Source organism: Pseudophryne corroboree, chromosome 2 (assembly GCF_028390025.1).
Source record: "Pseudophryne corroboree isolate aPseCor3 chromosome 2, aPseCor3.hap2, whole genome shotgun sequence".
Taxonomy (NCBI): domain Eukaryota; kingdom Metazoa; phylum Chordata; class Amphibia; order Anura; family Myobatrachidae; genus Pseudophryne; species Pseudophryne corroboree.
The window spans coordinates 27,773,216-27,845,304 of NC_086445.1; the positions used below are offsets into that span (position 1 = coordinate 27,773,216).

The 72,089-nt window shown below is 51.8% G+C and overlaps 1 protein-coding gene across 2 annotated transcripts; it reads left to right on the forward strand.

Moving 5' to 3' along the window:
* Positions 1-20,414: 20,414 nt before the first annotated feature.
* On the forward strand, positions 20,415-53,815 carry POLD3 (DNA polymerase delta 3, accessory subunit). Of its 2 annotated transcripts, none has more exons than XM_063950928.1 (12): positions 20,415-20,593; positions 41,833-41,888; positions 43,019-43,121; positions 44,131-44,170; positions 44,261-44,393; positions 44,514-44,763; positions 45,218-45,290; positions 47,533-47,692; positions 48,663-48,772; positions 50,417-50,505; positions 52,856-52,934; positions 53,082-53,815. In XM_063950928.1, the coding sequence occupies exons 1-12, from the start codon at positions 20,453-20,455 to the stop codon at positions 53,276-53,278; spliced, it is 1,431 nt and encodes a 476-aa protein (XP_063806998.1). In that variant the 5' UTR covers positions 20,415-20,452; the 3' UTR covers positions 53,279-53,815. The 2 variants fall into 2 exon arrangements, with proteins under 2 accessions (XP_063806998.1, XP_063806997.1); XM_063950927.1 differs by having other exon boundaries at positions 20,416-20,593; positions 48,660-48,772.
* Positions 53,816-72,089: the final 18,274 nt, after the last annotated feature.

Sequence of the window (72,089 nt, forward strand, 5' to 3'; positions counted from 1 at the left end):
GACTTTAAAAAAGACAAAATTAGAGACTTCAATAGGCGTAATATGAGGTTCCATAAACACAAATGGGAGTCCTTCAATCCAACCAAGGTGGATGTAATTTTTTCCTCAGATGTCTCTTTGTGTGATAAAGACAGTCCCCGAAATTCTTAGTTCTCTTATTCCTTCCAGATAGATTCACTTTAGAGGTTTATTCGCAATATACCCAAAAAGAAAAGAAACGATAATAGTGTAATCCTGTATATATTAATAATAAGGGAATAGTGTGAAGATGCACTTACATTCCAGAATTTAAATGAAGGCATATATCTCACGTAATAGTGAGTAATTCCCAGGACCAGAGATGGTTCTTTCTCTCTTTTTGAAGATGGATTCTACTGGGTAATCCTCCAGGGTAGTGCCACCAAATAAAGAAAGAATGTACAATAGTGCAAATAACGCCTTTTTTTAAAAACAACGATATCTTTAATATATTGCACTTACATTATAAAAAACAAATGATAAAGACGGGGAAAACTCCCAACATGACCCACTCCAGGAGGCCCTCCTGGAGTGGGTCATGTTGGGAGTTTTCCCCGTCTTTATCACTGCACGTGCACTTTTCCATCTGTGAGGATAACCTGCTGCTTGAATTTTAACTCCTGGACCCAGATGTTGGGTAAATATGCCTATATTTGTTTTTTATAATGTAATGTACCCTGGAGGATTACCCAGTAGAATCCATCTTCAAAAAGAGAGAAAGAACCATCTCTGGTCCTGGGAATTACTCACTATTACGTGAGATATATGCAATGGTGGGAACTTTCAGGTCAGCGGTGAGGTCACTTTCGGTCAACCGCTGACCTGAAAGTTCCCACCATTGGTTACAATGGAGCGCATAGGCGCTACATTGTAACACTGCCGTGTGCCGCCTGTCATACAGTACAGGAGCACACAGCCGATCAGGAGGGTGCCACAACGTGGCGCTCCCTGATTGGCTGAAGAAACCCACTTAGACATCAGTCAGAGTGGGTTTCTGGCATTCGGGGAAAGGGGGCCCATGTGAAAACATGGGTCCCCTTTCAGTTCGTGGTCGGGTATCCGTTTTTTTATTTTTTCAAGTACGTGGATTACAAAAGGATTTACCGAGGAGCCGAAAACACTGGATTATGTGAGTATAATTTTTTCAACAGGTACACCATGGATTCTACTGGAGAAGAGGACCGACCTGCGTGGGAACATAAGGTAAGTATGTGTATATGGAGGTGTGGATGGATGTATTAAAGTTATACTTTCAAGGTGTGTGTGTGTTGTCTTTATTGGGGTATTTTTTTAGTAGTAGTACTACAGGTACCAGCGGGCCCGTTTTTCCGCCGCATGCTGGTACTTGTGGTTCTCCAAGTACCAGCTTGCGGGGGAGGCTTGCTGGGCCTTGTAGTACTGCTACTAAAAACAATATCAATCACTTTTCACAAAGGCTATCAGCCCCCCATCCGCAGCCCATTGGATGGGGGAGACAGCCTCGGGCTTCACCCCTGGCCCTTGGGTGGCTGGGGGGGACCCCTTGATTGAAGGGGTCCCCACTCCCCCAGGGTACCCCGGCCAGGGGTGACTAGTTGGATATTTGATGCCACGGCCGCAAGGCACTGTATAAAAGTGACCCCCGGCTGTGGCATTATCTGTCCAGCTAGTGGAGCCCGGTGCTGGTTTCAAAAATACGGGGGACCCCTACTCTTTTTGTTCCCCCGTATTTTTGGAACCAGGACCAGGCGCAGAGCCCGATGCTGGTTGCTTAAATATGGGGGAACCCCTGTCCATTTTTTCCCCATATTTCTGCAACCAGGATCGGCTCAAAGAGCCCGAGGCTGGTTTGCCTTAGGAGGGGGGACCCCACGCAATTTTTTTTCAGAAAATTTAGAACATTCCCCCCCCCCTTCCCACTGAAAAACATGCACGGATCTCATGGATCCGTGCATGCCTATACAAACACGGGATAAAAAAGCAGGTCTGTTTTTTTTTAGCACTTTTTCACAATTTGTATTTTATCACGGCAGTGTTTGGCTATTGTCGGCAGTGTTTGTGTTTTGCACTTTTTAGTAAATGACCGATTTCTACCAAATTGCAGGCGTATTTGACCGATGGTGTATTGATTCATGATTTTTTCCTAGGACTTCCAAAATATTACGAATGCCCTCATCACTGACGTGATTTTTGCTTAGTAAATTACCGAGATGACACTTTGAAGAAAAAACGGCATCTCGGTCAAAATCGGGACCTTAGTAAATATACCCCAACGTCTTAAATATTGCTCAATGTTAGCAAAATATTATCCCTGTCTTAGCGTATTAATATTATCTGACAGGGTGTCAGACCACGCTGCAGCAGCACTATTTATGCTGAGGCAATTGCAGGTTTCAGTATATAACCTGAGTGTGTAAATACAGACTTCAGGATCGCCTCCTGCTTTTTATCAGCAGGTTCCTTCAAGGTGGCCGTATCCTAAGACGGCAGTGCCACCTTTTGACAAACGTGTGAGCGCCTTATCCACCCTAAGGGATATCTCCCCACGTGACCTATCCTCTGGCGGGAAAGGGTACGCCATCAGTAACTTTTTAGAAATTACCAGTTTCTTATTGGGGGAAACCACGCTTCTTTACACACTTCATTCATTCATCTGATGGTGGAACAAAACACTGGCTGCTTTTTCTCCCCAAAAATAAAACCCCTTTTATGTGGTACTTGGGTTCATGTCAGAAAATGCGTAACACATTTTTTCATTGCCGAGATCATGTAACGGATGTTCCTAGTGGATTGTGTATATGTCTCAACCTCGTCGACACTGGAGTCAGACTCCGTGTCGACATCTGTGTCTGCCATCTGAGGTAACGGGCGTTGTTTGAGCCCCTGATGGCCTGTGAGACGCCTGGGCAGATGCGGGCTGAGAAGCCGGCTGTCCCACAGCTGTTACGTCATCCAGCCTTTTATGTAAGGAGTTGACACTGTCGGTTAATACCTTCCACCTATCCATCCACTCTGGTGTCGGCCCCACAGGGGGCGACATCCCATTTATCGGCCTCTGCTCCGCCTCCACGTAACCTTCCTCATCCAACATGTCGACACAGCCGTACCGACACACACACAGGGAATGCTCTGACTGAGGACAGGACCCCACAAAGTCCTTTGGGGAGACCGAGAGAGAGTATGCCAGCACACACCAGAGCGCTATATAATGCAGGGATTAACACTATAACTGAGTGATTTTTCCCCAAATAGCTGCTTGTATACATATATTGCGCCTAAATTTAGTGCCCCCCCCCCCCCTCTCTTTTTAACCCTTTGAGCCTGAAAACTACAGGGGAGAGCCTGGGGAGCTGTCTTCCAGCTGCACTGTGAAGAGAAAATGGCGCCAGTGTGCTGAGGGAGAAGCCCCGCCCCTTTTTCAACTGACTTTCTCCCGCTTTTTCTGGAATACTGGCAGGGGTAATTTTACATCTATATAGCCTCTAGGACTATATATGATGTAGATTTGCCAGCCAAGGTGTCATATATTGCCCTCAGGGCGCCCCCCCCAGCGCCCTGCACCCATCAATGACCGGAGTGTGAGGTGTACATGAGGAGCAATGGCGCACAGCTGCAGTGCTGTGCGCTACCTTGGTGAAGACCAAAGTCTTCTGCCGCCGATTTTCCGGACCTTCTTCGTGCTTCTGGCTCTGTAAGGGGGACGGCGGCGCGGCTCCGGGAACGAACACCAAGGTCGGGTCCTGCGGTCGATCCCTCTGGAGCTAATGGTGTCCAGTAGCCTAAGAAGCCCAAACTACCACCTGTTAGGTAGGTTCGCTTCTTCTCCCCTTAGTCCCTCGCTGCAGTGAGTCTGTTGCCAGCAGATCTCACTGAAAATAAAAAACCTAAATATACTTTCTTTCTAGGTGCTCAGGAGAGCCCCTAGTGTGCATCCAGCTCGGCCGGGCACAAGAATCTAACTGAGGTCTGGAGGAGGGTTTTAGTGGGAGGAGCCAGTGCACACCAGGTAGTCCTAAAGCTTTCTTTAGTTGTGCCCAGTCTCCTGCGGAGCCGCTAATCCCCATGGTCCTTACGGAGTCCCCAGCATCCACTTAGGACGTTAGAGAAATATATATATATATATATATATATATAAAACACTGCGCCAAATTATGTGCCCCCCCGTCCCCCCTTCTTTCAAACCCTCTGTCACCGTGTTCAGCAGGGGAGAGTCCGGGGAGCCAGCTTCTCAGCGGTGTGCTGTGGAGAAAATGGCGCTGGTGAGTGCTGAGAATCAAGCTCCGCCCCCTCAGCGGCGGGCTTCGGTCCCGCTCAATTTCTTTTAAAACTGGCAGGGGATGTCTGAATATACAGTGCAGAGCCCATATATGTCCCTATATTGCCAGAACAGAGGTTTAAATTGCTGCCCAGGGCGCCCCCCCCTGCGCCCTGCACCCTTACAGTGACTGTCGTGTGTGAGGTGTATGGGAGCAATGGCGCACAGCGTTACTGCTGTGCGTTACCTCAGTGAAGATCATGAAGTCTTCTTTCTTCTTATACTCACCCGGCTTCTATCTTCCGGCTCTGTGAGGAGGACGGCGGCGTGGCTCCGGGACGAACAGCTAGGAGAGACCTGCGTTCTGACTCCCTCTGGAGCTAATGGTGTCCAGTAGCCTAAGAAGCAGAGCCTATCATTTAAGTAGGTCTGCTTCTCTCTCCTCAGTCCCACGATGCAGGGAGCCTGTTGCCAGCAGTGCTCCCTGAAAATAAAAAACCTAACAAAAATTATTTCTTTCAGGAAACTCAGGAGAGCTCCCTGTAATGCACCCAGTCTCCTCTGGGCATAGGATCTAACTGAGGTCTGGAGGAGGGGCATAGAGGGAGGAGCCAGTGCACACCCATATCTAAAGTTATTTTTAGTGCCCATGTCTCTTGCGGAGCCCGTCTATCCCCATGGTCCTTACGGAGTCCCCAGCATCCTCTAGGACGTAAGAGAAAAAGGCAAAATGTTCCACCCAGCAAACCTTTGCCCGGGGGAAACCGGGCGCATCAGCTAGTGGGGAATAAAGAGAACTGCAGTGTGAGTAGCAAGGAATAGAGGGCAAAGCAGTAGGACATAATTGAAGGGAACAGAGGGGTACAGCAGTGTGACATCATAGCAGGGACTAGAGAGAACAGCAGTGTGACATCATAACGGGGACTAGAGAGAACAGCAGTGTGACATCATAACGGGGACTAGAGAGAACAGCAGTGTGACATCATAATGGGGAATAGAGAGAACAGCAGTGTGACATCATAATGGGGAATAGAGAGAACAGCAGTGTGACATCATAATGGGTAGAGCCGGCCATAGGCATAGGCAAACTAGGCAATTGCCTAGGGCATTTGATATGCCTAGGGGCATCAGCAGCTTCTGCTGATTAAAATGATATGCGGCATGCCTATATTCTGTATTCATATGCAGATACAGCCACAGTCTCACACAGTATATAGGCATGTTGCATATCATTTTAATCAGCAGAAGCTGCTTGTGCATCCTAACCACATAGCAATGCAAATAAGATGCATTTTCATAAAAAAAAGGTGCCCGACGTTAGCATTGAGGTAAGAATTATGAGGACACATCTGTATCCAAGCAGAGGCAGAGGTCACAGTGTTAGTGGCAGTGTGAGTGCTGTGTGCATGTGAGTGGGTTAGTTGTGCAGTAGAGTTCAGAATATGTGTAAGGAGCATTATGTGTGTCATGTAAAAATGCATTAATAATATGCAACATATGTATAAGGGGCACTATGTGTGTGATTATGTGTATAAGGGCATTAATAATGTGCGCTATATGTGTAACAGGGTACTACTGTATGTGTGTCATTATGTGTATAGGGGCACTAATAATGCGCAGCAAATGTGTAGGGGGCACAATGTGTGTCATTATGTGTATAAGGGCATTTATAATGTGCGGCATATGTGTAAGGGACATTATGTGTAAAATAAGAATTTACTTACCGATAATTCTATTTCTCGGAGTCCGTAGTGGATGCTGGGGTTCCTGAAAGGACCATGGGGAATAGCGGCTCCGCAGGAGACAGGGCACAAAAGTAAAGCTTTTCGATCAGGTGGTGTGCACTGGCTCCTCCCCCTATGACCCTCCTCCAAGCCAGTTAGGTACTGTGCCCGGACGAGCGTACACAATAAGGGAGGAATTTTTAATCCCGGGTAAGACTCATACCAGCCACACCAATCACACCGTACAACTTGTGATCTAAACCCAGTTAACAGTATGATAACAGCGGAGCCTCTGAAAAGATGGCTCACAACAATAATAACCCGATTTTTGTAACTATGTACAAGTATTGCAGATAATCCGCACTTGGGATGGGCGCCCAGCATCCACTACGGACTCCGAGAAATAGAATTATCGGTAAGTAAATTCTTATTTTCTCTATCGTCCTAGTGGATGCTGGGGTTCCTGAAATGACCATGGGGATTATACCAAAGCTCCCAAACGGGCGGGAGAGTGCGGATGACTCTGCAGCACCGAATGAGAGAACTCCAGGTCCTCCTTAGCCAGGGTATCAAATTTGTAGAATTTAGCAAACGTGTTTGCCCCTGACCAAGTAGCTGCTCGGCAAAGTTGTAAAGCCGAGACCCCTCGGGCAGCCGCCCAAGATGAGCCCACCTTCCTTGTGGAATGGGCATTTACATATTTTGGCTGTGGCAGGCCTGCCACAGAATGTGCAAGCTGAATTGTATTACACATCCAACTAGCAATAGTCTGCTTAGAAGCAAGAGCACCCAGTTTGTTGGGTGCATACAGGATAACAGCAAGTCAGTTTTCCTGACTCCAGCCGTCCTGGAACATATTTTCAGGGCCCTGACAACATCTAGCAACTTGGAGTCCTCCAAGTCCCTAGTAGGTGCAAGGCACCACAATAAGCTGGTTCAGGTGAAACACTGACACCACCTTAGGGAGAGAACTGGGGACGAGTCCGCAGCTCTGCCCTGTCCGAATGGACAAACAGATATGGGCTTTTTTGAGAAAAAACCACCAATTTGACACTCGCCTGGTCCAGGCCAGGGCCAAGAGCATGGTCACTTTTCATGTGAGATGCTTCAAATCCACAGATTTGACTGGTTTTAAACCAATGTGATTTGAGGAATCCCAGAACTACGTTGAGATCCCACAGTGCCACTGGAGGCACAAAAGGGGGTTGTATATGCAATACTCCCTTGACAAACTTCTGGACTTCAGGAACTGAAGCCAATTCTTTCTGGAAGAAAATCGACAGGGCCGAAATTTGAACCTTAATGGACCCCAATTTGAGGCCCATAGACACTCCTGTTTGCAGGAAATGCAGGAAACGACAGAGTTGAAATTTCTTTGTGGGGCCTTCCTGGCCTCACACCACGCAACATATTTTCGCCACATGTGGTGATAATGTTGTGCGGTCACCTCCTTTCTGGCTTTGACCAGGGTAGGAATGACCTCTTCCGGAATGCCTTTTTCCCTTAGGATCCGGCTTTCCACCGCCATGCCGACAAACGCAGCTGCGGTAAGTCTTGGAACAGACATGGTACTTGCTGAAGCAAGTCCCTTCTTAGCGGCAGAGGCCATAAGACCTCTGTAAGCATCTCTTGAAGTTCCGGGTACCAAGTCCTTCTTGGCCAATCCGGAGCCATGAGTATAGTTCTTACTCCTCTACGTCTTATAATTCTCAGCACCTTAGGTATGAGAAGCAGAGGAGGGAACACATACACCGACTGGTACACCCACGGTGTTACCAGAACGTCCACAGCTATTGCCTGAGGGTCTCTTGACCTGGCGCAATACCTGTCCCGTTTTTTGTTCAGACGGGACGCCATCATGTCCACCTTTGGTATTTCCCAACGGTTTACAATCATGTGGAAAAAAACTTCCCGATGAAGTTTCCACTCTCCCGGGTGGAGGTCGTGCCTGCTGAGGAAGTCTGCTTCCCAGTTTCCATTCCCGGGATGAAACACTGCTGACAGTGCTATCACATGATTTTCCGCCCAGCGAAAAGTCCTTGCAGTTTTTGCCATTGCCCTCCTGCTTCTTGTGTCGCCCTGTCTGTTTACGTGGGCGACTGCCGTGATGTTTTTCCCACTGGATCAATACCGGCTGACCTTGAAGCAGAGGTCTTGCTAAGCTTAGAGCATTATAAATTTACCCTTAGCTCCAGTATATTTATGTGGAGAAAAGTCTCCAGACTTGATCACACTCCCTGGAAATTTTTTCCTTGTGTGACTGCTCCCCAGCCTCTCGGGCTGGGCTCCGTGGTCACCAGCATCCAATCCTGAATGCCGAATCTGCGGCCCTCTAGAAGATGAGCACTCTATAACCACCACAGGAGAGACACCCTTGTCCTTGGATATAGGGTTATCCGCTGATGCATCTGAAGATGCGATCCGGACCATTTGTCCAGCAGATCCCACTGAAAAGTTCTTGCGTGAAATCTGCCGAATGGAATTGCTTCGTAGGAAGCCACCATTTTTACCAGGACCCTTGTGCAATGATGCACTGTTTTTAGGAGGTTCCTGACTAGCTCGGATAACTCCCTGGCTTTCTCTTCCGGGAGAAACACCTTTTTCTGGACTGTGTCCAGAATCATCCCTAGGCACAGCAGACGTGTCGTCGGGATCAGCTGCGATTTTGGAATATTTAGAATCCACCCGTGCTGTTGTAGCAGTATCCGAGATAGTGCTACTCCGACCTCCAACTGTTCCCTGGACTATGCCCTTATCAGGAGATCGTCCAAGTAAGGGATAATTAAGACGCCTTTTCTTCGAAGAAGAATCATCATTTCGGCCATTACCTTGGTAAAGACCCGGGGTCCAAACGGCAGCGTCTGAAACTGATAGTGACAGTTCTGCACCACGAACCTGAGGTACCCTTAGTGAGAAGGGCAAATTTGGGACATAGAGGTAAGCATCCCTGATGTCCCGGGACACTATATAGTCCCCTTCTTCCTGGTTCGTTATCACTGCTCTGAGTGACTCCATCTCGATTTGAACCTTTGTAAGTGTTCAAAAATTTTTTTAGAATAAGTCTCACCTAGCCTTCTGGCTTCAGTACCACAATATAGTGTGGAATAATACCCCTTTTCTTGTAGTAGGAGGGGTAATTTAATTATCACCTGCTGGGAATACAGCTTGTGAATTTTTTCCCATACTGCCTCCTTGTCGGAGGGAGACCTTGGTAAAGCAGACTTCAGGAGCCTGCGAAGGGGAAACGTCTCGACATTCCAATCTGTACCCCTGGGATACTACTTGTAGGATCCAGGGGTCCTGTACGGTCTCAGCGCCATGCTGAGAACTTGTCAGAAGCGGTGGAACGCTTCTGTTCCTGGGAATGGGCTGCCTGCTGCAGTCTTCTTCCCTTTCCTCTATCCCTGGGCAGATATGATCTTATAGGGACGAAAGGACTGAGGCTGAAAAGACGGTGTCTTTTTCTGCAGAGATGTGACTTAGGGTAAAAACGGCGGATTTTCCAGCAGTTGCCGTGGCCACCAGGTCCGATGGACCGACCCCAAATAACTCCTCTTCCTTTATACGGCAATACACCTTTGTGCCGTTTGGAATCTGCATCACCTGACCACTGTCGTGTCCATAACATCTTCTAGCAGATATGGACATCGCATTTACTCTTGATGCCAGAGTGCAAATATCCCTCTGTGCATCTCGCATATATAGAAATGCATCCTTTAAATGCTCTATAGTCAATAAAATACTGTCCCTGTCAAGGGTATCAATATTTTTAGTCAGGGAATCCGACCAAGCCACCCCAGCTCTGCACATCCAGGCTGAGGCGATCGCTGGTCGCAGTATAACACCAGTATGTGTGTATATACTTTTTATGATATTTTCCAGCCTCCTGTCAGCTGGTCCTTGAGGACGGCCCTATCTATAGACGGTACCGCCACTTGTTTTGATAAGCGTGTGAGCGCCTTATCCACCCTAAGGGGTGTTTCCCAACGCGCCCTAACTTCTGGCGGGAAAGGGTATACCGCCCATAATTTTCTATCGGGGGGAACCCACGCATCATCACACACTTTATTTAATTTATCTGATTCAGGAAAAACTACGGTAGTTTTTTCACATCCCACATAATACCCTCTTTTGTGGTACTTGTAGTATCAGAAATATGTAACACCTCCTTCATTGCCTTTAACGTGTGGCCCTAATAAGGAATACGTTTGTTTATTCACCGTCGACACTGGATTCAGTGTCCCTGTCTGTGTCTGTGTCGACCGACTAAAGTAAACGGGCGTTTTAAAAACCCCTGACGGTGTTTTTGAGACGTCTGGACCGGTACTAATTGTTTGTCGGCCGTCTCATGTCGTCAACCGACCTTGCAGCGTGTTGACATTATCACGTAATTTCCTAAATAAGCCATCCATTCCGGTGTCGACTCCCTAGAGAGTGACATCACCATTACAGGCAATTGCTCCGCCTCCTCACCAACATCGTCCTCATACATGTCGACACACACGTACCGACACACAGCACACACACAGGGAATGCTCTGATAGAGGACAGGACCCACTAGCCCTTTGGAGAGACAGAGGGAGAGTTTACCAGCACACACCAAAAACGCTATAATTATATAGGGACAACCTTATATAAGTGTTTTCCCTTATAGCATCTTTTTTATATATTTCTAACGCCAATTTAGTGCCCCCCCCTCTCTGTTTTAACCCTGTTTCTGTAGTGCAGTGCAGGGGAGAGCCTGGGAGCCTTCCCTCCAGCCTTTCTGTGAGGGAAAATGGCGCTGTGTGCTGAGGAGATAGGCCCCGCCCCTTTTTCGGCGGCCTCGTCTCCCGCTCTTAACGGATTCTGGCAGGGGTTAAATATCTCCATATAGCCTCCGGAGGCTATATGTGAGGTATTTTTAGCCAAAATAGGTATTCATTTGCCTCCCAGGGCGCCCCCCTCCCAGCGCCCTGCACCCTCAGTGACTGCCGTGTGAAGTGTGCTGAGAGGAAAATGGCGCACAGCTGCAGTGCTGTGCGCTACCTTTAGAAGACTGAGGAGTCTTCTGCCGCCGATTCTGGACCTCTTCTTACTTCAGCATCTGCAAGGGGGCCGGCGGCAAGGCTCCGGTGACCATCCAGGCTGTACCTGTGATCGTCCCTCTGGAGCTGATGTCCAGTAGCCAAGAAGCCAATCCATCCTGCACGCAGGTGAGTTCACTTCTTCTCCCCTAAGTCCCTCGTTGCAGTGATCCTGTTGCCAGCAGGACTCACTGTAAAATAAAAAACCTAAGCTAAACTTTTCTAAGCAGCTCTTTAGGAGAGCCACCTAGATTGCACCCTTCTCGGCCGGGCACAAAAATCTAACTGGCTTGGAGGAGGGTCATAGGGGGAGGAGCCAGTGCACACCACCTGATCGGAAAGCTTTACTTTTGTGCCCTGTCTCCTGCGGAGCCGCTATTCCCCATGGTCCTTTCAGGAACCCCAGCATCCACTAGGACGATAGAGAAAAGGGCATTAATAAAGGTTGTCATAATGTCTAAGGTGTATTATGTTTATAAGGACATTAATAATGTGTCTCATATATGTAAGGGGCATACGGTGCGGAATTATGTGTAGAAATGCATTACTAATGTGTGGCATTATGTGTATAAGGTGCTCTACTATGTGGCGTTGCATATAGAAAGAGCACTACTGTGTCGTCTAATGTGAATAAAGAGCAATAAGGTGTGGTGTAATGTGAATAAGGAGCAATTCAATGTAATGTAATGTGAATAAGGGGCTCTACTGTGAGGAGTAATGTTTATAAGGTAAAGTGATACTACTGTGGGATGTAATGTGAATTATGGACACTATCGCATGATCAAATGTGAATAAAGTTGCAGTACTGTGTGGCGTTATTTGAATTGGGGTTACTATTGTGTGGCCAATCCCCTTGCCAGCAAAAACACACACCTTTTTGGGCTGTGCGCCAAATGTGCGAACTGTTCCTATTTAAAATATAGAGGGTACAAACACCAAAATAAGGACTGCTATGGGTGAGGGGTGATGGTGCTGGGAAAGAGGTGCAGGGTCATAGGCGGAACCAACGGTGGTGCTAGGGGGCACCAGCCAAAATCTTGCCTAGGGCATCATATTGGTTAGGGCCGGCTCTGATAATGGGGAATAGAGAGAACAGCAGGGACGCAGCAGCATGGAAGGTACAACACAGGGACCTAATACTGTAGTACAAAAGGAACAGCAAGAACATAGGGGGTTATTCCGAGTTGTTCGCTCGGTAAATTTCTTCGCATCGCAGCGATTTTCCGCTTAGTGCGCATGCGCAATGTCCGCACTGCGACTGCGCCAAGTAAATTTGCTATGCAGTTAGGAATTTTACTCACGGTTTTTTCTTCGTTCTGGTGATCGTAATGTGTTTGACAGGAAGTGGGTGTTTCTGGGCGGTAACTGGCCGTTTTATGGGTGTGTGTGAAAAAACGCTACCGTTTCTGGGAAAAACGCGGGAGTGGCTGGAGAAACGGAGGAGTGTCTGGGCGAACGCTGGGTGTGTTTGTGACGTCAAACCAGGAACGACAAGCACTGAACTGATCGCAGATGCCAAGTTTGAAGCTACTCAGAAACTGCTAAGAGGTGTGTAATCGCAATTTTGAGAATCTTTCGTTTGCAATTTTACTATGCTAAGATTCACTCCCAGTAGGCGGCGGCTTAGCGTGTGCAAAGCTGCTAAAAGCAGCTTGCGAGCGAACAACTCGGAATGAGGGCCATAATGTGGAGCAGAGGTAAGAGCAGTGATATACAGTAGTAGTGGGGAATACAGGGGGCAGTAGTGTGACACAGTGATGGGGAATAGCATGTAGGGACTGTAGCAGGGGCAAATTATCATTTTTTTTCCAATTTATTCCTATGAATGGGTGGACGCTGTTAAGATGGCCCTGGCCACGGGCAGTGATGTCCAATTCCCCCCTCTCCCTCCTGCCGGTAGTTGCTCTGGCTCCTACAGTTTCATCCTGGCTCCTAGATTTTAGAAAATGTCTCAAGCCCTGGCTTACCTGATACCGTGCAGAGCCGTGCGCTGCTTACCTGATACCGCGCGGAGCCTTGCACTGCTTACCTGATACCGTGCAGAGCCGTGTGCTGCTTACCTGATACCGTGCGGAGCCTTGCACTGCTTACCTGAAACCGTGCGGGGCCGTGCGCTGCTTACCTGATACCGCGCGGAGCCTTGCACTGCTTACCTGATACCGTGCAGAGCCGTGCGCTGCTTACCTGATACCGCGCAGAGCCATGCACTGCTTACCTGAAACCGTGCAGAGCCTTGCACTGCTTACCTGAAACCGTGCAGAGCCGCGCGCTGCATACCAGATACCGCGCAGAGCCATGCACTGCTTACCTGAAACTGTGCAGAGCCGCGTACTGCTTACCTGAAACCGTGAAGAGCCGCGCGCTGCTTACCTGAAACCGAACGGAGCCGTGCGCTGCTTACCTGATCCCGCGCGGAGCCGTGCACTGCTTACCTGATCCCGCGCGGAGCCGTGCACTGCTTACCTGATCCCGCGCGGAGCCGTGCACTGCTTACCTGATCCCGCGCGGAGCCGTGCACTGCTTACCTGATCCCGCGCGGAGCCGTGCACTGCTTACCTGATCCCGCGCGGAGCCGCGCACTGCTTACCTAAAACCACGCGGAGCCGCGCACTGTTTACCTGATCTCGCGCTGCTTGCCTGATGCCACATGGAGTCACGCACTGCTTACCAGATACCGTGCGGAGCCGCGCACTGCTTACCTGAAACCGTGCCGCTTACCATTTATACCCCAGTAAGTAGCTTAGCTACATATTTCTGTGAGGCAGGAAATCATACTTGCCTACCTGACCCTCTCCATGAGGGAGAAAATGCTCTGTTCCTGGACTTTCCTGGTAATGTATGATTGCCATCACCTGTGGTGAGCTAGTTAATTGATAAGAAAGGTGTTTCACCACAGGTGATGGCAATCATACATTACCAGGAAAGTCCAGGAACAGAGCATTTTCTCCCTCATGGAGAGGGTCAGGTAGGCAAGTATGCAGGAAAATAAGAATTTACTCACCGGTAATTCTATTTCTCGTAGTCCGTAGTGGATGCTGGGAACTCCGTAAGGACCATGGGGAATAGCGGGCTCCGAAGGAGGCTGGGCACTCTAGAAAGATCTTAGACTACCTGGTGTGCACTGGCTCCTCCCACTATGACCCTCCTCCAAGCCTCAGTTAGGTACTGTGCCCGGACGAGCGTACACAATAAGGAAGGATTTTGAATCCCGGGTAAGACTCATACCAGCCACACCAATCACACCGTACAACTCGTGATATGAAACACAGTTAACAGTATGAAACAATAGAGCCTCTCAACAGATGGCTCAACAATAACCCGATTTAGTTAACAATAACTATGTACAAGTATTGCAGATAAACCGCACTTGGGATGGGCGCCCAGCATCCACTACGGACTACGAGAAATAGAATTACCGGTGAGTAAATTCTTATTTTCTCTAACGTCCTAGTGGATGCTGGGAACTCCGTAAGGACCATGGGGATTATACCAAAGCTCCCAAACGGGCGGGAGAGTGCGGATGACTCTGCAGCACTGAATGAGAGAACTCCAGGTCCTCCTCAGCCAGGGTATCAAATTTGTAGAATTTTGCAAACGTGTTTGCCCCTGACCAAGTAGCTGCTCGGCAAAGTTGTAAAGCCGAGACCTCTCGGGCAGCCGCCCAAGATGAGCCCACCTTCCTTGTGGAATGGGCATTGACAGATTTTGGCTGTGGCAGGCCTGCCACAGTATGTGCAAGCTGAATTGTACTACAAATCCAACGAGCAATAGTCTGCTTAGAAGCAGGAGCACCCAGCTTGTTAGGTGCATATAGGATAAACAGCGAGTCAGATTTTCTGACTCTAGCCGTTCTGGAAACATATATTTTCAGTGCCCTGACAACGTCTAGCAACTTGGAGTCCTCCAAGTCCCTAGTAGCCTAGGCACCACAATAGGCTGGTTCAGGTGAAACGCTGACACCACCTTTGGGAGAAACTGGGGACGAGTCCTCAATTCTGCCCTATCCATATGGAAAATCAAATAAGGGCTTTTACAAGACAAAGCCGCCAACTTTGATACTCGCCTGGCAGAAGCCAAGGCCAATAACATAACCACCTTCCACGTGAGATATTTCAGATCCACGGTTTTTAGTGGTTCAAACCAATGTGATTTTAAGAAACTCAACACCACGTTGAGATCCCAAAGTGCCACAGGAGGCACAAACGGGGGCTGACTCTGCAGCACTCCTTTTATAAATATCTGAACTTCAGGTACTGAAGCTAGTTCTTTTTGAAAGAAAATCGACAGAGCCGAGATCTGTACCTTAATGGAACCCAAGTTAAGGCCCATAGTCACTCCTGCTTGCAGGAAATGCAGAAATCGACCTAGTTGAAATTCCTCTGTTGGGGCCCTTTCGGCCTCACACCATGCAACATATTTTCGCCATATGCGGTGATAATGAGTTGCTGTAACCTCTTTCCTGGCTTTAGTAAGCGTAGGAATGACTTCCTCCAGAATGCCCTTTTCCTTCAGGATCCGGCGTTCAACCGCCATGCCGACAAACGCAGCCACGGTAAGTCTTGGAACAGACAGGGCCCCTGCTGCCGCAGGTCCTGTCTGAGTGGCAGAGGCCATGGGTCCTCTGATATAAATTCTTGAAGTTCTGGGTACCAAGCTCTTCTTGGCCATCCACGAGTATCGTTCTTACTCCTCGCCTTCTTATTATTCTCAGTACCTTTGGTATGAGAGGCAGAGGGGAGAACACATAAACCGACTGGTACACCCACGGTGTTACCAGAGCGTCCATAGCTATCGCCTGAGGGTCCCTTGACCCGGTGCAATATCTTTTATAGCTTTTTGTTGAGGCGGGACACCATCATGTCCACCTGTGGCCTTTCCCAATGGTGTACAATCCTATTGGAAGACTTCTGGAGGAAGTCCCCATTCTCCCGGGAGGAGGTCGTGTCTGTTGAGAAGATCTGCTTCCCAGTTGTCCACTCCGGGAATGAACACTGCTGACAGTGCTAACACATGATTTTCCGCCTATCGGAGAATCCTTGTGGCTTCTGCCATCGCCATCCTGCTTCTTGTGCCGCCCTGTTGGTTTACATGGGCGACTGCCGTGATGTTGTCTGATTGGATCAGTACCGGCTGGTTTTGAAGCAGAGGCCTTGCCGGCCTCAGGGCATTGTAAATGGCCCTCAGGTCCAGAATATTTATGTGTAGGGAAATAACCTGACTTGACCAAAGTCCCTGGAAATTTCTTCCCTGTGTGACTGCCTCCCAGCCTCAAAGGCTGGAATCCATGGTCACTAGGACCTAGTCCTGTATGCCGAACCTGCGGCCCTCTTGAAGATGGGCACTCTGCAGCCACCACAGTAGAGATACCCTGGTCCTTGGAGACAGGGTTATCAGCCTATGCATCGGAAGATGCGATCCGGACCACTTGTCCAACAGGTCCCTCTGAAAAGTTCTTGTATGGAACCTGCCTAATGGGATTGCTTCGTAGGAAGCTACCATTTTTCCCAGGACTCGCGTGCAATGATGCACCGCTACCTATTTTGGCTTCAGGAGGTCTCTGACTAGAGATGACAACTCCTTGGCTTTCTCCTCCGGGAGAAACACTATTTCTGGTTTATGTCCAGAACCATCCCCAGGAACAGTAGACGTGTCATAGGAACCAGCTGTGACTTTGGACTGTTTAGAATCCAACCATGCTGTTGTAGCACTTTCCAAAATAGTGCTACCCCGACTACCAACTGCTCCTTGGACCTCGCCCTTATAACGAGATTGTCCAAGTACGGGATAATTACAACTCCCTTTTTTTTGAAGGAGTATCAACATTTCGGCCATTACCTTGATAAAACACCCTCGGTGCCATGTACAGTCCAAACGGCAGTGTCTGGACTTGGTAATGGTAATCCTGTACCACAAATCTGAGGTACTCCTGGCGAGGATGGTAAATGGGGACATGCAGGTAAGCATCCTTGATGTCCCAGGATACCATGTAATCCCCCTCGTCCAGGCTTGGAATAACCGCCCTGAGCGATTCCATCTTGAACTTGAATTTTTGTGTTCAAGGATTTTAAATATAAAATGGGTCACACCGAACCATGCGGTTTCGGTACCCCAACCCGTGTGGAATAGTAACCCCGTCCTTGTTGAAGTAGGGGCACCTTGAGTATTACCTGCTGGGAATACCGCTTATTAATTGCCTCTAGCACAGCCTCCCTGCCTGAGGGAGTTGTCAGCAAGGCATATTTTAGGAAACGGCTGGGGGGAGACATCTCGAATTCCAGCTTGTACCCCTGAAATACTACTTGAAAGAAACAGGGATCCACCTGTGAGCGAGCCCACTAATTGCTGAAATTTTTGAGACGGCCCCTCACCGTACCTGGCTACACCTGTGTAGCACCCGCGTCATGGTGTGGCCTCACAGGAGGCGGGGGAAGAATCTTGATTCTGGGAACAGGCTGACTGGTGCAGCTTTTTTCCCTCTACCCTTGTCTCTGTACAGAAAGGAAGCGCCATTTGACCCGCTTGCTTTTCTGAAGCCGAAAGGACTGTACCTTTTTCTGTGAGGAAACCTGAGGTAAAATTATTTCTTCCCAGCAGTTGCTGTGGATACGAGGTCCCAGAGACCATCCCCAAATAATTCCTCACCCTTATAAGGCTCTCTATGCGCTTTTTAAGTCAGCATCACCTGTCCAGTGACAGGTCTCTAATACCCTCCTGACAGAATGGACATTACATTTATTTTGGATGCCAGCCGGCAAAATATCCCTCTGTGCATCCCCCATATATAAGACGACGTCTTTAATATGTTTTTATGTTTGCCAACTAGTATCCCTGTTTGACAGGGTCACCGACCACGCTGCAGCAGCACTATCTGCAGGTCTCAGTCTAGTACCTGAGTGTGTAAATACAGACTTCAGGATAGCCTCCTGTTTTTTATCAACAGGTACCTATTAAAGTGGCCGTATCCTAAGACGGCAGTGCCACCTTTTTTGACAAACGTGTGAGCGCCTTATCCACCCTAGGGGATATCTCCCAGCGTAACTTATCCACCTGGCGGGAAAGGGTACGCCATCAGTAACTTTTTATAAATTACCAGTTTCTTAACGGGGGAACCCACGCTTTCACACACTTCATTTATTCATCTGATGGGGGAACAAAACACTGCCTGTTTTTTCTCCCCAAACCTAAAACCCATTTTTAGAGGTGCTTGGGTTAAAGTCAGAAATGTATAACACATTTTTTATTGCCGGGATCACGTCACGGATGTTCCTAGTGGATTGTGTATATGTCTCCACCTTGTCGACACTGGAGTCAGACTCCGTGTCGACATCTGTGTCTGCCATCTGAGAGAGCGGGCGTTTTTGAGCCCCTGATGGCCTTTGAGACTCCTGGGCAGGAGCGGGCTGCGAAGCCGGCTGTCCCACATCCACCCTTTTATGTAAGGAGTTGACACTGTCGGTTAATACCTTTCACCTATCCATCCACTCTGGTGTCGGCCCCACAGGGGGCGACATCACATATATCGGCCTCTGTTCTGTCACCATATAAGCCTCCTCATTCAACATGTCGACACAGCCGTACCGACACACCGCAGACACACAGGGAATGCTCTAAACGAGGACAGGACCCACAAAAGCCCTTTGGGGGGACAGAGTAAGAGTATGCCAGCACACACCAGAGCGCTATATATATACAGGGACTAACTGAGTTATGTCCCTAATAGCTTTTATATAATATACTGTATACAGTGCCAATTTTAATGCCCCCCCTCTCTTTTCCCTCTTACTGTACTGTAGAATTGCAGGGAAGAGCCAGGGAGCTTCCCTCCAGCCGAGCTGTGAGGGAAAAATGGCGCCAGTGTGCTGAGGAGATAGGCTCCGCCCCTTTTTCGCGGCCTATTCTCCCGTTTTTTATGGAATTCTGGCAGGGGTATTTACCTCATATATAGCCCCTGGGGCCATATATTGAGGTATTTTAGCCAGCCAAGGTGTTTTTATTGCTGCCTCAGGGCGCCCCCCCCAGCGCCCTGCACCCTCAGTGACCGGAGTGTGAAGTGTGTGAGAGGAGCAATGGCGCACAGCTGCAGTGCTGTGCGCTACCTTGGTGAAGACGAGTCTTCATGCCGCCGATTTTCCGGACCATCTTCTTGCTTCTGGCTCTGTAAGGGGGACGGCGGCGCGGCTCCGGGACCGAACATCAAGGCTGGGCCTGCGGTCGATCCCTCTGGAGCTAATGGTGTCCAGTAGCCTAAGAAGCCCAATCCGGCTGCAAGCAGGCGAGTTCGCTTCTTCTCCCCTTAGTCCCTCGCTGCAGTGAGCCTGTTGCCAGCAGGTCTCACTGAAAATAACAAATTCTAAGACTATCATACCCCTTTCACATCGCACAAATAACCCGGTACCGACACGGCATATTGCCGTGTCGAACCGGGTCAGTGTGCGATGTGAAAGCACACTGGGCGATTTAGCGGGTCGCCTGACCCGGTAAATCAACCCGGTAAAAAAGAAGGGTTTTACCCGGGTTGATTACCGGGTCAGGTGCGGTGTGAATGGGAGCCGTGTCGATGCGACACGGTTCCCATTCACAAGATAGGGAGAGGCGGCGCTGGAGATGAGCTCATCTCCCGACGCCGCCTCCACCCCCGCCCCTGCTGCTGCTGCGGCCTCCGTTGTCATGGCAACCGACCCGGTATATTGCCGGGTCGGGAAGCCTGCAACGGAGCGCAAATGCCGGATCCCACCCGGTAAGTACACGTTTGTCTTACCGGGTAGGACCCGGCATTTGCGGTGTGAATGCAGCATAACTTTCTAAAAGCTCAGGAGAGCCCCTAGTGTGCATCCAACCTCGGCCGGGCACGAAATCTAACTGGGGCTTGGAGGAGGGTCATAGTGGGAGGAGCCAGTGCACACCAGGTAGTCTAAGATCTTTCTAGAGTGCCCAGCCTCCTTCGGAGCCCGCTATTCCCCATGGTCCTTACGGAGTTCCCAGCATCCACTAGGACGTTAGAGAAATACTGGCACTGTATACCAGACTCAGTCCTCAGGACCCCCTGACTGGCCATGCATTACGGATAGCCCTGCTTCAGCACAAGTGAATGCATCACACTGAGACAATGAGCGGCCTGCTCTGAAGCAGGGATATCCTTACTACTGGGACTGGGACAATGTGTGTGTGCCTCACAGTACAGGTAGTAAGGATTTCCCTGCTTCAGATTGAGACGGTGTAAAGGCAGAAATGGGCGGAGCTACACGCTACATGTGACTCAGGAGTGAAGGCTTTAGTAGTCTTTAGCTCCTCCCACAGAGGACAATCACACGGGAAAGGGCGTGGCAGGAGCGATGCACGTGCACTGCGGCCGGAGCTTATTGGTTAGCTGCTCTGCCCGGGCTTCTTACCAGCCAATCAGAGATGGGGTTATGCACATGCGCGTTCCCGACCTCCGTGCCCGGGTCTTCGGCTCACCCTGCGGTCTCCCGCCTGTCACCCCGAGCAACGGCACCATGGACGAGCTGTACCTGGAGAACATCGATGAGCTGATCGCAGACCACAACAAGATCGTGAGTGCCCGCCCCCTGCTACCCGTCACCCCCCGCGCTGCTCCCTACTCCTACCCCATACATCACCCCCGCTCCCTACTCCTGCCCCATACATCACCCCCCGCTCCCTACTCTTAACCCATACATCACCCCCCGCTCCCTACTCCTGCCCCATACATCACCCCCTGCTCCCTACTCCATACATCACCCCCCTACCCCATACATCACCCCCCTGCTCCCTACCCCATACATCACCCCCCTACCCCATACATCACCCCCCTGCTCCCTACCCCATACATCACCCCCCTGCCCCATACATCACCCCCCTGCTCCCTACCCCATACATCACCCCCCGCTCCCTACTCCATACATCACCCCCCGCTCCCTACTCCATACATCACCCCCCGCTCCCTACTCCTACCCCATACATCACCCCCGCTCCCTACTCCTGCCCCATACATCACCCCCCGCTCCCTACTCTTACCCCATACATCACCCCCGCTCCCTACTCTTACCCCATACATCACCCCCCGCTCCCTACTCTTACCCCATACATCACCCCCGCTCCCTACTCTTACCCCATACATCACCCCCCGCTCCCTACTCTTACCCCATACATCACCCCCCGCTCCCTACTCTTACCCCATACATCACCCCCCGCTCCCTACTCTTACCCCATACATCACCCCCCGCTCCCTACTCTTACCCCATACATCACCCCCCGCTCCCTACTCCTACCCCATACATCACTCCCCGCTCCCTACTCCTACCCCATACATCACTCCCCGCTCCCTACTCCTACCCCATACATCACCCCCTGCTCCCTACCCCATACATCACCCCCTGCTCCCTACCCCATACATCACCCCCCGCTCCCTACTCCTACCCCCATACATCACCCCCCGCTCCCTACTCCTACCCCCATACATCACCCCCCGCTCCCTACTCCTACCCCCATACATCACCCCCCGCTCCCTGCCCCATACATCACCCCCCGCTCCCTACTCCTACCCCCATACATCACCCCCCGCTCCCTGCCCCATACATCACCCCCCACTCCCTACTCCTACCCCATACATCACCCCCCTGCTCCCTACCCCATACATCACCCCCCTGCTCCCTACTCCATACATCACCCCCCTGCCCCCTACCCCATACATCACCCCCCGCTCCCTACTCCTACCCCATACATCACCACCCGCTCCCTACTCCTACCCCCATACATCACCCCCCGCTCCCTACTCCTACCCCCATACATCACCCCCCGCTCCCTACTCCTACCCCCACCCCCATACATCACCCCCCGCTCCCTGCCCCATACATCACCCCCCACTCCCTACTCCTACCCCATACATCACCCCCCTGCTCCCTACCCCATACATCACCCCCCTGCTCCCTACCCCATACATCACCCCCCTGCCCCATACATCACCCCCCTGCTCCCTACTCCATACATCACCCCCCTGCCCCCTACCCCATACATCACCCCCCGCTCCCTACTCCTACCCCATACATCACCACCCGCTCCCTACTCCTACCCCCATACATCACCACCCGCTCCCTACTCCTACCCCCATACATCACCCCCCCTCCCTACTCCTACCCCATTCATCACCCCCTGCTACCTACCCCATAAATCACCCCCCGCTCCCTACTCCTACCCCATCCATCACCCCCTGTTCCCTACCCCATCCATCACCCCCTGCTCCCTACTCCTACCCCCATACATCACCCCCCGCTCCCTACTCCTACCCCCATACATCACCCCCCGCTCCCTACTCCTACCCCATACATCACCCCCCGCTCCCTACCCCATACATCACCCCCCGCTCCTACCCCATACATCACCCCCCGCTCCCTACTCCTACCCCATACATCACCCCCCCGCTCCCTACCCCATACATCACCCCCCGCTCCCTGCTCCTACCCCATACATCACCCCTCTGCCCCCTACATCACTCCCTACTCCTACCCCATACATCACCCCCCGCTCCCTACTCCTATCCCATACATCACCCCCTGCTCCCTGCTCCTACCCCATACATCACCCCCCCGCTCCCTACCCCATACATCACCCCCGCTCCCTACCCCATACATCACCCCCCGCTCCCTACTCCTACCCCATACATCACCCCCCTGCCCCCTACATCACCCCCTGCTCCCTACTCCTACTCCATACATCTGCCCCCTACCCCATACATCACCCCCCGCTCCCTACTCCTACCCCATACATCACCCCCCGCTCCCTACTCCTACCCCATACATCACCCCCTGCTCCACCCCATACATCACCCCCCGATCCCTACTCCTACCCCATACATCACCCCCCGCTCCCTACTCCTACCCCATACATCACTCCCTGCTCCCTACCCCATACATCACCCCCTGCTCCCTACTCCTACCCCATACATCACCCCCTGCTCCTACCCCATACATCACCCCCCGCTCCCTACTCCTACCCCCATACATCACCCCCTGCTCCCTATTCCTACCCACATACATCACCCCCCGCTCCCTACTCCTACCCACATACATCACCCCCCGCTCCCTACTCCTACCCCCATACATCACCCCCCGCTCCCTACCCCATACATCACCCCCGCTCCCTACTCCTACCCCCATACATCACCCCCCCTGCTCCCTACTCTTACCCCCATACATCACCCCCCTACCCCATACATCACCCCCTGCTCCCTACCCCATACATCACCCCCCGATCCCTACTCCTACCCCATACATCACCCCCCCGCTCCCTACCCCATATATCACCCCCCGCTCCCTACTCCTACCCCATACATCACCCCCTGCTCCCTACCCCATACATCACCCCCTGCTCCCTACTCCTACCCCATACATCACCCCCTGCTCCTACCCCATACATCACCCCCCGCTCCCTACTCCTACCCCCATACATCACCCCCTGCTCCCTATTCCTACCCACATACATCACCCCCCGCTCCCTACTCCTACCCCCATACATCACCCCCGCTCCCTACCCCATACATCACCCCCGCTCCCTACTCCTACCCCCATACATCACCCCCCCTGCTCCCTACTCCTACCCCATACATCACCCCCCTGCTCCCTACCCCATACATCCCCCCCCCTGCTCCCTACCCCATACATCCCCCCCCTGCTCCCTACCACATACATCACCCCCCGCTCCCTACTCCTACCCCATACATCACCCCCCGCTCCCTACTCCTACCCCATACATCACCCCCCGCTCCCTACTCCTACCCCATACATCACCCCCTGCTCCCTACCCCATACATCACCCCCCGCTCCCTACTCCTACCCCCATACATCACCCCCTGCTCCCTACCCCATACATCACCCCCTGCTCCCTACCCCATACATCACCCCCTGCTCCCTACATCACCCCCTGCTCCCTACCCCATACATCACCCCCTGCTCCCTACCCCATACTTCACCCCCTGCTCCCTACTCCTACCCCCATACATCACCCCCCGCTCCCTACTCCGTACATCACCCCCTGCACCCTACCCCATACATCACCCCTGATAAAGCTGAATATTTATCGTATATAAAACCCTTTATGAGGTCTAAGAACACTGTACGCTATTTACGTATGAAGTACCGTAAGGGTACGCTCGCTGCGTAACAATCGCTTAGCCGTAGTCGAGACGCTCAAGCGTCACGTTCGCTCACGGCCAAGAGATCACAGGCAGGCACGCTATTGGCTGCTGACTAACGTAATGGTTCACTATAGCGTAACGGACGCTGTATCGGGAGCGGGCTGCTCGAGCGATACAGACGCTCACGAGAATACGCTGTTGGTATCGGGCACACTTATAGGTGAGCGACTACCGTAATGCTACGCTATCAGCGTAGCGGACGCTCGAGACCACGAGGAGATCACGAGCGGCGCTGACGCTCACAATGTTAAACCTTTATATCTAAACCATAAACAATGAAATATGCTGTAAAACCTTAGTGTAGAGATAGGGTGTAGGTGTAACCTTATTAACTCAAAAGCTGAATGAGCGTCACCGACGCTCTGAGAATACTTAACACTATAAGAATTACACAGATACCGTGCTTAGGGTCCAACGCCTAATATATATATTATGAATGATATACTTGCAAAAGAATTAATACAAATACAAATCATACACTACAATATAACATAGACTACCTAACCAGATAACTACACAGGAAATACAATACAATTACTATCTAAGGGAAAATAAGAGAGAAAGAGAAGAGAGAGAGAAATGGCTCATAATAACAAGAAGATCAATATGGTTGCGGAGAAACACTTACGCACAAGGGGAAACGATCGCATGCGCCTCGATATCCAGCTCCCGATTATCAGCAATGAGAACCGTTGAAGAGAGTGAACTGGATATGGTCGGCCTGCCTATTTATGCCCCTCACACAATACAATTCAATGGTCCCTACAATCTCATTGTTCATTGGACACAGGAATTCGGCTTCGCATTATAACAAAAGGTCATAGGTTGATTCATACAGGTGGGCTGTGCCTGCTTCCAACTGTTCAGGTGGGTGGGACACTGAGTTTCCCGCCGCATGACTAAATAAGAACAAATAATAGTAAATGGACATAAACTTCTTATGTCCATAACTATTCGCACGAGCGATTAATCCGCTCCAAACCAACACCGGAATATTGCTATTTAAATACTCTTCCGATGGGTACCAAACACCACTGTATGACCCCTGTTAGACCCTTCGTACAATACAAAGAGGGATCTCTCTGTTCAGGAACATGCTATGTTAACTAAACTTTCAGAATCTATCAAAGGGACCATGATCTACAAAATACATTATATAGTGAAAATATGTAACGATTGAGTCGCACGCTACGATCACATAAACTCTACCGTAAATACGCATACCGTGCGCCTGCGGGTGCCCGCGACTGTGAGTATGCGCACGTACGGGAGAGCGCACGCATGCGCAGCACGGACCTGTGTGAGGTGCAAATATGGTAGTGTGCATAGAGATATTTTTCTGACTTTGACAGTCCACCCTTTGGCAGTCAACAATAACTGCCACCTTCTAAAACATTTCAAAAAGAGAAAAATATATGTCAGGGGTTAATACATTTACATGGTTGGGTAGGGGAGGAGAGGAGAAGGTAGGAAAAGGGTATGACCTAGTGAGATAGCAGAAGCATGTGTGTATGAATCCGTGCTTGGGGGTCATGTATCATCGTGCCGTACGTGTTTTAAATCAAGCTTCGAGGTATTGCGAAGTATACATTTGAATTCCTTCTTATCCTGTGGTACGGGTCTGTGGATGGGCTGTCAAACTTTACCGAGCTCTTTTCGGCTTTGGTTGTAACAAAATGGGGGAGCACATTTTAGTTGATGATACATGAATGGGGGAGATATGTGATTGCTGATATCTGTGCCTGTATTCCCTATCGACTATGTGTGTCATTACCTGAGGGTTGTAGAAATGAAGAAAAGACATAATTACGGTAAATGCGGTGGTATTCTATGTCAGGTAAATGTACATTCGTCGATTGAGGTCTTGTTTGGTGTCTGTTGAATGCAGTCTTCTTTGTGCTTTTGCCCATAAGGTGCGAGCAAAAGCTGTCAATGTCCATAGATTTACAAAAGTGTTGGGCTAGCGTAATTTTAAAATTTCTAGGGAAACTGGGGATCCATGGCATAGTTCATCAAAAATCTGTGTATCAGGTTGTCAAAACTTCTTCTTTAATCCATCTGTTGTCTGTATATCGGCTCATCAAACTCCTCGTCCAAATGGGTCTTTTTACCTTGGGGAAAACGGAAAAACAGGTGAAAGAAACGGACCGTAGAAATCGCATTTTCATCACATCATTGTTTCTACCGTTGGGTCATAAATCAAGTCCATTGGAATTACAGTTTCCTCACTCCTTAGACTCATTACCTCAGGTAGTACTTTTCCAATATAACACAATCCTTCAGAGTTTGGGGCAAGCCACTTTATACGCCTTTCTCCCGCATATGAAATATGCATCATCGGGGAGAACATATGGGACGGAGTAGGACATAACCATATTACACACCTTCCATGTGAAATCTCCTAACCCTAATTCTCCCATCTGCTTAGTACACGTATCAGGTTGTACGATATGTGCACAGTATCCTGGTGATACCTCTCCAACTCTCGTAATCCTATTTCCTAAGGTATACCTATACCGGAAAGATTTTCCTCTACTGGCTATGTGGCGTATAAGCTCTGTATCTGTTGGCATTCTATCGGCTCTATGCGAAAAGGTCATGGTTTGATTACTCCATGACACTTCCCAATTTCCCGGCTTTCGGGGATTGGTAATGTTAAAACATACTAGGGGTCTATCCACATGATATTGGTGGAGCTTCAAACTAGGAGGGCTGGAGATATTAAACCTCCTGTCCACCGGTCTCCCACCACTTAACTCAAGTACCTCCCCTAACGTTAAAGGAAATGGTACTAGCCCTGATTTGCTATGACCTTGAGGTACTTGAGAGCATACCCAACAATCTGTTTTATTTAACACGCTACCCACTAAGGAGTGATAGTCACTCAATGGATGCCGGTCCATATGGATATTAAAACTGGATTGGCATTTCTTAATGCACCCATCCTCAATTACATTGTTACAGAGCCTACAGATACAGTTTTCTTTTCAGCTAACAATCCTTAAAAGAAAAATGTTTACAAATAACATGGCTAGATCGTTTCTGGTACTCGCCTTTTGCTTGGTGGTTGTATTGCTATTGGAAATTTACACCTCCGTCTCAGTCATCGGAACCTTTCTGGATCCTTTCTCGACCTCTCTGGTACTCTCGCCGGAACAGACTGCTCTGGTCAACATCATGGTCAACAGGAAAATCCATATCACAGTCTCTTGGGGCAAGTCCATCTTACAGGAGGAGAAAAGAAGAAATTTGTAATGGGGGTACAGAAAATCAGTTTGAGGGGGAGAGAAACTTGTTACGATAATTAGTTCTCTCGTCTTGTTGTTCTTCTTGTTCTGCTGTCTTCTCAAAGGTGCTGTCTCTCAGTCTTCCAAACGAACATTCTGGTGATGCAATATTCCCTCCAAACCAGCGATCTTTCTGTAAGGAGCAAAAATCTTGCATTACCATTTGTCTAACTGATGGGTGACATACCATCTTCAAAACATGAAAGCATGAGTGAGAAGAGAGAGAAAACAACAGCAAAAAAAAAAAAAAACAAAGAGCGAGAACAATTTATATGCATGTGTATATTACCTAAATCAACAATAGCCATCAATAGGAAAAGAGAAAAAAAAAACATTTTTCAAATATTTTAAAACATTGCCAGATCATCAGGCTGTCATATCTACATGTCTAATGGTTTCCTTGCGCAGTCCCTCCCCCCCAGCACTTCCATATTCCATTGTCTGTATCTGGCCAGAATACATTGGTGCGGATAGGTCATGCTGGGGTTTGGTAGACTTCTGCAAAGACCAAGTATATATGCAATGTTTGAATCCTACCAATAATCGTCAGAGATGGGGAGAGAGAAAAAGAAACATTTCACAGATACATTTACAACGTTTCACCCGGTCATTCCTGTGTCTTCAGGGAATGACCTCCCAATTTATTAACTATAACCTCAGGCTTACCATCAGTCCTAATGATCACCTTTCCTGACTGCACATTATGGGTGTGGGCCAAAATTTTTCCTATATGATCCCTGATTATAATTTTGTGTGTTATAACTTTGCTCATTTCTTGGTCTAGGGGGTCTAACTTTATGTGGGTTATTACAGTTGCTGGCATAATGCCCTTCTCTTCTACAATGATAACAAATCCTTGGCTTTCTCCATGTGCTAGGGGCCTGGGGTTCCGGTCGACTTGATGCCTCCTCTAGTGCTTGGATGTTCAGTGCCATTAACCGCTCTCCCTGCGCTTCCCTGGTTCTTTGGATATTTCGGTCATGCTCGATAGCGGACTCTCTTAATGCAGCGACCGAGATACCTCTCCAATGAGGTATCGAGGTTTGTACCCTAATTTTTAGTGTGTCTTTTAAGTTGTTCATTAATACAGACACAGCTACCTCTCTGTGGTGTACATTAGTGTCAATGTCATCTATACCCGTGTACCTAGCCATATCCTGCAGAGCCCGGTGAAAATACTCTGATGCGGATTCACCTTTTTGTTTTATTGTAAAGATTTTATTCCACTTTACTACTGTAGGAAAATATTCTTTTAACTGTAGATTAATTCTTTTTACATTATCTTGGTTATACTCGTCTGTTAGTGGCACTTCCTCATCTAGTTTACAATCAGCGATAAATTTCAATGAATCAACATCGGGGGGTAAACATGTCCTCAAAACTGTCCTCCAATCTTTGTTATTTGGCTCTGCAGTATGTCCTAGCACTCTAATGTATTTCTGACAAGCAACTAAGTCTTTCCTGGGATCAGGAAATTCAGACAGAATTGTTCTTAATTCTGTCCGGGAAAAGGGGCAGTACATGGCGATGTTCCTGACGGGAGTGACTCCTGAAGAGTCAGTTTTCCCATTTGGTACTGCAATTACCCTGACAGGATTAAGTCCAGTAACGTCATTCTGAATTGATTCTACGATATAAGGTACATTTGTTTGTGCGTGAAGTATAATACCATACGTACCTGTGGACACGACCTCACCTGACCCTCCGTTAGGGGGTTTGATTACAGTCTTTACCGATTTGGTCGCGTCCACCTGGATGTCTTGTGTGATGGCTTCTGGAAAAGGCTCCGACATTGTGCTGGGCTCACTTTCTTGTTGTTGTTCCTGAGGAAAGTTTAACATGGGGTGCGACTTGCATGGGTTAATAGTTGTACATTCAACAGCATTACAATTATCATTGTTACATTTATTACACTTATTCTTATCATCTATACTACAGTTGCTAAGAGCGTTTTTATTGTTCACCCTTGTGCTTTTCTCCGCAACCACAATCCTCTCCATTGCCATGTCTCTCCTCTCAAGATGAAAGTTAGGTGTGTAAGTTACATTTCTTTGCATTTCACTTTCCTGTTGCCATAACTGCAAACAATCATAATGTTTAACTCGTTGTTTCCAGAATTTTATGAGACAGATCCTCCGCCTTAAATTATGCAACACCTCTGTGTCAAAACTACCTATCCCGGGAAATGGTGCCTTATCCCCCGCAGTCATTCGTGTCCATTCATCACAAAAGGTCTCAGTGTGGGGACCATATTTCCCCCACATTACTAACCGAGCAGACCCTCGGGGTCTGCAAGCCTCTGGAGTCTGAATCCTGACTGCTGAACGTCTCTGTGTTGTGCACTTGGCTGCCATTGTGGACCTTACACAGAAAAACGTCCTAAAATGCACCAAACACAGAAATTTACGTTGGAAATCCTTAAAGCTCTTCCACTGAACTTCTTCTGCTCCGAGTATCTCCGGTCCGCCTTCTAGCAGACACGTGTAGCCGTTGCAGGCCCTATCTCTAGAGATTTTCCTGAGAAAATTCCCTTCCTTTTTCTTTACACAAATCACGCTTGCATGTGCTCCCTACAACACGTATGAGGGCAAGATTTACGCATGGATATACGACCTCATATCACGTTGCGTTATTGGTCACACATACAACCGTGCGGTCCAATCGTACCACTTATAGACACTTGTTGCCCATAAATGGTAGGATCATTGGAGTCCCCCTACTGTGCTCCAAAACAGCCAGAGCGTAACACAACGAAAACTTTATCACACTCTGTTGCACGTTTTCACTCAGACCGTGCTCATCACGTTCCACCAAAGATCACACAGATCACAAAGTCCACAAAGCGGAATTCAATACCGTTTTATCACATAGATCACAAAGTCCACAAAGCGGGATTCAATACACTCATACCGTTTTCAACCCACTATCATTCTTATAGTTTTCTGATCAGAAAAATAATTTCCCGTAGTCTGATAGCTCTCCCCAGAGGCGTTACAGTAAAGTAAGGTATTTAAACTAAGTTTTGGAAAAAAAACTGAAATCAATTTGTGCTATTTATCGCCTTGCGTTATTTACCGCGTTGCGCTATTTATCGCCTTGCGTTATTTACCGCGTTGCGCTATTTATCTCCTTTTAAAAATAACACTTGTGGTTTGAGTTACGTGGGCGTACCCGTACGCTCCGTTGCGTAATATACGCTGCGTGCGTCGGCCCTTGGATTGCGTACACAAGTCTCAGTCCTTTGTTAGAGACACGTGTACGCAAAGCAAAGATCCACCGTAACACAACTTATACGTTTATCAATGTAGATGATCCTCGATCATCTACCGCGCCCCACACTGACCTCCTTGTCTCTCAGGCACAGCTGTGTTTGTCTATACTTTAACTATATTACCTTTACTCAAACTATTGAAATAGCGGCAAATCTCTCTCAGCACGTTTATCAATTATAAAAAGGCAAACAGAAGAGTGATATACGAAAATACACAAATGAAAAAGAAATGCAGATATATATGTGCGTGCGTGTGTACGCAAGACAGAAAAATAAACAGTTTTAAAAGAGACTATCGTTTTGTTCTTACCTCCGGTCCCGGATTCCTTCAGCACCCTTTACTAAGAGAAGCAGACGCTTATCCCGACAGCACTACGAGGAATATAACCTCCCGCCCTTTGCTGATGGATAATGTCTGCTGTATCTACCTAGTGCAGATATGTGAAGGACGGGCGAGCCGCCAATTGATAAAGCTGAATATTTATCGTATATAAAACCCTTTATGAGGTCTAAGAACACTGTACGCTATTTACGTATGAAGTACCGTAAGGGTACGCTCGCTGCGTAACAATCGCTTAGCCGTAGTCGAGACGCTCAAGCGTCACGTTCGCTCACGGCCAAGAGATCACAGGCAGGCACGCTATTGGCTGCTGACTAACGTAATGGTTCACTATAGCGTAACGGACGCTGTATCGGGAGCGGGCTGCTCGAGCGATACAGACGCTCACGAGAATACGCTGTTGGTATCGGGCACACTTATAGGTGAGCGACTACCGTAATGCTACGCTATCAGCGTAGCGGACGCTCGAGACCACGAGGAGATCACGAGCGGCGCTGACGCTCACAATTTTAAACCTTTATATCTAAACCATAAACAATGAAATATGCTGTAAAACCTTAGTGTAGAGATAGGGTGTAGGTGTGTAACCTTATTAACTCAAAAGCTGAATGAGCGTCACCGACGCTCTGAGAATACTTAACACTATAAGAATTACACAGATACCGTGCTTAGGGTCCAACGCCTAATATATATATTATGAATGATATACTTGCAAAAGAATTAATACAAATACAAATCATACACTACAATATAACATAGACTACCTAACCAGATAACTACACAGGAAATACAATACAATTACTATCTAAGGGAAAATAAGAGAGAAAGAGAAGAGAGAGAGAAATGGCTCATAATAACAAGAAGATCAATATGGTTGCGGAGAAACACTTACGCACAAGGGGAAACGATCGCATGCGCCTCGATATCCAGCTCCCGATTATCAGCAATGAGAACCGTTGAAGAGAGTGAACTGGATATGGTCGGCCTGCCTATTTATGCCCCACACACAATACAATTCAATGGTCCCTACAATCTCATTGTTCATTGGACACAGGAATTCGGCTTCGCATTATAACAAAAGGTCATAGGTTGATTCATACAGGTGGGCTGTGCCTGCTTCCAACTGTTCAGGTGGGTGGGATACTGAGTTTCCCGCCGCATGACTAAATAAGAACAAATAATAGTAAATGGACATAAACTTCTTATGTCCATAACTATTCGCACGAGCGATTAATCCGCTCCAAACCAACACCGGAATATTGCTATTTAAATACTCTTCCGATGGATACTAAACACCACTGTATGACCCCTGTTAGACCCTTCGTACAATACAAAGAGGGATCTCTCTGTTCAGGAACATGCTATGTTAACTAAACTTTCAGAATCTATCAAAGGGACCATGATCTACAAAATACATTATATAGTGAAAATATGTAACGATTGAGTCGCACGCTACGATCACATAAACTCTACCGTAAATACGCATACCGTGCGCCTGCGGGTGCCCGCGACTGTGAGTATGCGCACGTACGGGAGAGCGCACGCATGCGCAGCACGGACCTGTGTGAGGTGCAAATATGGTAGTGTGCATAGAGATATTTTTCTGACTTTGACACCCCCCGCTCCCTACCCCATACATCACCCCCTACTCCTACCCCATACATCACCCCCTACTCCTACCCCATACATCACCCCCCTACCCCATACATCACCCCCCACTCCCTACTCCATACATCTGCCCCCTACCCCATACATCACCCCCCGCTCCCTACTCCTACCCCATATATCACCCCCCGCTCCCTACTCCTACCCCATACATCACCCCCTGCTCCCTACCCCATACATCACCCCCCGCTCCCTACTCCTTCCCCTTCCCCCATACATCACCCCCGCTCCCTACTCCTTCCCCATACATCACCCCCCGCTCCCTACTCCTACCCCCATACATCACCCCCTGCTCCCTACTCCCACCCCATACATCACCCCCTGCTCCCTACTCCTACGCCATGCATCATCCCCGCTCCCTACTCCTTCCCATTCCCCCATACATCACCCCTGCTCCCTACTCCTTCCCCCATACATCACCCCCCGCTCCCTACTCTGTACATCACCCCCTGCACCCTACCCCATAAATCACCCCCTGCTCCCTACTCCTAGCCCATACATCTCCCCCCTGCCCCCTACCCCATACATCACCCCCTGCTTCCTGCTCCTACCCCATACATCTGCCCCGTACCCCATACATCACCCCCTGCTTCCTGCTCCTACCCCATACATCACCCCCCGCTCCCTACCCCTACCCCATACATCACCCCCCGCTCCCTACTCCTACCCCATACATCACCCCCCTACCCCATACATCACCCCCCGCTCCCTACTCCATACATCTGCCCCCTACCCCATACATCACCCCCCGCTCCCTACTCCTACCCCATACATCACCCCCCCGCTCCCTACCCCATACATCACCCCCCGCTCCCTACCCCATACATCACCCCCCGCTCCCTACCCCATACATCACCCCCTGCTCCCTACTCCATACATCACCCCCCCGCTCCCTACTCCTACCCCATACATCACCCCCTGCTCCCTACCCCATACATCACCACCCGCTCCCTACTCCTACCCCCATACATCACCCCCCCTCCCTACTCCTACCCCATTCATCACCCCCTGCTACCTACCCCATACATCACCCCCCGCTCCCTACTCCGTACATCACCCCCTGCACCCTACCCCATAAATCACCCCCGCTCCCTACTCCTACCCCATACATCACCCCCCGCTCCCTACTCCTACCCCATACATCACCCCCTGCTCCCTACTCCATACATCACCCCCCGCTCCCTACTCCTACCCCATACATCACCCCCTGCTCCCTACCCCATACATCACCACCCGCTCCCTACTCCTACCCCCATACATCACCCCCCCTCCCTACTCCTACCCCATTCATCACCCCTTGCTACCTACCCCATAAATCACCCCCCGCTCCCTACTCCTACCCCATACATCACCCCCTGCTCCCTACCCCATACATCACCCCCTGCTCCCTACCCCATACATCACCCCCCGCTCCCTACCCCATACATCACCCCCCGCTCCCTACTCCGTACATCACCCCCTGCACCCTACCCCATAAATCACCCCCGCTCCCTACTCCTACCCCATACATCACCCCCCGCTCCCTACTCCTACCCCATACATCACCCCCCGCTCCCTACTCCTACCCCATACATCACCCCCCGCTCCCTACTCCTACCCCATACATCACCCCCCTACCCCATACATCACCCCCCGCTTCCTACTCCATACATCTGCCCCCTACCCCATACATCACCCCCCGCTCCCTACTCCTACCCCATACATCACCCCCCCCCCCCCCCCCCCGCTCCCTACCCCATACATCACCGCCCGCTCCCTACTCCTACCCCATACATCACCCCCTGCTCCCTACCCGATACATCACCCCCGCTCCCTACCCGATACATCACCCCCGCTCCCTACTCCTTCCCATACATCACCCCCCGCTCCCTACCCCATACATCACCCCCGCTCCCTACTCCTTCCCCTTCCCCCATACATCACCCCCGCTCCCTACTCCTACCCCCATACATCACCCCCCGCTCCCTACTCGTACCCCCATACATCACCCCCGCTCCCTACTCGTACCCCCATACATCACCCCCGCTCCCTACTCCTACCCCATACATCACCCCCCGCTACCTACCCCATACATCACCCCCGCTCCCTACTCCTACCCCATACATCACCCCCCTGCTCCCTACCCCATACATCACCCCCCTGCTCCCTACCCCATACATCACCCCCCGGCCCCCTACCCCATACATCACCCCCTGCTCCCTACTCCATACATCACCCCCCTGCCCCCTACCCCATACATCACCCCCGCTCCCTACTCCTACCCCATACATCACCCCCTGCTCCCTACCCCATACATCACCACCCGCTCCCTACTCCTACCCCCATACATCACACCCCCTCCCTACTCCTACCCCATACATCACCCCCTGCTCCCTGCTCCTACCCCATACATCACCCCCTGCTCCTACCCCATACATCACCCCCGCTCCCTACTCCTACCCCCATACATCACCCCTCGCTCCCTACTCCTACCCCATACATCACCCCCCTGCTCCCTACCCCATACATCACCCCCCTGCTCCCTACCCCATACATCACCCCCCTGCTCCCTACTCCTACCCCATATATCACCCCCCCGCTCCCTACTCCTACCCCATATATCACCCCCCGCTCCCTACTCCTACCCCATACATCACCCCTGCTCCCTACCCCATACATCATGCACCGCTCCCTACTCCTACCCCATACATCACCCCCTGCTCCCTACTCCATACATCACCCCCCTGCTCCCTACCCCATACATCACCCCCCTGCTCCCTACTCCTACCCCATATATCACCCCCCCGCTCCCTACTCCTACCCCATATATCACCCCCCGCTCCCTACTCCTACCCCATACATCACCCCTGCTCCCTACCCCATACATCATGCACCGCTCCCTACTCCTACTCCATACATCACCCCCTGCTCCCTACTCCATACATCACCCCCGCTCCCTACTCCTACCCCCATACATCACCCCCGCTCCCTACTCCTACCCACATGCATCACCCCCGCTCCCTACTCCTGCCCCATACATCACCCCCCGCTCCCTACTCCTACCCCATACATCACCCCCCGCTCCCTACTCCTACCCCATACATCACCCCCCGCTCCCTACTCCTACCCCATACATCACCCCCCGCTCCCTACCCCATACATCACCCCCCGCTCCTTACTCCTACCCCATACATCACCCCCCTGCTCCCTACCCCATACATCACCCCCCTGCTCCCTACCCCATACATCACCCCCCTGCTCCCTACCCCATACATCACCCCCCTGCTCCCTACTCCATACATCACCCCCCTGCCCCCTACCCCATACATCACCCCCGCTCCCTACTCCTACCCCCATACATCACACCCCCTCCCTACTCCTACCCCATACATCACCACCTGCTCCCTGCTCCTACCCCATACATCACCCCCTGCTCCTACCCCATACATCACCCCCGCACCCTACTCCTACCCCATACATCACCCCCCGCTCCCTACCCCATACATCACCCCCCGCTCCCTACTGATACCCCATACATCATCCCTTGCTCCCTACCCCATACATCACCCCCCGCTCCCTACCCCATACATCACCCCCCGCTCCCTACTGATACCCCATACATCATCCCTTGCTCCCTACCCCATACATCACCCCTCGCTCCCTACTCCTACCCCATACATCACCCCCCTGCTCCCTACCCCATACATCACCCCCTTGCTCCCTACCCCATACATCACCCCCCTGCTCCCTACCACATACATCACCCCCCTGCTCCCTACTCCTACCCCATACATCACCCCCCGCTCCCTACTCCTACCCCATACATCACTCCCTGCTCCTACCCCATACATCACCCCCGCTCCCTACTCCTACCCCATACATCACCCCCTGCTCCCTACTCCTACCCCATACATCACCCTTTGCTCCCTGCTCCTACCCCATACATCACCCCCCCCCGCTCCCTACTCCTACCCCATACATCACCCCCCGCTCCCTACTCCTACCCCATACATCACCCCCTGCTCCCTACTCCTACCCCATACATCACCCTTTGCTCCCTGCTCCTACCCCATACATCACCCCCCCGCTCCCTACTCCTACCCCATATATCACCCCCCGCTCCCTACTCCTACCCCATACATCACCCCCCGCTCCCTACTCCTTCCCCATACATCACCCCTGCTCCCTACCCCATACATCATGCACCGCTCCCTACTCCTACCCCATACATCACCCCCTGCTCCCTACTCCATACATCACCCCCCTACCCCATACATCACCCCCCGCTCCCTACCCCATACATCACCCCCGCTCCCTACTCCTACCCCCATACATCACCCCCGCTCCCTACTCCTACCCACATGCATCACCCCCGCACCCTACTCCTGCCCCATACATCACCCCCTGCTCCCTACTCCTACCCCATACATCACCCCCCGCTCCCTACTCCTACCCCATACATCACCCCCCGCTCCCTACTCCTACCCCATACATCACCCCCCGCTCCCTGCTCCTACCCCATACATCACCCCCTACACCCTGCTCCTACCCCATACATCACCCCCCGCTCCCTACCCCATACATCACCCCCCGCTCCTTACTCCTACCCCATACATCACCCCCCTGCTCCCTACCCCATACATCACCCCCCTGCTCCCTACCCCATACATCACCCCCCTGCTCCCTACTCCATACATCACCCCCCTGCCCCCTACCCCATACATCACCCCCGCTCCCTACTCCTACCCCATACCTCACCACCCGCTCCCTACTCCTACCCCCATACATCACACCCCGCTCCCTGCTCCTACCCCATACATCACCCCCTGCTCCTACCCCATACATCACCCCCGCTCCCTACTCCTACCCCATATATCACCCCCCGCTCCCTACCCCATACATCACCCCCCGCCCCCTACTCATACCCCATACATCATCCCCTGCTCCCTACCCCATACATCACCCCCCGCTCCCTACTCCTATCCCATACATCACTCCCTACTCCTACTCCATACATCACCCTCCGCTCCCTACTCCTACCCCATACATCACCCCCCGCTCCCTACTCCTACTCCATACATCACCCCCCGCTCCCTACCCCATACATCACCCCCCCGCTCCCTACTCCTACCCCATACATCACCCCCTGCTCCCTACTCCTAGACCATACATCATCCCCCGCTCCTTACTCCTACCCCATACATCACCCCCCCCCCGCTCCCTACTCCTACCCCATACACCACCCTCCGCTCCCTACTCCTACCCCGTACATCACCCCCTGCTCCCTACCCCATACATCACCCCCTGCTCCCTACTTCTACCCCGTACATCACCCCCTGCTCCCTACTCCTACCCCGTACATCACCCCCTACTCCCTACCCCATACATCACCCCCCGCTCCCTACTCCTACCCCATACATCACCCCCTGCTCCCTACTCCTACCCCGTACATCACCCCCTACTTCTACCCCGTACATCACCCCCTGCTCCCTATTCCTACCCCATACATCACCCCCTGCTCCCTACTCCTACCCCATACATCACCCCCTGCTCCTACCCCATACATCACCCCCTGCTCCCTACTCCTACCCCATACATCACCCCCTGCTCCCTACTCCTACCCCATACATCACCCCCTGCTCCCTACTCCTACCCCATACATCACCCCCTGCTCCCTACTCCTACCCCATACATCACCCCCTGCTCCCTACTCCTACCCCATACATCACCCTTTGCTCCCTACTCCTACCCCATACATCACCCTTTGCTCCCTGCTCCTACCCCATACATCACCCTTTGCTCCCTGCTCCTACCCCATACATCACCCTTTGCTCCCTGCTCCTACCCCATACATCACCCCCTGCTCCCTACTCCTACCCCATACATCACCCCCTGCTCCCTACTCCTACCCCATACATCACCCCCTGCTCCCTACTCCTACCCCATGCATCACCCCCTGCTCCCTACTCCTACCCCATACATCACCCCCTGCTCCCTACCCCATACATCACCCCCTGCTCCCTACCCCATACATCACCCCCTGCTCCCTACTCCTACCCCATACATCACTCCCTACTCCTACCCCATACATCACCCCCTGCTCCCTACTCCTACCCCATACATCACCCCCTACTCCTACCCCATACATCACCCCCTGCTCCCTACTCCTACCCCATACATCACCCCCTGCTCCCTACCCCATACATCACCCCCTACTCCTACCCCATACATCACCCCCTGCTCCCTACTACTACCCCATACATAACCCCCATACTCCTACCCCATACATCACCCCCTGCTCCCTACTCCTACCCCATACATCACCCCCTGCTCCTACCCCATACATCACCCCCTGCTCCTACTCCATACATCACCCCCTGCTCCCTACTCCTACCCCATACATCACCCCTGCTCCCTACCCCATACATCACCCCCTGCTCCCTACCCCATACATCACCCCCTGCTTCCTACCCCATACATCACCCCCTACTCCTACCCCATACATCACCCCCTGCTCCCTACTCCTACCCCATACATCACCCCCTGCTCCTACCCCATACATCACCCCCTGCTCCCTGCTCCTACCCCATACATCACCTCCTGCTCCTACCCCATACATCACCTCCTGCTCCTACCCCATACATCATCTCCTGCTCCTACCCCATACATCATCTCCTGCTCCTACCCCATACATCACCCCCTGCTCCTACCCCATACATCACCCCCTGCTCCTACCCCATACATCACCCCCTGCTCCCTACCCCATACATCACCCCGTGCTCCCTACTCCTACCCCATACATCACTCCCTACTCCTACCCCATACATCACCCCCTACTCCTACCCCATACATCACCCCCTGCTCCCTACTCCTACCCCATACATCGCTCCCTACTCCTACCCCATACATCACCCCCTGCTCCCTACTCCTACCCCATACATCACCCCCTGCTCCCTACTCCTACCCCATACATCACCCCCTACTCCTACCCCATACATCACCCCCTGCTCCCTACTCCTACCCCATACATCACCCCCTACTCCTACCCCATACATCACCCCCTGCTCCCTACTCCTACCCCATACATCACCCCCTGCTCCTACCCCATACATCACCCCCTGCTCCCTGCTCCTACCCCATACATCACCCCCTGCTCCTACCCCGTACATCACCCCCTGCTCCTACCCCGTACATCACCCCCTGCTCCTACCCCGTACATCACCCCCTGCTCCTTCCCCGTACATCACCCCCTGCTCCTACCCCGTACATCACCCCCTGCTCCTACCCCGTACATCACCCCCTGCTCCTACCCCGTACATCACCCCCTGCTCCTACCCCGTACATCACCCCCTGCTCCTACCCCGTACATCACCCCCTGCTCCTACCCCGTACATCACCCCCTGCTCCTACCCCGTACATCACCCCCTGCTACATCACCCCCTGCTCCTACCCCGTACATCACCCCCTGCTCCTACCCCGTACATCACCCCCTGCTCCTACCCCGTACATCACCCCCTGCTCCTACCCCGTACATCACCCCCTGCTCCTACCCCGTACATCACCCCCTGCTCCTACCCCGTACATCACCCCCTGCTCCTACCCCGTACATCACCCCCTGCTCCTACCCCGTACATCACCCCCTGCTCCTACCCCGTACATCACCCCCTGCTCCTACCCCGTACATCACCCCCTGCTCCTACCCCGTACATCACCCCCTGCTCCTACCCCGTACATCACCCCCTGCTCCTACCCCGTACATCACCCCCTGCTCCTACCCCGTACATCACCCCCTGCTCCTACCCCGTACATCACCCCCTGCTCCTACCCCGTTCATCACCCCCTGCTCCTACCCCGTTCATCACCCCCTGCTCCCTACTCCTACCCCGTACATCACCCCCTGCTCCCTACGCCTACCCCGTACATCACCCTCTGCTCCCTGCTCCTACCCCGTACATCACTCCCTGCTCCTACCCCGTACATCACTCCCTGCTCCTACCCCGTACATCACTCCCTGCTCCTACCCCGTACATCACCCCCTGCTCCTACCCCGTACATCACCCCCCTGCTCCCTACTCCTACCCCGTGCATCACCCCCTGCCCCTACCCCGTACATCACCCCCTACTCCTACCCCGTACATCACCCCCTGCTCCTACCCCGTACATCACCCCCTGCTCCCATCAACCCCCGCGCTGCTCCCACCGACCCCTACTCCTACCCCGGCTCCCTACTCCCATCACCCCCAGTAACCAGTCACCCCCCGCGCTGCCCCACAGATCCCTACTGCTCCCTCATCCTACCCCATACATAACACCCATACCCGGCTCCCTATTCACCCCCTGCGCTACTCCACCGATCTCTACTGCTCCCTATTCCTACCCCACACATCTCCCCCTCCTCTCATCACTCCCCTACCCCAGCTCCCTTCTCCCATCACTCCCCTACCCCAGCTCCCTTCTCCCATCACTCCCCTACCCCAGCTCCCTTCTCCCATCACTCCCTTCTCCCATCACTCCCCTACCCCAGCTCCCTTCTCCCATCACCCTCTACATCGGCTCCCTTCTCCCATCGCTCCCTTCTCCCATCACTCCCCTACTCCGGCTCCCTTCTCCCATCACCCCCTACCCCGGCTCCCTCCTCCCATCACCCACTACTCCGGCTCCCTCCTCCCATCACCCCCTACTCCGGCTCCCTACCCCTCCTCCCTGCTTCCATCACCTCCCTACCCCGGTTCCCTACTCCCACCTCCCATCACCCCCGCGCTGCCCCTCCGATCCCTACTGCTCTCTTCACCCTATACATCCCACTACCCCGGCTCCCTTCTCCCATCACCCCGTCCTGTCACCACCCCCCTACCCCGGCTCCCTCCTGCCACCACCCCCCTACCCCGGCTCCCTGTTCCCATCACCCCCCGCGCTGCCCCTCCGATCCCTACTGCTCCCTATTCCTACCCCGTACATCACCCACTACTCCGGCTACCTACTCCCATCAACCCCAACCCTAGCTCCCCCCCCCTGGCCCGATCCTCATCTTATTCATCTCCGTCATTGTCTCCTTCCAGGTGACCTACAAATGGCTGAGCCACACGCTGGGCGTTCACGTCAACCAAGCAAAGCAGTGAGTAGCCTGGGATATCGGTACACGCGGAACGGAACATTGCCGCTCCGGCTAATATAGGTGGTTCTGTAGCTCCCGGTACAGCCGGCACCCGTGTGACCTGTATACAGCACTATATAAGGGGATATGTACTAAGGGGCAGCGAGACGCTGATCAGGGTGTAATCACAGAGAGCAAGTTCCACAAACTCCCAATGTAATATGAGAACATATAAAACTAATAATGTATAGTACACAGTGAGCTGATGGGAAATCTGAGCACACCTCACTCTTTATGCTATTTTTTTATTTTATTAAAATCATGAGAATTAATTATTTTAATATCTTCCCATAAATGTTATGGTTTTATACTTGCTCACCCGTGCGTCACTATCTTGTGTATACATTGGGCGTAGGGCTAAGTCCGCATGGTGGTACCTCCTCCAGTTAGGAAAAGAGGGCAGCACGGTCGGCGTAGTGGATACCATTACTGCCTCACAACACTGAGGTTGTGAGTTCAATTCCCAGTCATGGTAGATGTGTGGAGTTTTTATGTTCTCTCCCGCATTAGCTCCAGTTTCCTCCCACACTCCATAAACACACTAGTGGGTTAATTGGCTGCTGACAGAGTACATTAACCCTTTTGTGCCTGGCAACGATGGCAATATGCTCTGATAAGTGCCGCCATGGTCTTGCAGCAGCGGTTGCGGAGAAGAATTATTTGTAAAGTGATTGGCAGACAGGGAGGGCTTGTGGGCAGTAACAGGGGAGTGGTGACTCAGTCGCAGGCGTGACTCAGTCGAACGCCGGTTCCTGTTCTGGCGCGGAGCATTGCATCCCATTGAGGTGTGAGGATAAACTTGCGATGTTGGCAATACCATAAATTGGCGACGTGTGCACAGCAGGACTTACTGGCGATGCCCGGTGGCGCATCACGTTGAATTCAGTGTGCGCTATAGAGTAGCAGCGCGAGTCCAGTCCTTTAATATGAAGGTTCTGATCTACAAGACCTGACAGTGACGCCTCTGTCCCTCCGTTGTGTGCGCTCACAATAACGTCTAATGCATCAGATTGTCCCGGCTGAAGATTCGTACGGTTCAGGCCAGTGTCTGACTATTGCCAGGCCAGCTGTAACGCTCTGTGTCCCCGCAGGATGCTCTATGATTACGTCACCCGGAAGCGGAAGGAGAACGTCAGCGCCCAGGTGCATGTGACCTATCTGGTGACGGGGAAATGTATGCAGGATGGCTACTCTGTAAGTATACGGAATCTGGTTTCGGTTACACAATATAATTTGGGATTTGGCTGAGTGTCAGGTGCATTGTGAATGGAGATAAAATAAATAATCCAGGTGGTTATTATGGTACAACTAGTGTTTCACGCTTCGCGCACAATGGGCGAGGGAGAGTGTAAGAAATGATGACTTGGCGTTCTGTGGGGGAGGGGGCTAAGCTGCCATTGCAGTGGCATAGAAACACCGGCAACCAAACTTGCAATCCGATTTCCCCACGGACTTGCTGACTTGTGTTGGCCGCCTTACAGGGCTTCTGTATTTTCCGCCTGGACTCTTGGACCAGTTAACTGAATGACATCTGTGCATAGTGTACTTCTGAGTAGGTGGCACCGGGGGTGGGTGTATGCCGCTTCTGGGACACAGGGAAAGTCGTACTCCCCTCCTGAGTGCGCAGCGGTCTTGTTGCTGCATCACGGGATGGTGGCCCCAAAAGGAAAGTACGCTTTCATCCAGAGCCTGGCATATGTGCGGGCGTTCTGCAACCTATGGCGATCTGCGTCCTTTTCTCTCAGTAGGTCTCTGCGCTGATCCGTTTCATAGAAACATAGAATTTGTCGGCAGATAAGAACCACTTGGCCCATCTAGTCTGCCCCTTTTTTTTATTTTATTTTTTACATTATTTTTATCTCTAACCTTATTTGATCCTTATTTCTTTATGTCTATCCCATGCATGTTTAAATTGCTCTACTGTCTTAGCCTCTACCACCTCTGATGGGAGGCTATTCCACTTGTCCACTACCCTTTCTGTGAAATACCCTTTCTGTTTCCTGGCGGTATTGGCGCGGTCCACATTGTGAATGGAGACCTCTTGTGGATGATTCCTGGACCTCACCAGGTCTGGGTCCTCTACATAGAGCGGTGTTAACCCCTTCAGTGCCGGCCTTGTCCCATATCCAGAAAACTCCTCTCATGTCCTATATCATATGTCCAGATCTGGCGTTTCAGTATCCTCTTATTACTGTCGTTTCAGTACCACAAGGTGGCAGTAGTGAGAGAAGAAAAGCTGGAAGGTATACCAACACTTTTATTTCCTGCCGTGTCCGTTCTTTATGGCAAATACATAACTTATCCGCTGCATTTCTGACACTTCTCTCCCGCAGCTGCCAAATCCAAGCTCGCCTTATTGGCTAATGTCCACGTCTACAGCATCCAGAAAGCCACGTTAAAGGACAGCGCTCCCCTCTTCAGTACAGACTATGACATCATCAAGAACAACCTCCAGAACTGCAGCAAGTAAGTTGGGCGCCTCCATCGGGACTTGGGGATTGGCGGGTTTGTGTATGGAGCGAACGAGGGGATGATATCTCATTGCTGCACCGGAGAGAGCTCCTAATCGTTCCCTTCCGCTGCCAGGTTCAGCGCCATTCAGTGCGCAGCTGCTGTACCCAGATCCCCAGATGAGCTTGCACAGCTACAGAGGAATAATTACCAAGACGCACAGGAAGTGACCGTTCCCACCAAACCAAAGGTCAACGGGCATGCTTTACCGCCAGCGGCCAAAGCGGCTCCCCAGCAGCCCAAGGGCATCATGGGAATGTTTTCACGTCAAGCCGCTAAGCCCCAGGAAGTGCAGAAACCTGCGGCGGAGCCCAAAGCAGCTGCGGTAAGTGGCTCTACCGCAAACTGTACGTCCCACCGAGAACCAACTCTGGGGCGGCTGGTTATACGTAGCTGGGCAGAACTTGGGCGATTAGTACCCTGTTAGCAGGAATGCAGTGCCTTCATCATCGCCAAAGCCCTTTGCATGTCAAACTCATGGTCATCCAGCTGTTGTGAAACTACAAGTCCCAGCATGCTTTACCAGCTAATCGGTGGAAGGTATGCTGGCAAAGCATGCTGGGACTTGTAGATTCACAACAGATGGAGGGCTACAAGTTTGACATGCCTGCTGTAGAGAGATCAGTGGTGCGTACAGTGTCCATACATCTGGAATATTCTTTCCTTGTATTGGCAGAGTTTAGTATCAGCCGGTATCCTCACTATAATCCGTCCTGTAATCAGAGTACCGCCATTTGTTTTCTGCTTTATACTATCCCGGCTGTTCCCTCTTTCCCCAGGCCCCAGAAACGAGCAGTAAGTCGTCTGCCAAATCCAGTGCTATGGACAACTTCTTCGGGAAAGCTTCTCTGAGTAAGTACAGAAGGTTCTGTCTGTTGCCCTCCGCACTATGGGGGTCATTCAGACCTGATCGCTAGGCTGCGTTTTTGCACAGCGGGCGAGCAGGTCTAAACTCCGTATGCACCGCAATGCGCAGGCACGTCGCACGGGTACAAAGCGGATCGCTGCTCGGCGATGGGTTTGTGCGAAGAATCCATTCGCATGGGCGATCGCAAGGAGATTGACAGGAAGGTGTTTGTGGGTGGCAACTGACCGTTTTCTGGGAGGGGTTGGAAAAACGCAGGCGTGTCCAAGTGTTTGCAGGGCGAGTGTCTGAAGTCATTTCCGGGAATGGACAGGCTGAAGTGATCGCAGCGGCTGAGTAAGTCCTGGGCTACGCAGAGACTGCACAAAATCAGTTTGTACAGCTCTGCTACACATGCGATCACACACTTGCACAGCTAAAATACACTCCCCCTGTAGGCGGTGACTATCTGATCGCAGCAGTGCAAAAATCACCTCCCAGCGATCAGGTCTGAAATCCCCCCTATGCCAGTCCTCTGTGATGCTGTCAGCAAGGATGCTACTCTAGAGTCTATTTATTCCATTCTCTTTTCTTCCCTTTGTTCCATAAAAAAAAAAAAATATAAATATATATATATATATATATATATATATATATATATTATAATGTTCTCTATGTGCTTATGGCTGAAATACAGGAATTAGAAATACTGTTCCTTTTAACACATCATTCCCAAGTGCAGCAGCTCTCAGCCAAAACTTTAATACCATCTTTCACAGCGCACAGATAACCTGGTATATTGCCGGGTCGCTGTGCGTTGTGGAAGGGGTAAATTCCGAATTCCCGGGTCACCTGACCCAGGATTTCAAACCGGGAATAAAGCAGGGTTATTATAAGGTCAGGTGTGGGGTGAACGGGTTACCCGTGACGTTGCAATTCACACTATGGAGGAGGCGGCGATGTGGAGATGATCTAGTCTCCAAGCGCCACCCCTGATGATTTGTTAGCCATTCTTCTGCCTAATGGTGCCAGTCTCACAGATCTATAGTGTAGGAGATGCTGCCGCTTAGTTAGAAAGAAAGCAGAGAGAGTGCGGCATATAAATTCACTGTGCTGTACGGTAAAGCTGGGGCTGGTCCGTATAGTCACCATGACGCCTAACGAAGGCGATTACTGATGTGGCTTCCCCCAGCTCTGGTCGCTACCGGTGTCTGGTCATCTCTGTGTCAGCACATTAGTTGTCCTGTCGGTCGCTGTGGCCAGGCTCTGCCCGGTAACCTCTATGGCTGATAACTGTATAACTCCTCTCGTGCTGTTGGGGCTTTTGTTACACGTTATACAGTGATACGTGTTGTGTATATTGAGCTGCTGACATTATTATGCTCTATTGGGCAGTAATGTGTGACATTTGCAAGTCTGTATAACCTTGTATCGTGCAGAATTACTCAGGTTATGTGTGGCGGTCCTATGTGTTCTATGGAGAGATTGTAATGAATGTTGCACTAACTACAGCCACACCTGAGTGTCAGACGGCGTATCTCCAGGCCTGAGTAGCCGAGTTCTGCACCGATGGAGCGTGATCTCACGGCTCAGGTCCCGCATGGTAATGCGCCTGCAGACTCCTGTTGCCATGCTGCCTTCCTGCCTCTCTAATGCAGAGGTGATAGAGTTGCTGCATAATGGGACATAACGCACAATAACATATTTGTACATTTATTACAGATATAACAAAACTATGTGCCGTTGGGGAGAAGAGATTCTCCTTTTGGGGGGATATTTGTTGAAACTTGGAGAGAGATAAAGTACCAGCCAGTCAGCTTCTAACTGCCATGTTACAGGCTGTGTTTGAAAAATACATAGTAATGTTACATATATACACACGCACACAAATACAATGTGTGTATGTATGTATGTATATGTATGTGTGTGTGTGTGTGTGTATATATATATATATATATATATATATATATATATATATATATATATATATATATATATATATGTATATATATAATATGTGTGTATATATATATATATATATATATATATATATATATATATATATATATATATATATATATATATACACACACACACCGTACATCAGCACCGTATGCCACAATGTACAGATCAACTACAAGTTATGGTCATATTACCGCGGATTTGCTCTGAGTTTGAGGAGAGAGAGGGAGCGAGACACGCAATCAGCTCCTGTCTTTTGTGTCTAACCCATAGTAAATGCCATTTCAGACAAATTTAAAGACGCCGCTTCCACAAATGTTCCCGTTAAGGCTGAGAAACCCGCAGAGCCGCCGGCTGAAACACCACCACCACCACCACCTTCACCTCCTCCGGTGAAAGGAGTCAAAGGAAGTGAACCCCCCAAAGCCGCTGCCAAAGAGAAGAAAAGGTGATTGGTCCAGTAACGGCCGCATTGTCCCCTGACTGTCACATTTCCAGCTGTCACTTGTCAGGGGCAGAGGGCAGGCCATCCCATTGTTTCAGGCTTTCTTCCTCTAGTACCCCTCTTCCTCCCCCCTCCCAGAAGAAGGGGTGGGTACTGCAATAAGAGCACTGGTTCAGGCACATGTAGAAACGTCCCGAGTGACCACAGCTCCAGTCCAGATAGGAATCGCTGCTGCTCCTGTCTTCTGAGACGGTCCTTGTACGTGATCCACCAGCAGAAGTCGCCACATATCCTGAGAGCAAATGAGCGACTCTGCCTCTGATGTACTAGTGCAGTGATGCCCAAGCTCTGTCCTCAAGGACCCCCAACAGTTCATGTTTTCCAGGTGCACAGGTGTAGTCATTACTCAATGACACATTGTAAAAGATCCACATATGGGCTTAAATATTTCACTTGTGATTCTGTGGGGAGACCTGGAAAACATGGACTGTTGGGGGTTCTGAGGACCAAATTTGAGAACCGCTGTTCTAATGTGAGGATGTGTCCCTTGAGACGCACACCACACCTCTTTCTGGAATTGGTATGGGATCCCGGCGCACGGGATACCGAATGTCATTATGCCGACATCGGCATCCCGTGCACCAGAATGCCGGCAGGGGGGCGAGCGCAGTGAAGCCACTTGCGGGCTCGAAGCTCGCCACAGGATCTATTCTCCCTTGTCGGCCGTCGTGGACACCCACACAGGGAGAATTGTCTACTTTACCGGTATTCCAGCGGCGATATAGTACCCCTGTCGGGATCCCGGCGTCGGTATTGAGGCAGCCGGGATCCCGACGAGCGGTATTTTAACCGTATACCCTCTCTTTAAAGGATGCTGCTTTTTAGTATACGTGTTTTTGTCTCTTTGCTTTGTACACCAAAAACACACAGGGATCAGATCCACGTGTTTTCTTTCCTTCCTCTATGCCAGCAGGAACAAGCGGGTGGAAATGTCTGATGACGAGCAGGATAAACCGGCAAAGACGACGACGAAGAGGAGGAGAATCAAGAAGCCCCGACCTGACAGCAGCGACGAGGAGGACGGTAAGCGACCGTGTCTGTGCGCTCTGACGGACACAGTTACAGTGAGGTAAATGAGGGCTAGGGGCCGCCGGGTGCGTAACCCGCGTTACGTCCGCAGCCTCCTCGCATCACACCCACACACTGTTTACTGTGCTCCCTGTAATTTCCTGCTGCGCCGTCTGCCAAAACACAGCCATTCATCCCATCAAAGAGTAAGTGGCTGCTTCTCTCCGTCCACGTCAGGGCACCACGCAGGCTCGTGTCGCCTGCTCTATGTCCTCACACCAGCTCCCCCGTTTGATGTGCCTGCTTTCCTCGCCGTCCTGCTGAGCAGAGGGATTTAGTCGCAGGCGGAATCCTTGGCTGCGATAATGAGAGCTGGCAGCAGCTGCTGTGCCAGGGTAAGGCGTGCATTAGATAGCGTTGTACTGGGCCTCCCTGCACAGCCAGAGCTCTGGGACAAGGTCGTATTATCTCTGCTCTTGTCCCCGTCGGTCCCGCGCGTAACGTTCGGAGTGTCACTTGTTACTTAGCTGGAAAAGGTCACTGATTCACAGCTTGTCACAAGCGCTTTGCTGGGAATGCTTGGCGGAGCCAGAAAGGCTTTCTCTCGTGTAGCAGCTAACACGGTGTCTCTGTACATCGGTGTAACTACATATGAGCGGTGTCGCTGTCTGCGTGTATCCCCCATCAGCAGTATGTCCCCCGTTTGTGTACAACACTTTTTCTCCACTCCAGTCCTCAAGTACCCCCCCACAAGGCATGTTTTCTGGATTTCTTGGCTCATGCACAGTTGAGTTGATTTGTTTTTGCCTGGTCCGTAATTATCCCACCTGTTTCCACGGACAGAAATCCTGAAACCGTGTCCTGTTGGGGGTACTAGAGGAGGACTGGAGTTGGGAACCACTGGCGTAGAAAATATATTCTCCTATAGGTCAGCGCTGACATAAATACTTTATATTCTTTATTATTCATCCCGAGATTTTAATATCTACATAAGTGTCCGTAGATTGCTGCTTGTGTATGTGACCCTATATATTCCATATTGTCTGTCTTACAGCGCGAGCAGCATTGTGCCTCGTGCCTCTGATCTGTCTGTAGCGCTCATTATCAGGCTGCGCTGCTGACCTGGCCTGTATCCTCGCAGCACCTCACACGGATCCTATACACGCTGCACATAGCTGTATATCGTTCTGTTAGTGCTGCTGCAGTGATTATCGGTCCATCCTATGGGACATTGCACCAGAAGATGACCTCCAGTCCTACAAATCCATATAGTAATGAGGCGTCCTCTCCCTGGGGAGTCAGTGGCGCTCCCTGCTGCTTTATGTTGTCCCATCTGGGTTTTTGGCGTTTCGGTCTGTGCCCAGCCCTGTGTGCCCCGCTTAGATGTCGGGCTTGCTGGTAACGTCTCCTCCAAGCTTTGCAGTGATGAGAATAAAGGTGTCTGCTGTACATGGTCCCTCACCGAGGACGGGCCGCAGTCTGTAATTGCGCTGCTCACAGGATTGAGCGCAAGATTTGTCTTTTACCTAACCAAATACGGCGTGTTTAGTTTAGCCACATTTCCCGCAGAGGAGCAATTATACCAGGATGTTGCGAGTCCTACGTGGGGCTGGTGATGGATGTTGACACAATGCACTTTGTTACTTATGTTACCCGCAGCGGTTCCCCTTCCGCGGGAAGTGAAGACCCCGCCCCCCCCTCCTGCCCCAGAGCCTGTTGTGAAGATGGAAACGGAATCCCAACCACAGGTGAGAGGAATATACTTATCGTCCTGATGTGGCCTATACAATGTAATATCTACCTGACGCAGCTGGAATGTCTGCGTAACGTGCGCTGTCCCAATTCCTTACCGAGTGCTGTTTACGCATACATACCGGCGCAGCATCTGTTATCCAAAATACTTGGGACTTAGGTTCTGTCCGGTGTGAACAAATAATAAAGAAAAAATGGAAATGAGTAACCACCAAGCATACTGTAAGCGAGGGCTTCCGCGCAGCTTTCGCTCGCGTAACTGTCCTGGTTGCCTGTGGTAATGTCTGTACAGGAGGAGACCTCAGTGACCGATGTGGCATGAGTAACGGTGAATACAGGCGATATGTGGAAGCATGTACTCCAGGGTGGTCGTAGCTGCGCGTTATTTCATAGCGTGGGGTAGATCAATCGCTGCAAACTCCATCCTATGGCGCCAGCAGCACGCTTAATCCATAATAGCATAATCCTTTCTCTGGAGACCAGGATATTTGTAATCTGGTTGTAGAGCTTAAATTGCTGGTAACACCACTGAGCCTACAAACATGCATTGCCAGGTGCCAATCTGTTAGTGTGCTGCCCAGCTTGGGGGTGAAGGTGGTCTGTGAGTGAAATCTTCAGTCGGGGAATTAAGCAGTGTGCCCACTTTGCAAAGGTCAATCATCTTTGCAATACTTCATCTGCACCACTAGATGGCGATCTTGCCTACTGAGAATTCCATTGTGAAGTGCAGTGTGCTTCTGAAATCCAGCCTTGGGACACATAAACAGGGCAAGTTTTCCATCTCTTTGCTGATACAGACTCATTAATTACTGAAGTTGGGTACACACTGTCCAACATATCGAAGGTCCGTCGGCCAGGGTGTACCAGCCGACAGTTCGTACACTTGCTACACGAGCCGGCGCTGATTGACAGATCAACTGATGTTCCGCATGTAAATACCCGCCCAGCTCGTGTAGTCACGACTGATCGGGCAGTCTGTGTGCACAACACACTGCCCGATCCGGCTATAGATATACTAACAATGGATCTGCAGATGCATCTTCCAGTGTGTACCCACCTTGACTGACACATTTTTAAAGAGCCACATGTGGTGCTCATTATATGTGATTAGTGAGGAGATCTGGAAAACATGTTATTGTGTCCTGAAGTACTGGTGTGCAGATCAGTCCTCAGGTACCCCTACCAGGTCATGTTTTGTGGATTGGTTTAATTATTCACAGGTGAGTTCATCTATTTTGCTGAGTCATTAATTATCCCACCTGCTTCCACACACAGAAATCTTTAAAACATGACCTGTTGGTGGTAATTGATGGTGGAGGTTGAGAACTACTGGTGTAGTGCGCTGGTGGGCAACCTGCTGTGGCCCCTCCTTCCTGCTATGTCATTAATTGTTACAGTGTAAAGGTAGGTACACGCTATATACTATATCTGTCCAATCTGGCCGGTTGGAATTATGATGAATAATGTACGTATACGAATTGAATAGCGTGCTGTGCTTGTGGTGACTAGCTCGGGATTTTTTGGGGATCGAGGGATCAATTTGAGTGATGGGTATAACCAAGCGCTGTGTGCAATAAATGAAAATAGATAAAACAAAATATAAAATAGAAATGAAAATAGAAATGAATATAAATAAAAATAAATGTGAAAATCTAAGTATGAAAATATAAGAAATAAGAGTGGGAAGGAAAGAAGAGAGATTGGAAAAAGATTGTTTTAACAACAAAAACGCTTTTAACACTTCTGCACGGCACTTACTTGCAATCTTTTTCCAATCTTTCTTCTTTCCCTTCTTTTTTCCTTCCCACACATTTTTTTTTTTTTTTCTTTTATATTTTCATATTTAGATTTTCACATTTATTTTTATTTTCATTTCGGTTTTCATTTAAATTTTATATTTTGTTTTATCTATTTTCACTTATCGCACATAGCGCTTGGTTATACCTATCACTGGAATAATGTATGTAAGTGGCAATCTATCATTTTGCTCCAAAACTCTGGAAAATGAACAAAACAAAAAAAAAGTCATTCGGATAAATTGGTCAAATCAAACTGTTTTACTTATTTGCCTAAACAATGTAAATGGATACCGTGTGCGCTATTCACTCGGTGGGGATGGGAAACATTAACTTTTCCCACCCACGGGACTCTGCGGCCCGCGAGTGCGGAACGGCACTGGGCAGGCTGCTTTTTAGCCGGGCGCATTTTGACGGTTTAAAATTGCGCGCCCTGCTAAAACAGCCCAGCGTGAACACTACATGAAGTGCAGCAGTAGCCTGTCAGTGGTGCGGGTTACCGGGACAATGATAGAAGGTAATGCTTGTCATCTCACTTCATTGTCCTTAGACGCAGTCCGGGGAAAAGAGGCGGAAGAGGAAACGTGTGCTGAAATCCAAGACGTTTGTGGATGACGAAGGCTGTATCGGTAAGGTGTATGAGCGCTGCGTACAGTGTTCTATGTTTTCTATAGATAATTTCTACGCCCTTTCAGTGTATTGTCGGCGCTTGCAGACCATTGCGCAGTCTTGTGGTGTCACCGCTGTTTTCTGATCCGATTGTCCGTGTTTTCTAGTGACGGAGAAGGTGTATGAGAGCGAGTCCTGCACAGATAGCGGAGAGGAGGTTCCAGCTTCCAGACCGGCAGCGGCGAAACCATCCGCAGCCTCCAAAGCCGAGCCGAAAGCGGAGACTAAAGCCTCCAAGAAGATGGCTGCTGCTAGCAAAGGAACCAAGCAGCCGTCCATTATGGGCTTCTTCCAGAAGAAGTGAGCGCTGCGCGGGAAGGCGTCCACTGTCAGCAGGACAGTAAGATGGTGTCCGTCGTGTTTCCATAACGTTGGCTAAATCAGAGAACGGGGAGAGGAAGAGGACGATGACAGCATGGTGGGGGTCTAGTGACCATACTCAACGTGGGGACACAAAGGCCCTTCACAGCTTGGCACGTAGGCCGGAGATTTATTCCCCGACAACTTCTGCAGCGACTCTCCGCTCCTCGCAGGACCGTTATTCAGAGAACTTTATACATACATATATATTTTCTGTAACCCATGTGTAAGTACAAACACGGACATTCCCTGGTTTTACAAAGTTTGTGTTATGTACGAAGTTTTCCAGAGATCAGACCACTTACTCCTGGGGAAGATTCCTATACAATATATTGTCTGTACTCTGATCGCTGGACCTAAATTGTGGCTTGTGCCCCATGTTTTACAGTCACATTGTGGGTCAGAGGTACGGATGTTAGTTTCATGTTCTATATAGGGCACTGTACACACAGGTCTGTCTATTAAAGTACTTTATTTCCGAGGTGCAAATTAGTTTGAGCTTTGTGGGGGTTTTTTTTTATTTATTTTTTTTAAATCCAGCTCCATGTGCAAAAATGAACCATTTTTTCCATATTTAAATTGCCTTCTCTCCATTCCCCTCTTAACATCCTGTCACTGCCCCTGTCACATGGAGCCCTGTCCTCACTGACACATCACTCATCTCCTGATATACTCTGTGCTGCTGGGGACCCTGCTCCTCCCACTATATAACTCTCAGTCTGTGGCTTCCTGCTGCCTCCATTCCCCTCCTCACATCGTGTCACTGCCCCTGTCACATGCAGCCCTGTCCTCACTGACACATCACTCATCTCCTGATGTACTCTGTGCTGCTGGGGACCCTGCTCCTCCCACTATATAACTCTCAGTCTGTGGCTTCCTGCTGCCTCCATTCCCCTCCTCACATCATGTCACTGCCCCTGTCACATGGAGCCCTATCCTCACTGACACATCACTCATCTCCTGATATACTCTGTGCTGATGGGGACCCTGCTCCTCCCACTATATAACTCTCAGTCTGTGGCTTCCTGCTGCCTCCATTCCCCTCCTCGCATCATGTCACTGCCCCTGTCACATGCAGCCCTGTCCTCACTGACACATCACTCATCTCCTGATATACTCTGTGCTGCTGGATACCCTTCTCATACTTTATTCACAGTTATTCTTTAGATCTTTATAATTGGGAACAAAACTGTGATAAAAGGTCTGGGTGACAACACAAAGCGTGCGCTGCTTACAGGCTATAGTCACGCCACGTCACTGGCCCTGTGTTCTGTGTAGATGTAAGGGTGATCCCCAGTGCAGGAAGGGGGTATTACTTACCCCTGTACAGAAGCCTGTGCATATTACCTTCTGTACATAATGCACAAGCAGTAATTTCCCTGCAGAAACAGGATTACAGTAGGTCTCAGCTGTGTGCAGCATCCGCTTACGTCTCTATGATTATAGCAGATTCTCCCCCTTTGAAGTGATGGATTACTTTCCTCGCCGAGCGGCTATGACTCCTGCGGGCACTAGAGGGCAGTAGACGCACATGCCCGAATAAGACGCAGGCCTGCTGCAATAACGTTACATAGAGAATCTATAAGGCAGCTTTACACTAAGCTGGCCCGCTGTCCGTGTGTCTTATCACTAAAGATTAATGACGGGATGGGGTAACCGTGCCCTCGGCCAGTGTCTCTTATTTCATGCGCGTCCTATATAACATACAGCGCTTCGTGTGTGCACGTTCTCAGCTGTTATACCAAGGGTATTTTATACTCCCTGACCTGCTCTGTAAATGTGCATATCACATTGGTTCTAGGTCTGTAAAGCGCTACGGTGCATGCTGGCGCTATATAAATGTATGGTAGCCCAATTCAAATTATTAACGTCAGGTAAAAGACAAAACCCGTGCCGGTTCCTCACCACATAACTGTCCACGAGGACGATCTATAGTAATTCTGAATTTCTCGGTAAGAAACGTTTGGCCTAGGGGTGCCGTGAAAAATTTCTGATAGTCTAGGTGGTGCCGTGAGTGAGAAAAGTTTGGGGACCACTGATATAAGCTCTTCTTGTAGTGACTGTTCCCTCTGTCGTCTCCTGTGCCACCGTCACCTGCCTTCTGCCACTGTGCCGCCATTACCCACCTGCTCCCTCTGTTGTCTCCTGTGCCACTGTCACCCACTGCTCCCTCTGTGGCACCTGTGCCGCCATTACCCACCTGCTCCCTCTGTTGTCTCCTGTGCCACTGTCACCCACTGCTCCCTCTGTGGCACCTGTGCCGCCATTACCCACCTGCTCCCTCAGTCGTCTCCTGTGCCACTGTCACCCACTGCTCCCTCTGTGGCCACCTGTGCCGCCATTACCCACCTGCTCCCTCAGTCGTCTCCTGTGCCACTGTCACCCACTGCTCCCTCTGTGGCCACGTGTGCCGCCATTACCCACCTGCTCCCTCTGTGGCCCACTGTGCCACCATTACCCACCTGCTCCCTCTGTCGTCTCCTGTGCCACCATCACCCACTGCTCCCTCTGTGGCCACCTGTGCCGCCATTACCCACCTGCTCCCTCTGTCGTCTCCTGTGCCACCGTCACCCACTGCTCCCTCTGTGGCCACCTGTGTTGCCATTACCCACCTGCTCCCTCTGTCGTCTCCTGTGCCACCGTCACCCACTGCTCCCTCTGTGGCCACCTGTGTCGCCATTACCCACCTGCTCCCTCTGTCGTCTCCTGTGCCACCGTCACCCACTGCTCCCTCTGTGGCCACCTGTGTCGCCATTACCCACCTGCTCCCTCTGTCGTCTCCTGTGCCACCGTCACCCACTGCTCCCTCTGTGGCCACCTGTGTCGCCATTACCCACCTGCTCCCTCTGTCGTCTCCTGTGCCACCGTCACCCACTGCTCCCTCTGTGGCCACCTGTGTCGCCATTACCCACCTGCTCCCTCTGTCGTCTCCTGTGCCACCGTCACCCACTGCTCCCTCTGTGGCCACCTGTGTCGCCATTACCCACCTGCTCCCTCTGTCGTCTCCTGTGCCACCGTCACCCACTGCTCCCTCTGTGGCCACCTGTGCCGCCATTACCCACCTGCTCCCTTTGTCGTCTCCTGTGCCACCATCACCCACTGCTCCCTCTGTGGCCACCTGTGCCGCCATTACCCACCTGCTTCCTCAGTCGTCTCCTGTGCCACTGTCACCCACTGCTCCCTCTATGGCCACGTGTGCCGCCATTACCCACCTGCTCCCTCAGTCGCCTCCTGTGCCACGGTCACCCACTGCTCCCTCTGTGGCCACATGTCCCGCCATTACCCACCTGCTCCCTCTTTGGCCCACTGTGCCACCATTACCCGCCTGCTCCCACTGTCGTCTCCTGCGCCACTGTCACCTGCATGCTCCAACTGTGGCCCACTATGCCGCCGTCACCCACCTGTTCCCTCTGTGGCCACCTATGCCACCATTACCCACCTGTTCCCTCTGTCGTCTCCTGTTGCGCAGTCACCCACCTACTCACTCCATCGGCTCCTGTGCTGCCATTACCCACCCGCTCCCCCTGTGGCTTCCTGTGCTGTCACCTATCTGCTCCCTCTATTGTCTCGTGTGCTGCTATCGCCTGCCTGCTCCTACTATGCTATCGTCACCTGCCTGTTCCCTCTGTGGCCTTCTGTGCCACCGTCACCCACCTGCTTCCCGTGCTGCTGTCACCCGCCTGTTCCTTCTGCTGCCTCCTGTATCACCATCACCCGCCTTCTTCCTCTGCTACTGTCACTCGTCTACTCTCTCTGTTGCCTCCTGTGCCGCCTGCTCCCTCTGCCGCCTCCTGTACTGCCGTCACCCGCCTGCTCCCTCTGCCGCCTCCTGTACTGCCGTCACCCGCCTGCTCCCTCTGCCGCCTCCTGTACTGCCGTCACCTGCCTGCTCCCTCTGCCGCCTCCTGTACTGCCGTCACCCGCCTGCTCCCTCTGCCGCCTCCTGTACTGCCGTCACCCGCCTGCTCCCTCTGCCGCCTCCTGTACTGCCGTCACCCGCCTGCTCCCTCTGCCGCCTCCTGTACTGCCGTCACCCGCCTGCTCCCTCTGCCGCCTCCTGTACTGCCGTCACCCGCCTGCTCCCTCTGCCGCCTCCTGTACTGCCGTCACCCGCCTGCTCCCTCTGCCGACTCCTGTACTGCCGTCACCCGACTGCTCCCTCTGCCTCCTCCTGTACTGCCGTCACCCGCCTGCTCCCTCTGCCGTCACCCGCCTGCTCCCTCTGCCGCCTCCTGTACTGCCGTCACCCGCCTGTTCCCTCTGCCGCATCCTGTGCTGCCGTCACCCGCCTGCTCCCTCTGCCGCCTCATGTACTGCCGTCACCCGCCTGCTGCCTCATGTACTGCCGTCACCCGCCTGCTCCCTCTGCCGTCACCGCCTGCTCCCTCTGCCGCTTCCTGTACTGCCGTCACCCGCCTGCACCCTCTGCCGCCTCCTGTACTGCCGTCACCCGCCTGCACCCTCTGCCGCCTCCTGTACTGCCGTCACCCGCCTGCACCCTCTGCCGCCTCCTGTACTGCCGTCACCCGCCTGCTCCCTCTGCCGCCTCCTGTACTGCCATCAGCCGCCTGCTCCCTCTGCCGCCTCCTGTACTGCCGTCACCCGCTGCTCCCTCTGCCGTCACCCGCCTGCTCCCTCTGCCGCCTCCTGTACTGCCGTCACCTGCCTGCTCCCTTTGCCTCCTCCTGTACTGCCCTCACCCGCCTGCTCCCTCTGCCGTCACCCGCCTGCTCCCTCTGCCGCCTCCTGTACTGCCGTCACCCGCCTGCCGCCTCCTGTACTGCCGTCACCCGCCTGCTCCCTCTGCCGCCTCCTGTACTGCCGTCACCTGCCTGCTCCCTCTGCCGCCTCCTGTACTGCCGTCACCTGCCTGCTCCCTCTGCCGCCTCCTGTACTGCCGTCACCTGCCTGCTCCCTCTGCCGCCTCCTGTACTGCCGTCACCCGCCTGCTCCCTCTGCCGTCACCGCCTGCTCCCTCTGCCGCATCCTGTACTGCCGTCACCTGCCTGCTCCCTCTGCCGCCTCCTGTACTGCCGTCACCCGCCTGCTCCCTCTGCCGCCTCATGTACTGCCGTCACCCGCCTGCTCCCTCTGCCGCCTCATGTACTGCCGTCACCCGCCTGCTCCCTCTGCCGCCTCATGTACTGCCGTCACCAGCCTGCTCCCTCTGCCGCCTCCTGTACTGCCGTCACCCGCCTGCTTCCTCTGCCGCCTCATGTACTGCCGTCACCCGCCTGCTCCCTCTGCCGTCACCGCCTGCTCCCTCTGCCGCCTCCTGTACTGCCGTCACCCGCCTGCACCCTCTGCTGCCTCCTGTACTGCCGTCACCCGCCTGCACCCTCTGCCGCCTCCTGTACTGCCGTCAGCCGCCTGCACCCTCTGCCGCCTCCTGTACTGCCGTCAGCCGCCTGCTCCCTCTGCCGCCTCCTGTACTGCCGTCGGCCGCCTGCTCCCTCTGCCGCCTCCTGTACTGCCGTCGGCCGCCTGCTCCCTCTGCCGCCTCCTGTACTGCCGTCACCTGCCTGCTCCCTCTGCCGCCTCCTGTACTGCCGTCACCTGCTTGCTCCCTCTGCCGCCTCCTGTACTGCCGTCACCTGCCTGCTCCCTCTGCCGCCTCCTGTACTGCCGTCACCTGCCTGCTCCCTCTGCCGTCACCTGCCTGCTCCCTCTGCCGCCTCCTGTACTGCCGTCACCTGCCTGCTCCCTCTGCCGCCTCCTGTACTGCCGTCACCTGCCTGCTCCCTCTGCCGCCTCCTGTGCTGCCGTCACCTGCCTGCTCCCTCTGCCGCCTCCTGTGCTGCCGTCACCCGCCTGCTCCCTCTGCCGCCTCCTGTGCTGCCGTCACCCGCCTGCTCCCTCTGCCGCCTCCTGTACTGCCGTCACCCGCCTGCTCCCTCTGCCGCCTCCTGTACTGCCGTCACCCGCCTGCTCCCTCTGCCGCCTCCTGTACTGCCGTCACCCGCCTGCTCCCTCTGCCTCCTCCTGTACTACCGTCACCCGCCTGCTCCCTCTGCCGCCTCCTGTACTGCCGTCACCCGCCTGCTCCCTCTGCCGCCTCCTGTACTGCCGTCACCCGCCTGCTCCCTCTGCCGCCTCCTGTACTGCCGTCACCCGCCTGCTCCCTCTGCCGTCACCGCCTGCTCCCTCTGCCGCCTCCTGTACTGCCGTCACCCGCCTGCTCCCTCTGCCGCCTCCTGTACTGCCGTCACCCGCCTGCTCCCTCTGCCGCCTCCTGTACTGCCGTCACCTGCCTGCTCCCTCTGCCGCCTCCTGTACTGCCGTCACCCGCCTGCTCCCTCTGCCGCCTCCTGTACTGCCGTCACCCGCCTGCTCCCTCTGCCGCCTCCTGTACTGCCGTCACCCGCCTGCTCCCTCTGCCGCCTCCTGTGCTGCCGTCACCCGCCTGCTCCCTCCTGTGCTGCTGTCACCCGCCTGCTCCCTCTGCCGCCTCCTGTGCTGCTGTCACCCGCCTGCTCCCTCTGCCGCCTCCTGTGCCGCCGCCACCCGCCTGCTCCCTCTGCCGCCGCCACCCGCCTGCTCCCTCTGCCGCCGCCACCCGCCTGCTCCCTCTGCCGCCGCCACCCGCCTGCTCCCTCTGCCGCCGCCACCCGCCTGCTCCCTCTGCCGCCGCCACCCGCCTGCTCCCTCTGCCGCCGCCACCCGCCTGCTCCCTCTGCCGCCGCCACCCGCCTGCTCCCTCTGCCGCCTCCTGTGCTGCCGTCACCCGCCTGCTCCCTCTGCCGCCTCCTGTGCTGCCGTCACCCGCCTGCTCCCTCTGCCGCCTCCTGTGCTGCCGTCACCCGCCTGCTCCCTCTGCCGCCTCCTGTGCTGCCGCCACCCGCCTGCTCCCTCTGCCGCCTCCTGTGCTGCCGCCACCCGCCTGCTCCCTCTGCCGCCTCCTGTGCTGCCGCCACCCGCCTGCTCCCTCTGCCGCCTCCTGTGCTGCCGCCACCCGCCTGCTCCCTCTGCCGCCGCCACCCGCCTGCTCCCTCTGCCGCCGCCACCCGCCTGCTCCCTCTGCCGCCGCCACCCGCCTGCTCCCTCTGCCGCCTCCTGTACTGCCGCCACCCGCCTGCTCCCTCTTTCCTATCACCAGAAGCCACTTCTACTGCTTCTATTTAGCCAATATCCAGTACTGTACAGACCCTCCATAGGCGCATGGAGCCGGTATGGCTGTGACAGTGACATCGTTATGGCTGCTGTTATAATGAATTATTTCAGGACCGCTCAGTGCAGGAAAATACATGTGTAACGCGGCTGCGACGTGTGCGGTTCCTCTGCCTACACAAACAAACATGAAGGCGCATAAAAATAAAACCTATTAAAATATCAGCAGCCGCTCTAGTGTAGAGCTACAGAAATATCCTTCACCAGAGTGAGAAGAATGAAAAGCTAAAATGAGAGGTGAATTACTGGTTCTAGAACAATAGGACAAATTCATTGTTTTTTAGTTGCATTTCCTGTTCTGGACATTAATCTGTCTTCCGCTATGTATCCTGAGAAAAAGGGTATTTACCATAAAAACCTACATATTTAGCTTCAGTTACCTGGTTCCGGTTATTAGTGCAGCGTCTAGGATAAATGTAAGCTGCTGAACCGTCTCGGTGACTCGTGGTAAAACGGGTATCGCAAATTACTTGCCATTGATATTGACCACTGAAGGACCTACAGGCAGGGACCTAATGGCACCATTAGTCCGAATGAGACTTGTTCCCTCCTCTAGACGCCTCCTTCTTAATCTAGCTGTGGTGTGGGAGCTTTATATTATCTGTCCACGGTCCTGGAGGGGTCAAGGAAACACTATTGTTGACTTTTTGGTAACCGCTAATACAAAGCACATGCGGCAACGCCATATCAAAGGGAAATCTACGATATTCCTCCCCGAGGTTGCAGGAAGTGAAGACTATTTTCCTACACTAGCGGAGACCGGGCAGAGATCAGTTACTTGCTTTCCTGCTAAAAGCTGGCTCTATGCTGATTACTGGTCATTGTGGCCATTCAGATGGTTTAATTGGCTGCATTTTTCTGCCCAAAATGGGTTCCAAACCTGCAGAAGCTGAGAAATTATTGCAACAGGCGTTTCGATCCTCTGAACCAAATTTTCTTGCATACTTACATCAAATAACGTCTCCGCGCAGACCGCTAAATAGACCCTTGGAATATTTTACAACTATTTGGCTAATAAGGTTAATAAGAAAACGACTGAGCTGCAGTGAGATTTAGGTCATAAGATCTCCACAAAACACAAGGTTATTTCTCTTACGTCCTAGAGGATGCTGAGGACTCCGTAAGGACCATGGGGTATAGATGGGCTCTGCAGGAGACATGGGCACTATAAAGAACTTTTAGTATGGGTGTGCACTGGCTCCTCCCTCTATGCCCCTCCTCCAGACCTCAGTTAGATCCTGTGCCCAGAGGAGACTGGGTGCATTACAGGGAGCTCTCCTGAGTTTCTCTGGAAAAAGAATTTTGTTAGGTTTTTTATTTTCAGGGAGCACTGATGGCAACAGACTCCCTGCATCGTGGGACTGAGGGGAGAGAAGCAGACCTACTTAAGTGATCGGCTCTGCTTCTTAGGCTACTGGATACCATTAGCTCCAGAAGGAGTCGGAACGCAGGTCTCTCCCCGCCGTTCGTCCCAGAGCCGCGCCGCCGTCCTCCTCACAGAGCCGGAAGATAGAAGCCGGGTGAGTATAAGAAGAAAAGAAGACTTCTAAGGCGGCAGAAAACTTCAGATCTTCCCTGAGGTAAGTGCGGAGCGGTAACGCTGCCCGCCATTGCGCCCACACATTACACACACTACCAGGCACTGATGGGTGCAGGGCGCAGGGGCGGCGCCCTGGGCAGCAATATCAACCTTTAAGTCTGGCAATATGGATATAGGCTGCGGAGGCAGCAAGTGTATAAATCCCCCGCCAGTTTTATAAAATTGAGCGGGACCGAAGCCTGCCGCTGGAGGGTGCGGAGCTTGGTCCCTCAGCACTAACCAGCGCCATTTTCTCCACAGAGCACCGCAGAGAAGCTGGCTCCCCGGACTCTCCCCTGCTGAACACGGTGACACGGCTATAAAGAGGGGGGGGGGGGGGGCACTTGTAAGGCGCAGTGAGTGTATTACACGATTTAATATATATAAAAGCGCTATTATCTGGGAATTCTGTTTCCAGTGTCAGTTGGCGCTGGGTGTGTGCTGGCATTCTCTGTCTCTCCTAAGGGCCTTGGTGGGGAACTGTCTCCTTATAGATATAGCCCTGTGTGTGTGGGGGTGTCGGTACGCGTGTGTCGGCATGTCTGAAGCGGAAGGCTCATCTAAGGAGGAGGTGGAGCAGATGATTGTGGTGTCTCCGTCGGCAACGCCGACTCATGATTGGGTGGACATGTGGAATGTTTTAAAAAAGCGTCCCCTATCCCAAATAGCAGACACTGATACCGACACGGATTCTAACTCCAGTGTCGACTACGATGATGCGAGGTTACACCCAAGGGTGGCCAAAAGTATTCATTATATGATTATTGCAATAAAAGATGTGTTGCATATCACAGAGGACCCCTCTGTCCCTGACAAGAGGGTATGCATGTTTAAGGAAAAGAAACCTGAGGTAACCTTTCCCCCATCTCATGAGCTGAACGCGTTATTTGAAAAAGCTTGGGAGACTCCAGACAAAAAACTGCAGATTCCCAAGAGGATTCTTATGGCGTATACCTTTCCCAGCACAGGACAGGGTACGCTAGGAATCCTCACCCAGGGTGGACAAGGCTTTAACGCGCTTGTCCAAGAAGGTGGCGCTACCGTCTCCAGACACGGCAGCCCTCAAGGATCCTGCTGATCGTAGACTGGAAAATACCTTAAAATCTATTTATACGCATACGGGTGCTTTACTCAGACCGGCAATAGCATCGGCTTGGGTTTGTAGCGCAGTAGCAGCTTGGACAGATACCTTGTCAGCTGACATTGATACCCTAGATAGGGATACCATTTTATTGACCTTAGGTCACATTAAAGACGCAGTCTTATATATGAGAGATGCTCAAAGAGACGTTGGGCTGCTAGGTTCGAGAGCCAACGCCATGGCGATTTCTGCTAGGCGAGCCCTGTGGACTCGCCAATGACGGGAGAGCCGATTCAAAGAAGCATATGGAGGTTTTACTATACAAAGGTGAAGTTTTGTTTGGGGATGGTCTCGCGGACCTGGTTTCCACAGCTACCGCGGGTAAATCTACTTTTTTGCCTTTTGTTCCCCCACAGCAAAAGAAAACTACACAATATCAGATGCAGTCCTTTTGGTCGCATAAGTCCAGAAGAGGTCGGGGCTCATCCTTCCTCGCCAGAGGCAAGGGTAGTGGAAAGAGAACACCTGCTTCGGCTAGTTCCCAGGAGCAGAAGTCCTCCCCGTCTTCTACTAAATCCACCGCATGACGCTGGGGCTCCACTGAGGGAGTCCGCACCGGTGGGGGCACGTCTTCGACTCTTCAGCCATGTCTGGGTTCTGTCAGACGTGGATCCTTGGGCGATGGATATTGTATCCCAAGGATGCAAACTGGAATTCGAAGAGGTGCCCCCTCGCCGATATTTCAAGTCTGTCTTGCCAGCTTCTTCCCCAGAGAGGGAAGTGGTGTTAGCTGCAATTCAAAAGCTGTGTCAACAGCAAGTGATTGTCAAGGTTCCCCTAGTCCAACAGTTTCCAACAGTACTATTCGACCCTGTTCGTGGTCCCGAAGCCGGATGGCTCGGTCAGACCCATTTTAAATCTAAAATCCCTAAACCTGTACTTGAAAAAGTTCAAATTCAAGATGGAATCGCTCCGGGCTGTGATCTCCAGTCTGGAAGAGGGGGATTTTATGGTGTCACTCGACATAAAGGATGCATACCTTCATGTCCCCATATATCCTCCTCATCAGGCGTACCTGAGATTCGCTGTACAGGACTGTCATTACCAGTTTCAAACGTTGCCATTTGGGCTTTCCACGGCCCCGAGGATTTTCACCAAGGGGATGGCGGAGATGATGGTGCTCCTGCGCAGGCAGGGAGTCACAATTATCCCATACTTGGATGATCTCCTGATAAAGGCAAGATCGAGAGATCAATTGCAGAAGAGCGTGTCGCTCTCCCTGAGAGTGCTACAACAACACGGTTGGATTCTCAGTCTGCCAAAGTCACAATTGATTCCAACGACTCGACTATCATTCCTGGGCATGATTCTGGACACGAAACAGAAGAGGGTTTTTCTCCCGATGGAAAAAGCCCAGGACCTCCAGAACATGGTCAGAGACTTGCTAAAACCAAAAAGAGTGTCAGTTCATCAATGCACTCGAGTTCTGGGGAAAATGGTGGCAGCCTACGAGGCCATCCCCTTCGGCAGGTTTCATGCAAGGACGTTTCAGTGGGACCTCCTGGACAAGTGGTCCGTGTCCCATCTACTAATGCATCAAAAGATAAGCCTATCCCCCAGGGCCAGGGTGTCTCTCCTGTGGTGGCTGCAAAGTGCTCACCTTCTAGAGGGTCGCAGGTTCGGCATTCAAGACTGGGTTCTGGTGACCACAGACGCGAGCCTCCGAGGATGGGGGAGCAGTCACTCAAGGAAGAAATTTTCAAGGGCTATGGTCAAGCCAGGAGGCTTGTCTACACGTCAACGTACTGGAATTGAGGGCCATATACAACGGCCCACGACAAGCGGAGAATCTTCTTCGCGACCTACCGGTTCTGATTCAATCGGACAACGTCACAGCCGTGGCTCATGTAAACCACCAAGGCGGGACAAGGAGCAGAGTGGCAATGGCGGAAGCCACCAGGATTCTTCGCTGGACGGAAAATCACGTAAGCGCTCTGTCAGCGGTCTTCATTCCGGGAGTGGACAACTGGGAACCAGACTTCCTCAGCAGACACGATCTCCATCCAGGAGAGTGGGGACTTCATCAAGAAGTTTTTACAGAGATAACAAGTCTTAGGGGAATTCCTCACATAGACATGATGGCGTCACGCCTCAACAAAGAAGCTTCGGAGGTATTGTGCCAGGTCAAAGTACCCTCAGGCAGTAGCGGTGGACGCCCTGGTGACACCTTGGGTGTTTCAGTCGGTCTATGTGTTCCCCCCCTCTTCCTCTCATCTCAAAAATATTGAGAATCTTAAGACAAAAAAGAGTGAAAACAATACTCATTGTTCCAGATTGGCCTCGAAGGCCCTGGTATTCAGATCTTCAGGAGATGCTCACAGAAGATCCATGGCCTCTTCCTCTCAGGGCGGACCTGTTACAACAGGGGCCCTGCGTGTTCCAAGACTTACCGCGGTTACGTTTGACGGCATGGCGGTTGAACACCGAATCCTATCTGGGAAAGGTATTCCGGAGGAAGTCATCCCTACTCTGATAAAGGCTAGGAAGGAGGTGACTGCAAAACATTATCACCGTATCTGGAGGAAGTATGTTTCTTGGTGTGAAGCCAGGAATGCTCCTACGGAAGATTTCCATCTGGGCCGTTTTCTCCACTTTCTACAGACAGGAGTGGATATGGGCCTAAAATTAGGCTCCATTTAAGGTACAGATTTCGGCCCTGTCTATTTTCTTTCAGAAGGAATTGGCTTCTCTCCCAGAAGTCCAGACTTTTGTAAAGGGAGTGCTGCACATCCAGCCTCCTTTTGTGCTCCCAGTGGCACCTTGGGACTTTAACGTGGTGTTACGGTTCCTGAAGTCTCACTGGTTTGAACCTCTTCAAATGGTTGAATTGAAATTTCTCACTTGGAAGGTGGTCATGTTGTTGGCCTTGGCATCTGCAAGGCGGGTGTCCGAATTGGCGGCTTTGTCTCACAAAAGCCCCTATTTGACTTTCCATGTGGATAGAGCAGAGTTGAGGACTTGTCCTCAATTTTTGTCTAAGGTGGTTTCTTCATTTCATATGAACCAACCTATTGTGGTGCCTGTGGCTACGGGTGACTTGGAGGATTCCAAGTCCCTGGATGTAGTCGGGGCCTTAAAAATCTATGTAGCCAGGACGGCTCGGGTTAGGAAAACAGAAGCTCTGTTTGTCCTGTATGCAGCCAACAAAGTTGGCGCTCCTGCTTCGCTGGATCTGTAACACGATTCAGCAGGCTCATTCTACGGCAGGATTGCTGTTGCCAAATTCGGTAAAAGGCCCATTCCACTAGGAAGGTGGCCTCTTCTTGGGCGGCTGCCCGAGGCGTCTCGGCTTTACAGCTTTGCAGAGCAGCGACCTGGTCAGGTTCAAACACTTTTGCAAAGTTCTAAAAGTTTTATACCCTGGCTGATGAGGACCTTGTGTTTGCCCAGTCGGTGCTGCAGAGTAGTCCACACTCTCCCGCCCGGTCTGGAGCTTTGGTATAAACCCCATGGTCCTTACGGAGTCTCCAGCATCCTCTAGGACGTAAGAGAAAATAGGATTTTAAACCTACCGGTAAATCTTTTTCTACTAGTCCGTAGAGGATGCTGGGCGCCCGTCCCAGTGCGGACATATTTCTGCAAGGCTTGTATATAGTTGTTGCTTACATAAGGGTTATGTTACAGTTGAGATCAGTCTTTAGCTGATACTGTTTTGTTCATACTGTTAACTGGTTGCGTATAGTCCAGGTTATACGGTGTGGATGGTGTGGGCTGGTATGAATCTTGCCCTTAGATTAACAAAATCCTTTCCTCGTATTGTCCATCTCCTCTGGGCACAGTTTCTCTAACTGGGGTCTGGAGGAGGGGCATAGAGGGAGGAGCCAGTGCACACCCATTCTAAAGTTCTTTATAGTGCCCATGTCTCCTGTGGAGCCCGTCTATACCCCACGGTCCTTACGGAGTCCCCAGCATCCTCTACGGACTAGGAGAAAAAGATTTACCGGTAGGTTTAAAATCTTATTTCTCTGACGTCCTAGTGGATGCTGGGAACTCCGTAAGGACTATGGGGAATAGCGGCTCCGCAGGAGACTGGGCACAAAAAGAAAGCTTTAGGACTACCTGGTGTGCACTGGCTCCTCCCCCTATGACCCTCCTCCAAGCCTCAGTTAGTTAGAGTTTTGTGCCCGACCGAGCAGGGTGCAATCTAGGGGGCTCTCCTGAGCTTCTTAGATAAAAGTTAGTTTTAGGTTTTTTATTTTCAGTGAGACCTGCTGGCAACAGGCTCACTGCATCGAGGGACTAAGGGGAGAAAAAGCGAACCTGCCTGCTTGCAGCCAGCTTGGGCTTCTTAGGCTACTGGACACCATTAGCTCCAGAGGGACCGAACACAGGCCCAGCCTCGGAGTCCAGTCCCAGAGCCGCGCCGCCGGCCCCCTTACAGAGCCAGAAGCAAGAAGAGGTCCGGAAAATCGTCGGCAGAAGACATCAGTCTTCATCAAGGTAGCGCACAGCACTGCAGCTGTGCGCCATTGCTCCTCATGCACACCTCACACTGCGGTCACTGATGGGTGCAGGGCGCTGGGGGGGGGCGCCCTGAGCAGCAATATTAACACCTTGGCTGGCAAAAATACATCACATATAACCCCCAGGGCTATATGGATGTACATTAACCCCTGCCAGAATCCATAAAAATGCGGGAGAAAAGTCCGCGAAAAAGGGGCGGAGCCTATCTCCTCAGCACACTGGCGCCATTTTTCCCTCACAGCTCCGTTGGAGGGAAGCTCCCTGGCTCTCCCCTGCAGTTAATACACTACAGAAAGGGTTAAAAAGAGAGGGGGGGCACAATTTAGGCGCAGTATACATATATATATATATATGCAGCTATAAGGGAAAACACTTTTTATAGGTGCTATCCCTGTGATATATAGCGCCCTGGTGTGTGCTGGCATACTCTCCCTCTGTCTCCCCAAAGGGCTTTGTGGGGTCCTGTCCTCTATCAGAGCATTCCCTGTGTGTGTGCTGTGTCGGTACGGCTGTGTCGACAGGTATGTGGAGGATAATGAGGTGGAGGCGGAGCGAATGCCTGTAAATATGTTGTCACCCCCTGCGGGGTCGACACCGGTGTGGTTGAACTTATGGAAGGATTACGTGAAAGTGTCAACTCCTTACATAAAAGGTCGACGACACAGAACAGCCGGCTACTCAGCTTGTGCCTGTTCCAGCGTCTCAAATGTCATGGGGGGCTCTAAAATCGCCCGCTACCTCAGATAACAGACACAGATGTCGACACGGATACTGACTCCAGTGTCGACGTCGATGAGACTGGTGTACCCTCCAAATAGGTCCACCCGTTACAGGATTGAGGCAATGAAAAATGTATTACACATTTATGATTATACCCCAGGTACCACATAAAAGGGTATTGTGTTTGGTGAGAGAAAACTATTAGTAGTTTTTCCTACATCTGAGAAATTAAATGAGGTGTGTGAGGAAGAGTGGTCTTCCCCCGGTAAGAAATTGATAATTTCTAAAACGGTTATTGGCAGCGTACCCTTTCCCGCCAGAGGATAGGTCACCCGGGGAAACACCCCATAGGGTAGATACAGCGCTTACACGCTTATCAGAAAAGGTGGCACTACCGTCTCCGGATACGGCCGCCCTGAAGGGACCTGCTGATAGAAAGCAGGAGGTTACCCTATAAGATATAGTCACACACTAGGGCATTATATTGCGACCAGCCGTTGCTTCGGCATGGATGTGCAGTGCTCCCGCTGCGTGGTCAGATTCCCTGTCGGAAAATAACTATGGATAGGGACAATATTTTGCTGAAAATAGAGCATATAAAAGACGTGGTCTTATACATGCGTGATGCACAGAGGGATATTTGCCGGCTGGCATCAAAAATAAGCGCTAGGTCCATTGCCGCCAGACGGGGGTTATGGACTTGGCAATGGTCAGGCGATGCCGACTCGAATCGGCACATGGAAGTTGCCCTATAAGGGGGTAAAACTGTTTGGGGATGATTTTTCAGACCTCGTTTCCACAGCTACTGTTGGGAAATCGATTTTTTTGCCACAGGCTACCCCACAACAAAAGAAAGCACCGTATCATCAAGTACAGTCCTTTCGGCCCCAGAAAAGCAAGAGGGTTAGAGGCTCATCCTTTCTGCCGAGAGGCAAAGGTAGAGAAAAAAGCTGCAACACACAGCTAGTTCCCAAGAGCAGAAGTCCTCCCTGCGTCCGGTAGGTCCACAGCATGGTGCGGGGGCTGCTCAGGCGGACCCGGGTACGGTGGGGGCCCGTCTCAGAAATTTCAGCGGACAGTGGGCTCTCTCACATGGATCCCTGGGTCCTTCAAGTAGTATCTCAGGGGTACAGGCTGGAGTTCGAGACGTTCTTCCCCCCGCCGTTTCCTAAAATCTGCCTTACCGGCACCTCCCTCTGCCAGGGAGACGGTGTTGGTGGATATTCAACACTATAATCACAACAAGTGATTGTCAAGGTGCCCCTCCTTCAGCAAGGAAGGGGTTACTATTCCACAGTGGTTGTGGTACCGAAACGTTTCGGTGAGACCCATCTTGAAATTAAAATACTTGAACTTTTATATCAGAAGATTCAAGTTCAAGATGGAATCGCTCAGGGCGGATATTACGAGCCTGGACGAGGGGGATTACAGGGTCTCCCTGGACATCAAGGATGCGTACCTGCATGTCCCCATTTACCCTCCTCACCAGGAGTACCTCAGATATGTGGTACAGGACTGTCACTATCAGTTCCAGACGCGGCCGGTGGAATTGTCCACGGCACCGAAGGTCTTTACCTAGGTAATGGCAGAAGTGATGATACTCCTTCGCAAGAAGGAAGTTTTTATTATCCCGTACTTGGACGATCTCCTGATAAAGGCGAGGTCCAAAGAACAGTTGGTAGTGGGGGTAGCACTCTCTCGGGAAGTGCTACAACAGCACGACTGGATTCTCAATATTCCAAAGTCACAGCTGGTCCCGACGACACGTCTTCTGTTCCTGGGAATGTTTCTGAACGCAGACCAGAAAAGAGTGTTTTCTTCCAGTGGAAAAAGCCGAGGAGTTGTCATCTCTAGTCAGAGACATCCTAAAACCAGGACAGGCGTCGGTACATCAATGCACACGAGTCCTGGGAAAAATGGTAGCTTCGTACGAAGCATAATTCCATTCGAAGACATCCACGCAAGGACGTTCCAGTGGGACCTGTGGGACTAATGGTCCGGGTCCCATCTACAGATACAACAGCGGATAACCCTGTCAGCAAGAAACAGGGTGTCGCTGCTGTGGTGGCTGCAGAGGGCTCATCTACTAGAGGGCCGCAGATTCGGAATACAGGACTGGGTCCTGGTGACCACGGATGCCAGCCTTCGGGGCTGGGGTGCAGTCACACAGGGAAGAAATTTCCAAGGAGATTTCGCTTCACATAAATATTCTGCAGCGAAGGGCCATTTACAATGCCCTAAGCCAAGCAAGGCCCCTGCTTCAGAACCAGCCGGTACTGATCCAATCAGACGACATCACGGCGGTCGCCCATGTAAACAGACAGGGCGGCACAAGAAGCAGGATGGCGATGGCAGACGCCACAAGGATTCTCCGATGGGCTACCTACACCCAGGAGAATGGGGACTTCATTCAGAAGTTTTCCAAATGCGGGTAAACCGTTGGGAATGACCACGGGTGGACATGATGCCGTCCCGCCTCAACAAGAAGTTGAAAAGATATTGCGCCAGGTCAAGGGACCCTCAGGCGATCGCTGGGGACGCTCTAGTGACACCGTGGGTGTACCAGTCGGTTTATGTGTCTCCTCCTCTACCTCTCATACCCAAGGTACTGAGAATAATAAGAAGGCGAGGAGTGAAAACCATACTCGGGGTTCCGGATTGGCCATGAAGAGCTTGGTACCCGGAACTTCAAGAGATGCTGGCAGAGGACCCTTGGCCTCTGCCGCTTAGACAAGACCTGCTGCAGCAGGGACCCTGTCTGTTCCAAGACTTACCGTGGCTGCGTTTGACGGCATGGCGGTAGAACACCGTCCCCTAAGGGAAAAGGGTATTCCGAAGGAAGTCATCCCTACCCTGATCATAGCCAGGAAGGATGTCACCGCAAGACATTATCGCCGCGTTTGGCGAAAATTTGTTGCTTGGTGGGAGGCCATGAAGGCCCCGACGGAGGAATTTCAACTATGTCGATTCCTGCACTTCCTGCAAGCAGGGGTGACGTTTGGGCCTCAAATTGGGGTCCATCAAGGTCCAGATTTCGGCTCTGTCGATTTTCTTCCAGAAAGAACTGGCTTCACTGCCTGAAGTTCAGACTTTGGTTAAAGGAGTACTACATATTCAGCCTCCTTTTGTGCCTCCTGTGGCACTTTTTGGATCTCAACGTGGTGTTGGATTTCCTAAAGTCGCATTGGTTGAGCCACTTAAAACCATGGAGCTAAAGTATCTCGCGTGGAAAGTGGTCATGCTGTTGGCCTTGGCCTTGGCCAGGCGTGTGTCAGAATTGGCGGCTTTGTCATGTAAAAGCCCTTATCTGATTTTCTGTATGGATAGGGCAGAGTTGAGGACTCGTCCTCAGTTTCTCCCAAAGGTGGTCTCAGGTTTTCACTTGAACCAACCTATTGTGGTGCCTGCGGCTACTAGGGACTTGGAGGATTCCAAGTTGCTGGACGTAGTCAGGGCCCTGAAAATTTTATTTTTCCAGGACGGCTTGAGTCAGGAAAAAACTGACTCGCTGTTTATCCTGATGGCACCCAACAAGCTGGGTGCTCCTGCTTCTAAGCAGTCTATTGCGCGCTGGATTTGTAGCACTATTCAGCTGGCGCATTCTGCGGCAGGATGACCGCAGCCTAAATCAATAAAAGCCCATTCCACAAGGAAGGTGGGCTCATCTTGGGCGACTGCCCGAGG

Bases quoted from the DNA above. Each gene is read 5' to 3' on its own strand.
- POLD3 (XM_063950927.1), top strand. From the start codon at position 20,453: ATGCACATGCGCGTTCCCGACCTCCGTGCCCGGGTCTTCGGCTCACCC. The intron at 47,693-48,659 runs GTGATTGGTCCA...CCTCTATGCCAG, and splicing joins GCTGCCAAAGAGAAGAAAAG to CAGGAACAAGCGGGTGGAAA. The intron at 52,935-53,081 runs GTAAGGTGTATG...CGTGTTTTCTAG, and splicing joins GGATGACGAAGGCTGTATCG to TGACGGAGAAGGTGTATGAG.